The sequence below is a fragment of the Gossypium raimondii genome, chromosome 10 (assembly GCF_025698545.1).
Source record: "Gossypium raimondii isolate GPD5lz chromosome 10, ASM2569854v1, whole genome shotgun sequence".
Taxonomy (NCBI): Eukaryota; Viridiplantae; Streptophyta; class Magnoliopsida; order Malvales; family Malvaceae; genus Gossypium; species Gossypium raimondii.
The window spans coordinates 23,735,653-23,807,741 of NC_068574.1; the positions used below are offsets into that span (position 1 = coordinate 23,735,653).

Below are 72,089 nucleotides of genomic sequence, written 5' to 3' on the forward strand. Positions count from 1 at the left end.
AATGTCAGCAAAGTTTCGAGAAATTGAAGGCATTGTTGACTGAGGTGCCAGTGTTGGTGCAACCTGAGTCAGGGAAGGAGTTTGTAATTTACAGTGATACATCGTTGAATGGTCTTGGGTGTGTGTTAATGCAAGAGGGCAAAGTAATAGCTTATGCTTCAAGACAATTTGAAACATACGAGAAGAATTATCCGACGCATGATTTAGAATTGGCTGCTATTGTTTTTGCTTTAAAAATTTGGCGTCATTAATTGTATGGTGAAAAGTGTCGAATCTTCACTAATCATAAGAGCTTGAAGTATTTAATGAGCCAAAAAGACTTGAATTTGCGGCAAAGAAGATGGCTCGAACTAATTAAAGACTATGAATTAGTGATTAATTACCACCCCGGGAAAGCTAATGTGGTTGCTGATGCCTTGAGCAGAAAATCTTTATTTGCCTTGAGAGCTATGGGTACGAGATTAACTTTATCTGATGATGGCTCAATGTTGGCTGAATTGAGAGCTAGACCGTTATTTCTTCAGCAAATTCGGGAAGCTCAAAAGAATGACAGTAAATTGCAAGCCAGGAGAGCTCAGTGTGAAGCAGGTGTTGACTCAGATTTTTGAATTGGTTCAGATGATTGCCTGATGTTCCGGGATAGAGTATGTGTACCGAGGAATGATGAGTTAATTCGGACCATTTTATGTGAGGCACATAGTGGTGATTTGTCAGTTCACCCAGGTAGTGTGAAAATGTATTATGATTTGAAGAAATTGTATTGGTGGCCGGGCATGAAAAAGGATATCTCGGAATTTGTATCAAAGTGTTTAATTTGTCAACAAGTGAAAACTGAGCATCAAGTACCATCGGGTTTACTTCAGCCGATAATGATTCCAGAGTGGAAGTGGGACAGTATCACGATGGATTTTGTGACAGGATTGCCCTTAACTCCAAAGAAGAAAGATGCTATTTGGGTAATTGTTGATAGACTGACAAAGTCAGCCCATTTCATTCCAGTACGCATTGATTACTCACTTGACAGGTTGGCGGAGTTATATGTTGCTGAAATAGTGAGATTACATGGGGTGCCTAAATCTATTATATCGGATAGAGATCCGAGGTTCACTTTGAGGTTTTGGATAAAATTGCAGGAAGCCTTGGGTACGAAATTGAACTTTAGTACTGCGTTCCATCCGTAAACTGACGGGCAATTAGAAAGAGTAATTCAATTTCTTGAAGACATGCTCCAGTGTTGTATTTTAGAATTTGAAGGCAGTTGGGAACAATATCTACCATTGGTTGAATTTGCTTATAACAATAGCTATCAGTCAAGTATACGAATGGCACCGTATGAAGCATTATATGGGCGTAAGTGTAGAACTCCTTTATATTGGACTGAACTCGGTGAAAACCGATTCATGGAGTTGATTTGGTGAAAGAAGCGAAGAAAAGTGAAAATAATCCGTGATTGTTTAAAAGTCGCCGGATCGGCAAAAGTCATATGCGGATTTAAAGAGGAAGGAAATTGAGTTTCAAGTAGGTGATAAAGTGTTCTTGAAAGTATCTCCATGGAAGAAGATTCTGAGATTTGGTCGTAAAGGCAAATTGAGTCCACAGTTTATTGGACCGTATGAAGTTATTGAAAGAATTGGACCTGTAGCTTATCAGTTAGCTTTACCAGCAGAATTGGAAAGGATACACAATGTATTTCATGTATCGATGTTGCGACAATATCGTTCGGATCCTTCACATATAGTTTCTCCTACAGAGATTGAAGTTCGACCAGATATGACTTATGAGGAGGAACCAATAAAGATTCTGGCTCGAGAGGTCAAACAGTTAAGGATTAAAAGTGTAGCCTTAGTGAAAGTGTTGTGGCAAAGACATGGAATGAAAGAGGCTACGTGGGAACCGGAGGAAGTTATGAGGAAACAGTACCCAAACCTCTTTTCTGGTAAGATTTTCGGGGACGAAAATCCCTAAGGGGGGAGAATTGTAATGACCTGAGCTCTAGGCCTAGTCGAACAAATGGTTTCGGGACCACAAATCCGACGAGGAAAAACATGGTTATTATTATATTTTCATGGTCTACAATTTTACGGAAAAATTTCGTAAAAATTTCGTTCAAAAATTTCGACGTTTGGGCACTCAATTTAGTCAAAAGGACTAAATTGTAAAAAGTACAAAAGTTGAGTTCTATATGTTAGAAGTGTCTAATTGATATAAAATTATAAATTGGGGGGTCCTTATGTGGTAATTAGACCATTAGTTAATTGATGGACAAAAATAGACATAAGAAATGGGTGAAATAGATTTTTTTTAAATTGGGGGCATTTTGGTTATTAGTAAATAAATAGAATTAAAATGGGAAAAAGATGGAAAAATGGTGTCCATCTTCATTAAGTTGCTGCCAAAATTTGGAAGACACCATAGCTAGGGTTTCTTTTCTTTCTCAAGCTCATAGTAAGTGCATCCTAGCCCCGTTTTTAATGTTCTTTGCATTTTTGAAATCCTCGTAGCTCGGTTTAGCTTATTTTACTCTTAATTCATGTTAGAGTTTATATTTGGAAAAATACCCATAGGTGAAAAGTGTTTATTTTTCTGTTTTATGGTGGAATATGAAGCTAGAAATTATGTTAAACAACTTTTGCTAAGCGATTTTAAACGAAAACGGGTAAATTGACAAAAATGGGTAAAAATAGTTAATGTTCAAAAGTATGTGTTAGAGTGAGAATTTGATGTTGCCATAGAAGGGAAAAATGTTCAGCATGTCATAAAACATAAGAATAAGTGATGAAGTTTAATTTCTGAGCTTGGGGACAAAAGTGTAATTATGCAAAAGTTTGGGGGCAATATTGTAATTTTTCAAAAATTTGGGTGGTGGATTATTTTAATAAATGTGGACATTAAATGAGTTAAATTTGCCATTATAGATCAAGAAAGACGAGAAGACTACCTCAAACGGGGAAAAGCGAAGGTAGTGGAGTAAATTGCAAAATTTCGATATTTTGCACCGAGGGAAGTAAACATGTGAAATAATGCATTATTTTGATATTATTTGATATGTGTTGAGATTTATTTGAACATAGAATAAATATTTGGCAAGGATACTAAAAATGTGGCTAAGTGGGGAAATGTGGTAAAGTGTTGAAAAACACGGTTTCCGGTTGAACACTCGGAATAGGCCGAATTACATTGAATAAAAAGGGGGTTGCTAAGTGCTGATTCTCCCAAGGGGTTGCTAAGTGCTGATTCCCCTATTCATTGGTGGTTGCTAAGTGCTGATTCCACCGTATCTTAAATGTGAAGGGGGTTGCTAAGTGCTGATTCCCCCAAGGGGTTGCTAAGTGTTGATTCCCCGATTCATTGGTGGTTGCTAAGTGCTGATTCCACCGTATCTTTAAATGTGAAGGGGGTTGCTAAGTGCTGATTCCCCCAAGGGGTTGCTAAGTGTTGATTCCCCGAATGATTGGTGGTTGCTAAGTGCTGATTCCACCATATCTTTGAATGTGAAAGGGGTTGCTAAGTGCTGATTCCCCGAATCACTGGTGGTTGCTAAGTGCTGAATCCACCGATAACGGTTAACATTCCGAGTGTTCAACGAGGAAATTGGGTAGGTAAATATTTATGTATGGTGGACAAATTTATGGGAGGAATATTGGGTTTGATACATAGTCAACCCATGTATAAGCTAAGAGGAAGTATCAAAAACTACAAAAGAGCAAATTAAATATAAAACTGTTTTGAACAACAGCAGTTGGGCAACTTTGAAAAATCACCATAAATGGTGGAAATTGAATTGGAGGTTGAATAATATATGAAATTAAATCTGAGTGAGTCTATTTTCATATGAAAGAAATAGAGCAAGCAAAAGAGTTGTATATTTGGGGATATTTGAATTTATTTGAGACAGGACTGGATTGATTTCGAAATCCCCTGTTCCAACTTTGGAAAATCACCAAAAATTGTGAAAAAATAATTATAGCCTGAAATTTATATTCCTGGATTCCTTATTGAGTCTATTTTTAATAGAAATAAATGAAACCATTGTTTGAATTTTTTACAGAGAGTTAAGTAAATTTTAGTAAAGGGAGGTCAGAACCATCAGACAGTGAAACAGGGGAATTTTTAAAGAATAAACTGTACTAATTGGCTAAATAAAAAATTCTGAAAATTTTATGGTGGAAAGGTATATGAGTCTAGTTTCAGGGAAAATTTACAGAAATTAATTTTTAGTCCTGTAGCTCCAGATAAAAATAAATTAGCGTCTGTGACGCAGAAAAACAGTTTGCTGGAAATTAAACGAACCTTGAAATTTATGTGTGACTAAAATTATGTTGCTATGAAATCATGTGGGAAATTTATTTATTTGTCATATGTTTACTTACTAAGCTATATTCTTGCTCGTTTTTATTTTCCCTTGATTATAGTGACATCAGCCAGCTCGGAATTTGGACGAAGTCAGATAATCATCCACACTATCATCAACGCTTGGGTATTTTGCAACTCATATTTGTGAAACATGGCATGTATAGACGACTTTGTGTATCGTGGCGTAAACTAATATATATATATATGTTTCGGTTTAAAATGTTGGTATTCATTATTAAATAAATTGTGTTTGGTCATACAACTGTTTTTGGTTGGATTTTTGGATCTGTTTGAAAGTGTGATTGAAAACTTACAGGGGGTTGGATGTAAAAACAAGCAGAAATGCTGTCGAAATTTTAAAAAAAAATTTAGTAATACCTCATACTCTGTTCCGTTAAGGAATACGGGTAAGGGGTGTTACATTGCATATACCTCTGTCGCGAATGGAGTTGCTATGTTGATATGGATTACTGACTTTGAGGCCAAAATATCCCCTCCCTCACCTCGAACAATCAATCCCGAAGCAGATCTTGCATGTTGCTGATCAAAGGCCGCATCAAAGTAGGCTGATGTGCTCCTTCTTCTCTCTTCAATTCTCAGACCACCATTTCCAGCCAAGATGAGTTTCTTCTCCTCAATTCCTCTTAGTTTGGAGATAAAATCTAAAATTTTAATAGAAATGTCCCTGCTTGTTGATTGTCTGTTTTCATAAACAAATTTGTTCCTGCTTGTCCAGATGATCCAAAGCCCATAACAGAAAAGTCGGCACTGTTCATTTGACCCGCGACAAAAAACCCATGTAAGCCAGTTCCATAAAGTATCTTGAGTATTATTGAGTATCTAAGATAACTGTGTAAGTCTCTAAATTTCTTTTGTTGTAGGACATCCACGAAAAATATGGTTACAGTCCTCCTCTTCAAGGTTGCATCGGGGACGTCGAGCATCAGCAACTGTTTGTTTGATCTTCAGATTAGCAAAATTAGGAATGTAATTCCAAGAGATTCCCCATATTGTAATTTTGATTTTTGGGGGAATTTGTAAATTCCATAATTTTTATTAAAAAGCTTTAGTCTCGGTTTGTTAATTAATAGGATTTTGAGTACCCTCCTGTAATAGTTTGTAGGCGCTTCGAACCGAAAAATTGCCAAAAGGTTCTCCTCTCCAGACTTGAAAATCTTCATTTGCTGACGTTGCCAATGGAATCTGCAAGATCTTTTTAGCAACTTCCGCATTAAAGGTATTAGAAATAATATCATCTTTCCACTCTCTACTATCTGCATCAATCAAATCCGAAACTAATGTAATGTTTCCATTTCTCTGATGATTTTGCAATCTGTCTTCTTCATTGCCTGAAATCCAGAGGTCCTCCCAAACAGAAATACGATCCCCTTTGCCAACCCTCCAGCAAAGTCCTTCTTCCAGAATACCTTTTGCCGACCAGATACTCTTCCAGGTAAGCGAAGGTAAATTTCCTAATTGAGCTATTAGAAAACACACATTCGGATAGTATTTAGCTTTCAATCCTCGGGCTAACAAAGAATCTGGAAAATTAATAAGACGCCAACCCTGTTTAGCTAATAATGCAATATTAAATTTATCAAGTTTTCTAAAACCAAGGCCACCTGCTTCTTTCAAGACACACACATCCTTCCACGCACACCAATGAATCCCCTTCTTTCCCCGATTTTTCCCCCACCAGAATCTGGCTATTATACCTTCCAACTCGTTACATAGGGACTTAGGAAGTAGAAAACACGCCATAGAATAGGTTGGAATGGACTATAATACTGCCTTAATGAAAACCTCTTTTCCACCTTGAGAAAGGTACTTAACACTCCAATTGTCAATTCTTTGTTTTAATCTGTCCTTCAGACTTTGAAAAACTATTTTCTTTCCTCTACCCACTAAATTTGGAAGTCCTAAATACCTTTCTGGATTATTCGAGCTACGAACACCAAGCATCCGAACAATTACCTTTTTTCTTCCTCTCGCGTATTTGTACTGAAAAAAATTGTGGATTTGTTATAATTAACGCATTGACCCAAACTTAGCTCATATTCCTTTAAATACTCTTCAACGCAGTAGCTCCTCTCTCTGTGACTTCTCCAAACAGAATGCAATCATCCGCAAATAACAAATGTGAAATTTGCGGACCATTTCTACTAACCTTCACTCCTCGAATTAAATTTCCTTCTGTTGCTTGCCTTAGAAGACTAGAAAGTCCTTTTCCACAAAATAGAAATAAAAAAGGGCTCAAAGGAGCTCCTTGTCTAAGGCCTCTAGACGGGAAAAATCTTTCTCCAATGACACCATTAAGAACCACTGAATATGATACTGTTGAAATACATTTCATCAACATGTCAACCCACTCTGAATCAAACCCTAATTTCTTCATTAGTTTTTCAAGACAATGTTGTTGTTATTATGTAGTGTGCTACTAATTATGCATTTGGATAATATTTAATTTCTAGTATTAATTATGGTTTGGAAGCTAATTTATAATTATTCAATCCTTGTTTTGTATTTTTTTATAACACAATTACAAATTGACTTTGGTTGTTTTCAATTTATGACGGTTAATATTCTAGCTTAATAATTGAGTATTATTATATATTTAATTTGATTTATTTATTTATAAATAAATCATAGCTATATATGTAAAAACAATTTAAAATATATATTTATTAATATATGTAAAACAACTTTTCCGGAAAATATTTTTAGAAAATCATCAAACAATGTAAAATATTTTACATGATTCATCCAAACACCGTAAAAGTAAATCATTTCTAGAAAAGTAAATCATTTTTCAGAAAAGAAAATTATTTTCCGAAATTATTTTCGGAAAATATTTTACTAACAAACAAACGAAGCCTTATTTTGTTTTTCACATAAGTTTAAATTTGTACTAATTATTGTGTATTATTACTTGGTGACCAAATGAAGAATAAGAGTTACGGATTACCCGCATTAATTAAAAATAAAAAATTAACAAAGAAGAGTGGAAACAATAATGGCAAACAAAGAGTGGAAATTACAAAGATTCATTCAACCATTAACAATTGAAAATAAGCATTAATGAAGAATTAAGCAAAATGGGCAAAAAAAAAAAAAAAAAACCAAAAAGAAGATAAGAGCTTGAAATGGAACTGCAAATGGTGGCATTACCAAAAGAACTTGTGTTCTCATTGTTCAAAAAAGTGATTCTCACTTAAGAACTCTCTGGCAGGTACAACTATGGTATGAAATTCATTTTGTGTTAGCGTGTTTTATTATGTTGCACACCATGTTTGAAACCGTATGAACAAACTGATTCATAATCGCAAGTGACACTATCTTTGAAACATTTCAGATCAAGATTGGTTTCCCACATCATAAGATTAGATTCAGAAATAAGATGGCAGTGCGCAAATCTGCAGAAAAACCCTTACCAACCTAAGAAATTGTGTTGCTTTTGAAGTATAATTGTTTCGAAGAAACCCCTGAATCATTACATAATAACGGCAGCTATTAGGTAATCAATCATTTCCTCCCATGCTCCTAAACAACTAGTATGCTTCATCTGACAGTCACTCTTTACAGAATCCATTAAACACTACAGCATATGTGTAAACATTGGGTTTTAAAACATTGACAGAGAGTTCATGAAATAATTCCTTTGCATCTTCGATATGCTCAACTTTGCACAAGCCATCAATTACAATAGTATAGGAGGTAATATTGAGTTCCAACCCACTGTTTTGCATTGCTCGAAAAATTTTCAATGCGTCTTCAAGTTTACCACTTTTGCATAAACCATCCAGCAGAATCAAATAGGTCACTAGATTTGGAAATTTTCTGGAAGCAAGCATCTTTCTTCGAAGTTCAAATGTAGTTGAAACTCTCCCTACTTGTATGTGACAACATTAGGCTCAATGCCTTGCTTTCTCATTGTGTCAACAATATCTGGTGCTTCAAAACCATCCCCTTCTTGCAATGTGCATCAACCAATATACTATGAGTGTCAACGTCAGGTTCAATACCTTGCTTTCTCATCGTGTCAACAATATCTTCAGCTTAGGAACCATTCCCTCCTTGCAATGCGCATTAACCAACATGTTATATGTGACAACATCAGGCTCAATGCCTAGCTTTTTCATACTGTCAACAATATCTTCAGCTTTAGAAATCATTCCCTTCTTGCAATATGCATCAACCAATATACTATATGTGACAACATCAGGCTCAATGCCTTGCTTTCTCATTGTGTTAACAATATCTAGAACTTCAAAAATCATTCCCTCCTTGAAGTGTGCATCAATCAATCTATTATATATAAAAATATTAGGTGAGATATTGTTATCCACCATTTCATTCAAAAGCCTTGTTGCCTGCTTCTGCTGACCCGAATTACACATAGCATGAATTAAGCAAGTATAAGTAACAATATTTGGTCTAATGCCCTTAACCATCATTTCGGAGAAGAGATCCAAAGCCTCATTTAGCGAGCCCTTCTTACAAAGACAGTCGATGACAGTGCTATATGCTACAATATCGGGTTTGAAACCTCTTTCTTCCATCATCGATAAAAACCTAACAGCTCTTTTGGTGTTCCCAGTCTTACACAACCCGTTAAGTATTGTACTGTAAGCAATTAAATTAGGTTGATACCCTGTTCCAATCATTTCATCAAACAAACTTGCAGCCTGAGAAATCTTACGTTGCTTACAAAGTCCATTAATCAAAGTGGTAAAGGTTACAACATCAGGCTCAACACCTAACTTGAGCATTTTCCCGAAAACAGAAAACCCGAAATCAGTATGACCTAATTGACAAAAGCAATTAATCAAGATGTTGAAAGAATAAACATTATGGGGAACTCCTAATACTTCCATCTGCCTACACATAGAAACAACAGTAGCATAATGTTTCATTCTAACAATGGGTGATAATATTTTGGTGAATTCCAGAACTGAAGGCAGTGGGTACTTGTCAATCATCTTTTTAAAGGAAGCCAAAGCATCCTCAACATTATGGAAGCGATCAGAAATTTTTGGGTTTCCCCTTACAGACATGGAATTCTCACTTAAAGCTTGAATGTGGGTAGCAAAGGTGTTAAAATATCGAGGAAAGGAAGAGTGGAAAATAGAAGGAATAAGCTTACCCATATGTTGAAATTAAGCAAAACGGAAGAAACAATAGCTAAGCTGAGTTTCAAATGAAAACCACAAATGGCCTGGAAAAAAGTTGGGTTACAATAAAACAGAGTTTGCTGTGATTTTCTTGTACTCTTTTTGCGCCGCTTTTACTGTACATGGATGATTGATGTGTGAGTTCTTTTAAGCTTCGTTTCAATGTAAGAAAGCGGAAGTGGTCCTTTTATTTTATTTTTCTCCCAATTTGGGCTACAAAGTTTTTGAAATGTTCAATTCAATCCTTCCATTTTAATCTAAAGAATTGGAGAGATAAGTGTTGAAAAATTAAGTACTAAATAATAATTTTAAAAACTTTATAGATAAAATATTTAAAAGATAATGTTAAAAGAATAAAAATAATTAAAAAATTCCACATTAAGTAGCTCTTATCTTTGGAAAAAAAATTCAATCATTAGGCCTAAATTAATTGGATTGAATTCATATCAATTGGTTTTAACGAAAGAATTCTAACAACCGCTTCAAATACATTATCAAGAAGTACTACTTGTGGAAGCTCAATTTCTACGGGTTTATTCGCTAATTCGCTAAATGGCAATTGGCACATACAATATACCCAATTGCTTCTCATAGATTTTCATATCCCTACCATGCAAAAATGGAATATGCATTTGAAATGAAAGCCCCAGTTATTATATAGATCATAAGCGATACAAAAATGGATCAAGTAATCTCCTTTATCCAAGAAAAAATATTTCTCATTTGCATGATCAAATCATTAATCCCAAAATTTCTAAAATAAAATTCAAACTCGTACAAGTTGAATAGTTTCTTCTTATTTTTCTTTTGTCAAACACATTGAATGGTTGGTTTATTTTTGGTATAAACATTGACTAGTGTTTAAAAAAAACATTTTCATTTAAATTTTATTTTGTATATAATTAATCAAGCCCACGGATCGATTTTGGATAATGGATATTTGAGCATGGTTTGATTGTAAAAGCTGCAGTATGAGTAAATACAAAAAATATGACCCATAAATTTCCAAATTTGTGTCATCACATTAATCTTTAAGAAGTTTATACAAGAGTTACCTCAAAAAGAATATGCTTTCTAAGCCCTTCAACAAAATACATACTCCTACCGATATTAAGAATACATGGCTGCATTCAACTTACCCGGCCAGAGATTTCTTAGGATTGCCTTGCAAAATGAAACTAAAATCCTGTTTTCAAGAATTAAAATGATCAAAGCTTTTCCCTAGCACCAGATTTTTTCACCTTAGATGGGCTCGAGGCTTCCTTGAAGGCAGATGGGCAAAACAACGTAATGCTGCAGGTTTCACACCGTGGCCTGAGTGGAGTACAAATCGTCTGTCCAAATCCCACCTGTTCAAACTCAATTTTGTTCATACAAGCATTAAGTTGTTAGACGTTAGTTGCATCAATTTAGGGGTTTGCATTAGGATCATTTGAAACACATGATGAAAAGAAACTGCACTAATCATCACGAGTTAGTTATAATGTTCTGATTAAGATTGGAAACTTTTCGAACACGAGGATGCTGAAATCATGCCTCTTGTGTATGTAGGTAAACTTGGAACACCATGAAAGTGAATCATATACAAATGAATGTAGCATGAACAGACCTTTTAACAGAAGAGATAAATTTTATTGCATGCATGGATCTAAATTCTTCATATATAAGAGTGCATATTTATGTGTGAGCAAATCGAATAAATGAAATGGCTACATACCAAAAGAGGGTTAATTGGGACCCATTCCTCCTTCGGAAGCCACTGTTGCAATGCCACTCTTGTTTCCTCTGGAGACGAAGTTTTCTAGCAAACCGACACGATAATGAGTAATAATACATGCCATTTGTTTAAGTATGAAAAGGGAAAGAGCATCTATTAAACAAATTTTCCAAGGAAGAACACCTTTTCCAATTTGTAGTAACTCAGGACTAATAAATCAAATTCTATTTAAAGGTTCACTTTGAAGTTGTATGACCAAATATGTTTGTAAGTGGTGATTAAGAAGAATGTGGGAAGAGGGAGGAACAAACATCATATCTCTAGAGGCCTTCCATTATAGGTCAACTGAGTTGCTTAAATAATTTACTCATAACTTCTAACCAGGTCCATTGCATTTATCAAAATAATTACAGGCAAAAATCCATGCCATTTCTCTTTAGACACAGAAACAGGTTTTAAGTTACAAATTTCAGGGTTATATACAATCCTGATTAATTCCAAATAGGTATGTAAATTAAGTAGTTTTAATACTAAAAATATATTATGAAAAAAAAAAAGGAGCAACTAAACAAAATAAGATTGAGATACCTGTTTTGTCCCTGATCGAGACACCCATCCAAGCCGATTGGAAATGCGGTGCACATGAGTATCTACACATATCCCTTGAACATCATTCCACGCAACATTCATAACCTAAAGCACCACACATCAAACTACAAATTCCGTATACATATAATTTTAAAAAGTTATGCAATTACCCTCCTACCAAATGAGCCATCTTCGGGCCTATCCCTGGGAGCAAGAGTAGTTCCTCCAAGGAGCTTGGAATGTCCCCATCATACTTCATAAGACAGATATTTGCAATTTTCTTCATATTAATAGCTTTCCTTGTATAAAATCCGACCTAAAACAAACAAAATGAAATTTCATAACAGTAGCTGACAAAGACGTGAGGGGAGAGAGAGAGAGAATAGGCAATAAGATTAAAGCTACAGCTTATGGGAAAAAAAACTTGTATACCTATCAGGACTAGCATACACAGGTCAAAATGGAAAAGCTTTGATGCCTAGTTTTTTAAGCAACTTCTAGGATGACATACCGGGTAGATCAAATCCTTAATAGTTGCTTCATCAGCTTTGTCAATGGCATCGGGAGTCAGAAGACAATTCTGACTGAGACGTTGAATTGCTCCTGCACATACAGCATCTTTATTAGTCTTAAGAACATAATCAACAAAGTCAGGGTAATACATAGGACTATATCAGAAAAGACAAAGCCTATACAAAGTTTCAATGATAATAACATCACATAATATACTATCAGTTACATCTCATACGTTGCAAAGGTATTCCTTGCCTAAATCTTTAATGCAAAATTTAAGAGTGGCAGTGGCCTAATTCAAAGCTATTTCAGTCATTCACGACCATTCCCAATAAATACTCATGTCCAGAGTCCAAGCCACAGAGCAAGAGAGAGAAAACGGATTTTTTCTTTCATTACCATTAAACTAATTTGATTTTTAATGTCCTTGTCCTACTTCGAGTGCTCATAACTATCAGCTATTTAAGAATTTTCATGTTCATGTTGAGCTACAGTTATATAAGCTTTTAAACATTTCTCCATATCATTCCCTTCCGCAGTTAAGATTACAAGCACAAACTCTTAAGGCACGCATTAAATTAAAAAGCATATACTTATTTTCAAGTATCTAGATGTTAGGATAGAAAGTCACCAACCAAGCAACCACAATGAACAACTTATTTCATCATACATCAAGTTTCATCCATGATAAACTTCTTCGCCAAAAATAAAAACATGAAAAAAACTTCTTACGGATCCAGTAGAAAAAGGGAAATGAGAACATTAAAAATCCCTGACTGAGATTTTATAAGAATTTAGATTATGAAAAATATATATTAAAAGTAAGCATAACCATGATATACTTTGAAGAAAACTTTTTCATCATAAACAGTCATGAAAGTACAATGCTTAAGAACTTTCTGATGCAAAACTTTTTACGGCCCCCAAGCAAAACAAGCACTAGATGCCCCAATTTCCTACTGTTGCAAATTATAACTAGAATGTCTAATACTACAAGAAGATATTAGTTGAATTGATATATAACTGTAAACTAAACTAAAAGATTAGGGAGTTACCATGAGTAACATGATCTTTGGTTTGGCTAGATAGTAGTGATGATACCAAGACAGCAAATCTTCTTTCCTAACACACGGTAAGAGTTAAAAGATATACTAGTTATATGTTTTCAAGCATACATAATTAAACATCCATTAAATAGAAAAGAATCAGTAAATAAGAATCTAAAACAAATGTCTTTAGGATGCAAAGAATCTTCAACAACATTGCTTCAAGAATCAAGAATAACAAAATCATAGTTTTGGAAGCCAGACCCCACTAATGGAGCTTGAAGCAAGGGTCAAGGCTAATAAGGCAAAATCAATCTCCATCTACCCATCATATTCGCTGTCAATAATCAAATATATAGTACACTAGCTGGTGCTGCAAAGTGGGAATATTGAGCTCAAGATAATTCGTCTACAAGAACCAAAGATGATTTAAGCTACAACATGAAGCACATTCCATATTGGCATTGTGCAGTTTCTCTAGCTAATAAACTATGTGAGGTTCAATATTTCTTCGTGGTAGCCTCAGATTAAATAAAGCACTTCAGTGCCCTTTACTTTAAATCCCAAATTTGATGCCTTAAACTTGAAGAACCAAAGCGGCATCAGAAATGCAAATGGCAAATACAGCATAGAAAGGATAAATTATTGATCACCAATGATATATCTACCTACAAATGATCGACAAGATTGTACCTTGGGTGGAAGAACACTTCCGGCTTTCTCACATCCCATAGTGTCTACAGGTGCATCTTCTAAGGACCTCATTTTACGGATTCCTTCAAGCACTTTTTCCCAGTTGGCAGGTGCTTTGCCTGCATCATGTGGAACAAATCAACAGCAAATGCATCATCTTTTCTGTGTTTTAACCCTCAAAAGAAATGAACCAGGAAGAAGGTCTTGTCAATCAAAACCGTCGCATCATTCCATTTTTTACATGGACCTCTTCATTAAGAAGAGCGAATGTGATTAACAACCCAAACACACACTCTACAGACAGAAGTCTATAATTTTTTTATATCTGAATCACAATGATAGGGTGCAAACACCAACTGCAAACTTTGGTAACGTTAGACTATTCAATTTATTTGTAGGAAAAAAATGCATACAAGCTAGAGCAAATTGGCCCGCATTGTACATTATAAGTTTTATGGTAGAAAATCTCTCTTCTTCTCGTGTAATTCCAAATAACATTTTCACATGCACATAATTATCACTGTTTACCTCCCACTCCAATAGGAGAAGCAATACTGACGCCCACATTAAGCTCATCACATGCGGACTTCAACTTCCCTGCAAAATCATTGATATGTGAAACTAATCAGAACCAGGGAGATTATCCATTAAAATGGACAAAATTCAGCATAAGCATATATCACGGCCAAGCATTTGTGCATCTGTGTGCCTAGTTAAATAGGTCTTTCTTCTTTTATCGTTACAAATTTGGGGAAGGGGATCAAGATTTGAACCGTGGTCTTTGGTGCCAACTTACAACCACCTTGCCACTGTAACAGTAACTTTGTCGGCTCACAGGGGTATATGTTAGTGTGGGGGTCCATATGTGCAATAGGAAAACAGCATGATAGCAACGTTCGAAGTCTCAAAACATGGTGAATTGTCTCGAGATTCGGAAATCATTCCATCACAACTCGATGCATTGACATTGTCAATCCAACAATCTTTTTAAGCAAAAACTTTCACCATTTGCGTACTAATAGTAGGAACATAGCATTACCACAGAAATCCTACCTGACCGAGCAGGTCCATCTACCTTCTTGTATGCAAATTCCTCTATGTCAGGTAAGCTACACGACTGCATAAAAAGACATTATGGTTAGATGGTCAAGAACAACTCTACACCGCCAAACCTACAATAGGTTGTGTGATCAATTCATTATGTTGTCAAATTTCAATTTTTGACTAATACAGTAATAGGACACCGTTAAATAACGAATTTCAGAGCATATAAGCATGTTCTAGAATCATACAGGATAAAATATCCTGAGTAACATATCACTAGTAAAAAGAATGGAATTAATGGGAAAAAAAAGGAAAAAAATGGAGGAAAAAAAACAATGGTCTTACATTATGGTCTTCATTTTCTGGTTTGGGATTTTCTTTTACAACATCCAGTGTCTTTTTAAGCCTTTTTTTCCTGGTGAAAACTCGAACTTGAGGCAAAGAAACGTTGTTGGTCAATCCAGAACCTGAAAACACTCAAAAGGTTTAGACAAAAGGAAGAAGAAGAAGAAGAAGAAGAGGATGATAGGGGTTTGAAAACCTGGGTTTGGGTTTTGATCCGAAGAAGAAGATGAGAGGGCTTTGGCAGAGAATCTTGTTTTTGGCATTTTGTTGTTCGATTTCATCCCTCCCAAGGCCAATCCAAATCCAATACCAAAACGAAGTGAAAAACTCCTTGGTACAACCTCATACATTTTTTGTTTCTCTCAGTAATTTAGGAGGGGAAGAGACATGAAATATTATTATTTTAATAATCATTAGTGCTATTTGTTATCTTTACCAAAAAAAGTTGTACTTAAATCTTGAATAAAAATAAATAAATAGAACCTATAATCAAATAAAAGTTAAGCTCAAATGTATCACATTTGGAAAACAAAGACAAATCTTCTATAAAATAGCCGTATGTTGATTTCAAACACTAAAATCACCAGATTGAAAATTTTAATATACTATTAATTGAAGTAGATTTTTACATCTATATTTTTGTAACAATCTAAGTTGTTTAACATTACATAATTTATTCAATTTTTACTATTTCAATATAATTACTACTTGTTCATTCACCAAATGGTCCGTCTAAAAAGGATTGTATTATCAATAGGGGAGCAAACAAGTCCCTAGTTAAGTGCAAATAAATTAGAAGTGATTCGGATAGTATCATGACAAATTTTTAAGCTACCTCAATAGGTTTAAGTTCGACTCAATCTTAAAAATGAGTCTAAAATTTTACCTAAGTTTGATTCAAATGAAAAAGTTGAAACCCAAACTCGGTCCGACCCATTTGTATTAAATTTTTTATATTATTTTTTATATAAAAATAAATTTTAAAAATATAATACATAAAAACACTACAAATTTCTCAATAAATTAAAAAAAGTCTACTTAAATAATACTAAAATACAACTTTATAAGCAAATGCCTCTAAAATAGTAACAAAATTAACAATAAAATAAGTATTACACAATATCCAAATAATAACAACAAAATAGTAGCAATAAAATAGTGAAATGACAGCAAAACAGTGACAAAACTTTTTTTTGCAAATTCAAGCCGGGTTGAGCTTGGGCCAAAAAAATTTACTTGAGGCTTGACCCGTTTTCTAAATAGGTCTTAATTTTTTTGTACAAGCCCATTTTTCGGGTCTATATTTTTGTCCAAACCCTTCCTACTTTTTGAGCGGACCTTCAAATCGGGTTAAGTGAACTAAAACTATCCAAGAACAAATTGACCTCTACTTTAACTAGCATTTTCCACAAAATAAAACCTACAAAAATAAATAAATAAACAAAATACTTTCACATTATACTTGCATATTAGTAAAATTTAAATAAACAATCCATAATGATAGCACATATTTTTTCTTTCAAGAAAAGAAAGCAAATTTAAACCTTAAAAATAAGGTTGTTAAAGAGAGGATTAAAATTTAAATTAATGTTAAGTTTTAAGATTAAAAATGAGTAGGATCCATCCTTTTCCATTTCATATTTCTCAATCTGCCTTTTAGGTTTCTTTTCAACTTCGTCAGTTATAATTTTAGAGCAATTTATTTTTATAAGCATCATCATGTGTTTAGATGATTTTCAATTCAAATGTTAGTTTAATTGTTTAGTAGAGACTTATTTGCTCCCTATTGGTAATACAAGGATGGGTCTACATTTCAACTAAATTAGTAAAAACTCTACCATAATTTTGCATTGACTTCTTTTAAATATTGTATATCCGGAGCATCAAAATTCAGATTATAATAGGCTTGTTAACGTGAAAAGAACTACTATTTATTTATTATAATACAAACAAAAATAAATCTTAATAGTAACAAAATCTAATAATGATAAATTTTAATGACTGAATGAGAAGAGCAATTTTACGACGTGTTGATCTTAAAACCTATTTTTATTATATAATTACAAAAAAAAAAAAAAGTTGGCGTATGATGTTCCAAAATTCAGGTATAATTTATAAAACCATAAATGAGAAAATTTATAAAACCAAAGCAAAACAAACTTCAAACTCTCATTTCTTAGTTGGAACATGGAAAATGGACTGTTACTAGGATGCAAAATCTGTAATCTCACATTCCTATCTAATATCTGCCTCTAAAATTCAATATTCTAACTTCAAAATTCAAAATTGCCACACTGCAAAATCTTTGCTTGTTGCACCTTCCACAAAAATTGCAACCACTTTACACCACATCTGAATCAGGCACAATAGTTGATCGCAATCCCCCTCGTACCATCATTTGGGAATAGAATTCAGCATGCTCCTGCAATTTACCATAAATATCATATTAATCTTTCCATCTCCATATACATGCAAGGCAGAATCAGGCAGTTGCAAAACAAAACCATCACTGATCCTTTCACTATTAACATACAAAATAACACCACAGCCACTCAATTATGCAATAAAAACGTTCACCAAAATTCCATGAAATATTCGTATTCGAAAAGGTCCAATAATGTTGCAGATGAGCAAATGGTAGCTTTACTAGTTTAGTGCATTTTAAAACCGAATATTTATGTGGAAGTATAAGTCGTAAAATGTGAAATAACCAAAATGGAGGACAGGATTGGGGGACAATTTGGCCATGTTCAAATTTAGACTCGAAAAAATATTTCAGGAAAGTTTAAAAGCAAGAGTGAATTAGACTCAACTCTTGATTACGAACTTATACAAGTTATTAACAAAAGGAAAACAAAAGAGAGCTCAAGGGAATGTTTGAGTAATCATATACAAAATCATAAAACTTAAGTAAAAAATTCCAGATGATGCCAAACAACAAACATACCTTAACCGTGACAATCACAACCGCCAATCCGTGTTCTCGCGATACATGGAAGAGTTTTCTTGCATCATTCGGTGTAACAGATGGAACAACTTGAGGCAAAACCTTTGCAACTGCAAGAGAATATCAAACATGAATACAAGATAAAAGTATCAACAAAAATGCATAATAAAATACAAACTGATGGAAACTTTATGATCAACTGCTAAATAAGACTGACTGATTTTTTTATGTTCTAATATTTAACAAATTCATTTGCTCAATAGAGTAGCGTCTTTCCATATAACCAGAGCATTAAATGCTGCTAGCTGCTTACCAACGAAATTCAAATATTAACTTCTAGACATAAACTATTTATGTTTTGACATATGCTTCATGTTATCCAAATAAATTACCTAATTTTTCAGAATGACGAGCATCATCAACCAGCAAAACTTTATAACTGTCTCCACTGCCAGTACCTTTCTTATCCCTCGATCGCCCAATATCACCACCTGTGATTGTTAGAAATAAACATAGTAAGCGAGTTATCTATCACAGGCATTACATAGAAGGTGTAATCTTATCTAGCCAAACAAAGCTCAAACTTTAAGAAACTCAAGTTTGGCTCAAGCTCCATCAATTTTTACTTTTAAAGCTCAAGTATGAGTTCGAATCGACAAAATATTAAGAATAAAATAAATAGTAAAAGTATAAAAATTCGACTAAGCACACAAGATACTCGAGTCCAGCATTAAGATTCTCATAAATGACCAAACCAAATTCAAGGTTTTCAAGCTGACCCAAATAACTTGCCAAGACATTTGTCTTGATTCCCTAATCACACCCAAATAGATATTCAAGGTTTTGTCATTTCTTGACTAAGATAGTCATCCATTTTGGACCTTAATCTAGGAAACTACAGATGACTTGGGTCATTAATCAATAAAGCATATCAGTATTTCATGATCATACAGCTATACAGAGAAAGCACACCCATATAACCACAAAGAAGACTGAATTGATCCAACTCACACAAACATAAAAAAGACACCCCCAACGCACATATACAGATGTTCAATTTACTTTGGTAATGAATCAGGCCATCTCTGTAGGATTTAGCAAATCTATTTTACAAAGGATCTTCATGTTTCCTAATGTATTCCAGTCCCATATATATTCGGAGATAGTCAATAAAACTTGGTAAAAAAATGTACATACTCCTGTCATGTTAACGTAACAATCAATCAATAATCAAAATTTGCTCAACTACGATCTATTTTTATGAGCTAATATGCTAGTAATTAACATCACTTCAAAATTGGCATTGAAATCTTGAAGCAACCTCAGAAAGTTGTACATGTCACACAAGAAAGGTAAACATCCATGCTTAAATAATAAAGGAAAATTGAAGCAATAAACAAAAAAAGAAAACATCAAAGACTCGTTCATTTCATATTCAAGATGCTAAACATCAAATTTCTTTCAAAGACTTACTTGATTATACAAAATCCATCGTTTTGAATTCAAGAAAAGAACAAAGATTCACATTAAATAGTCATACCGCGAATAGAATAGAATATAAAAATTCAAAGAAAACAAAAACTGGTATTAATTCCACACAAGAAATTAAAGAATACCTTCAAGAGCTTGGGAAGAAGGGTCAAACTGAGATTGATCGAAACTAGGTCGTTCCAATACACCAGCACCACCGGTCTTAAAAGAACCAGCTCTCACTTTCACGCTCATAAGTTTCAAACCAGTTTTCCCTTTGGCAGAAACCGAAGGGATGCTGTGAAGCTTCACCATAGCAAACGACGACGTAGTTGCCATTCCTGCAACAAACGCCATAACCGAAAACTTTGCTCTCTTTTTTTTCTCAACCTCTTCAACAAAACAATAAATTACTTTCTTAATTTTTCACTATTTTTTTTTCTAATTTGCTTTGTGTGTTACGTTGGGTCCCACCATATCGCGGCTTGATTGGAAACGAGTGGATGCGATTCGCTGAAGTAAAACTTCCTTCTTTCATGAAGGTTCTAGAATCCATTCGGTTTACCGATTTTTTTTCTCTTTATTTTTTATGGTGACAAAAAAAAGGGAAAAAACAAGGTTTAGTATTTTTTTAATTTATAAAATGTAAATTACTAGTGATTACGATTTGTATAAATACATCAAATATGACGTGTGAATATATGCAATATACAATATAAATATAAATGTGTTATTCATATAAATTTAAGTTGATAAAACAAGTTCAATCTTAAGTACTTATTCATGTTATTTTGAGTCTATAATTATTTAAATTCAAAAGAAATTGAACTTATAACAATATCAACTCAAGAAAGTTCAAATTCAATAAAATTTGTGTTTAAATTATTCTAAGTTCAAAAAAGCTCGAGACCAAATTCATGTTCAAGATAAATTTAATCCAAAATTCAAGGCTTAATGCTGCTGATCGTTGCAAGCCTCTTTACCTTTGTCTCTCTTTGCTTTGCTTTTCTTTATCTTTCCCTCTACCTTCTTCCTCTTTTGATAGAATATCCTCGACATTTCTCCCCTTTCCCTTTAGGGTTTTTGTCACTTGTTGGTGGGAGAATATTTTTCCCAACAACCATGTGGTTTTCATAAAGATTTGCACGATAATAGTTAATGTAAGAATTTCTTTTGTTGATATTTTTAGAATTATTGTTAAAAGTTTTGCAAAAATATCAAATTAAGATAATGTTTCGAAAGTAACCTAGTAATTGGTTGCTTATAATTACTTATAATTACTCAATGGCGACATGTTTGGGCAACCATTGGAATTAGTGAGTCCCACTTGGGTGTAATTAGAGCATTCCCATCACATTTTTAAATTCTTAAGAGAAGGGTAAGAATTGGAATTGCACTCAAATCTAATTTAAAAAAATATTTTTATATAGTTATAAAATTAACACAGGTGCCTCAGTTAACAATGCTTTCAATTGATTAAAGCTTTGACTACATTTCTCGGACTATTCGAATTTAACATTTTTTTGCAACAATCTCGTCAATGGTATAGCAATCATCGAGAATCCCTTGACGATCTTCTGTAATATCCGACTAAACCCAGAAAACTTCTGAACTCAGATACATTTCTCAGAGGCTTCTAATCTATCATAGCTAAAATTTTGCTTGGATCAACTCTGATGCCATCAACTGATACAACATATCCCAAAAATCTGACTTCTCGAAGCCAGAACTCACACCTAACTTTAGTGAACAATTATTTTTCGCATATAGTTTTCAAAAAAATTCTCAAATGCTGGGCTTGCTCTATCTCGTCTCATGAATAGATTAGAATATCATCAATGAATACAACAACAAATCTATCTAAATACGGTCTGAATATTCTGTTAATCAAGTCCATAAATATTGTAGGTGTATTAGTCAAACCAAATGACATCACAAGAAACTCATAATGTTTGTACCTGATCCTGAATGTGGTTTTCCACATATCTGAGTCTTTAACTCGCAACTGATAATAACCAGAACGAAGATCAATTATTGAAAATACCGTCGCACCTTTCAACTGATCAAACAGTTCATCAATACGTGGCAATGGATAGTTGTTCTTGATTGTAACTTTGTTGAGCTGTCAATAATTAATACATAATCACATGAATTCGTCCTTTTTCTTAACAAATAATATAGGAGCACCCCAAGGGGAAAAAGTGGGTCAAGCAAAACCCCTATCTATCAACTCTTGCAACAGTGCTTTCAACTCTTTCAACTCGGTAGGTGCCATTCTATACGGAGCTATCGATATCGGAGATGTTCTTGGCATTAACTCAATAGCAAACTCAACCTATTTGATCAGTGGTAACCCGTGTAATTCCTCTGGAAATATATCTGCATACTCACATACCACTAGAACTGATTCTAGCTTCAACTCGGAAACTCTAGAATCAAATGTTTAAGTGAGATACGCTTCACAAAATTTTCTAACATATTTTTGTGCCGACATAACCGAAATAACATTAGATGCACCATCCAGTCTATCTGATTCAATTTGAAGCTTTTCACCATTTTGACATTTCAACACAATATGATTTCGTCTACAATTCACAATAGCATCATGCAGAGTTAATCAGTCTATACAAAGAATCATTTCAAACTTATCAAAGGGTAGTAACATCAAATCAGACAGAAAGTTGCAACCCCGAATCATCAAGGGACATTTTTTTATAGACTTTATCACCTAACACATACTGACCTAAGAGGTTTGTTACTCTAACCACAAACTCCGTAGACCCGAAAGATAATTTCTTAACTGACACTAAAGTCATACATAGATATGAATGTGTTGACCCCGGGTCAATCAAAGCAGTAACATCAATATTAAAGATAGAAAATGTACCAGTGATAACATCTGGAGTTGAAGCTTCTTCTCAAGCATGGATCGCATAAGCTTTAGCCAGCACTCGTGCCTCGGATCTCATAGTAGAGCCTTTTGTACCACTATGACTATTACCCGCATTTCTAGTGTTTCAAGGTGGTCTCCCTCTCGCAGTTGCATGCTCAGTCAAGTAGTTTGAGCCTTTTCTTTGTCAGACCTTTTTGGGCAATCTTTAAGATAATGTTTACACGAACCACATTTAAAACATGCCCCGTCTTTCATCCTGCATTCACTGAAGTGTCATCATCCATATTTTTGACATTCGGGCTTGTTGTTTCTAACACTGCCCACACTCGCTGCAGATATAGCCTGAGGTTTTGAACTCGCATGTTGGTTTTCCTCGATCCCTACCAGAGTAACCCACTGAAGTTGATGAACGGTTATGATATTCTTTTGGCTTCTTCGATAGTGATTGATATGACTTTTCTGTTGATCTCTTTCCTGAATCATGAGCCTCATAATCGGCTTTTCTCTTTACTTTGCTTAGTTCTTCGGCTTTGTGTGCTCTGTCAACCAGAATAACAAATTTTTTCAACTCAAGAATCCCGACTAACTACTTGATGTCTTCGTTTAACCCATCTTCAAACCTTGTGCGCATAGCAAATTCTGTCGATATACATTTCCAGGCATATTTACTGAGCCAAACAAATTCCCTCTCATATTCAGATACTGTCATCCGACACTGTTTCAGCTTAAGAAACTTTTTACGTTTCCTATCAATAAGTCTCTAACTCACATATTTCTTTCCAAACTCATTTTGAAAGAATTCATAGTCTATCCGTTCTCTCAGAACAACCGAAACTAAGGTATTCCACCTCTGATAAGCTGAATCTTTCAATAATGAAATAGTACATTCACACATTCTGTCGGTGTACATGATAATTCATCGAAAACTTTGATTCTATTTTCTAACCAAAATTCAGCTCTTTTAAGATCATCTTTGGATGTACCTCTAAACTCTTTAGCCCCATACTTACGAATTTTATTGACTAGAGGCTTTGCACTTGTACTTGTTCCAAACTTTGAGGAACCATGAAAATCAATTGGGGTACAGATGGGGGTAGAGGTCATTGAGCCATAGGGTTCGTTCATATGAATTCGGTGAACTATTCATTCATCATCTAGAAAAAGGAATCCTTAGCCTCTCCTTCCCGGCCCTCAGATACCGGCCTACTCTCACTAGACGCTGCTTCATGAACAGAGGCTTGCGCGTTACTTTCTACCTCATCGGACTCAGCTCAGTTAGATAACATTAAATCTATATGAAAACATAATTCAAATCAAGTCAGGAGTTATCACACTATCACAAGTTATATAAATAATATGTATTTCTAGGCTCGTAAAAGCTACGTTTAGTCCGAGAACCGACTAAATCGTACCTCTGATACAGTTAAATGTAACACCCTTAACCTGTACCCGTCACCGGAATAAGGTTACAGAGTATTACTATAAAAATGTAACTTTAAAACATAAATTTCAAACCTCAACATAAACATAACATAAATCATTCATCTACATGCATATTGTCCCTTAATCGAACCTTCGAGGCCCTAAAAATACTTTAGAAACAATTCAGGACTAAAATGGAATCAATTAAAAACTTCAGGAAAAAGCTAGAAAATTTGAACTGCAGGGGTCATACGGCCATGTGGCCAGGCCGTGTAACAATCAAAATAGGAACACACGGTTTTGTCCCAGCCGTGTAACTTTTGAAGTTGGGCCACACGGCTAAGCCATACGCCCATGTGCCAAGCCGTGCAACTTTCGAAATGGCCTCACACGCTCGTGTGCTAGGTCGTGTGCTAGGCCGTGTAACTGCTAGACTTGTATGACTTAAAACCTACAAGGGACACATGGCCATGTCGCATGGCTGTATGTCACACATGTCTGAGTCACACACCCGTGTCAAAGGTCGTATGAACATGAAATTAGCCAAAATCAAACCATTTCCATCATCATTTCAAAATTGTACCTGAACACCATTTGTGCCCAAATTCAAAGCACCAAAATCTTACCAAAACATGCATAAAATGACCAATTCAATAAAACATTATCATACAAGCAATATGCCATACAAGGAAACTCAATTTCAATCAACCAAACTTACCTAAACATATACAGTTACCATATCTCAATCATACTTATATAATTCAATACCACTTCCAAACATACCATAATCATGATCATTAGAATGTCCCTATAAACATACCATTTGGTCACTCAAGCATGCATCATATCTTAGCCTTATTAACACATACCAACAAGGCATCAAAAGTACATCAACCAAAATAACATATACATGCCAAACTTTTCAACTAACATTCAAACACAAGTCCACCTATACATGCCATTATAACCTTTGCCAAAACATCAAAAACTACCAATATAATCGTTGGATAGTGTGATAGATCTCCAATGAGCTTCCAAATCGATCGAGCTTCTAATTCTCTATAAACATAGGAAAGAAAACTACGTAAGCATATAATGCTTAGTAAGCTCATAAAACATGAACATAACTTACCATTTCAATGCATAACTTTAAAATTAAACATGATACAATCCAACCATAAGCTTGGCACAAGCCTAAGCACCACCGACAACACATGTTGGTGCATCAACTTATAATTCACTTGAATTAACAAAAGGTAAGTCATTATACATGAACAACTTCATTTGAAATCATCATTTTCATGAGCATAAGTATACTTTCATTGAACATTTCCTTTTCAATCCTTTTCATAGATTCATGACATAGTTCATTTGAACACTTACTGTTCATTTCATTTTCATGCTCGTTGAACCATTTAGAATAACATCAGATACGTGGGAAAGCTCACACGAAGTATGCTAAACATATATTCGTAACATTTCCTTTTCCTTTACATCGTTGCTCACACAAGCTGTAGGTCAAAATATAAGCTACATGATGCTGTACACACAAGTTGTAGAGTATTCAAAACAAATATAGGACCTCAGCCATCATTAGGACATTCAAGACTAGCACCCGAAACATGGAAACCCTAATGACATGTCATTTGTATCCTACGTATTCCTAAGGTTCAAACGGGGCTCAATAACTGTCTTGACATCGTTGGATTTCCATCATTTAATGACATGGAAAATTAACGCAATAACATATAGATAAAAATAACATTAAAATGTTATTTAATCATACGAACTTACCTCGACGATTTGAGCGTAGAAAGAAGATCAACTAATCTAAGACTTTAATTTTTCCTCGATCTAGATTTGTACGAGGTCTATCTTGATCTAAATAGGCAAATTCAATCCATTTAATACTTATACTATTCAATTCAATCCAAAATTCATATTTTTGCAAAATTAAAATTTTGCCCCTAACATTTTAACTTCTTTACAATTTAGTCTTTAAGCTCGTAAATTGAAATTTAAGTAGTTTCATCCTCATTTCATGTTAGCCGAATTCACTAAGGACCTCTACCAATCCATAAAAATTAGCATTGCACAAATTTACCATGGAATTTTGCTACTTTACAAATAAGTCCCTAAATGACAATTTCATAAAAAATCCCTTTACAAAACTTGTTTATTTAACAAGAATGACTCATAATCTTCCATAAAACATAAAAAATCATGCAAGAAAATCCATGGCAAAACCCTAACTTTTAACATTTTTGCAAATTAATCCCTAGGCTAGCTAGGTTAAGCTATAACGATCCCGAAAACATAAAAATCATTAAAAACGAGACAAAATTTCACTTACATGCAAGCAAGGACTTGGTCGAACCTTTAAAATTATTCAATGGAGTTTTCTATATTTAATTTTTGGTGGTGATATGAGCCAAAGAAGATGATACATTATTTTACCATATTTAACTTTAACAAATTATCGAATTACATTTTTAACCTTTGATTTAAACTAAATAAAACATCAATTTCATGCCCATCTTTGTCCAATAATAATAATTATCTAATTACCATATAAATCCCTTGCTTTAAAATTTCATAGCTAATTTATACATTTAGCTTATAAAACTCTACTTTTGCACATTTTATGATTTAGTCATTTTCATATAATTAAGCATGCAAACATCAAAATTTCTTAATGAAATTTTAATAAAACCTAATAACATTCCATAGAAATTAAAATAATAATAAAATGATAATTTACTCATCGATTTGTGGTCCTAAAACCACTATTCCAATGTAATTGAAAGCAATTTATTATAGTTTATATTGTATTCTACTATATTTTACATCCATAATATATCAACATTTACAATTTACCAAAAATAAGAAGCAATGAAAAAATGAACAAATTTTTTGTTTGTTTTTTGTATATCTATAAAAAAAAAGAATAAATGTTTTAATTAGGTTTTCTCCTTAATGTGGCCCCAAAGTGTGGACATGTTGGCTTACTATGCCTTAGGTTCCTATAATAACTGCATAACCTCCGTCTCCTCTCGAAAATCTATATTTTCACGTATCCAAGTAGAATCGATCGATCTTTTAGCTTGCGGTGCAACGTAATATCCGGTACCAAGTCAAATGGAGTGCTCGAGATAGGCAGCCATATACTTTCATTTAGGATCAGTGGAAATTCAAATTTGCATACTTTATATATGCATTTTAGTTTGTAAACTTCATCAATATAGATTATGAAATCCAAAAGTGTCGAAACACAAGCAACAATTGCATGTGCGCATGGAAACGAAGAGCTTGAAATCTCCCATAGTTGCAGGTATACACGGTACGATCCCTAATAATACCTCCGTCGGGTCTTTGGAACTCCGTAACCCAAAATATTTGATTTGGACGTAAATGACACACTATAGACATAGACTTCGCTCTTTATCCATTTTCTCTAATATTTTTCATCTCCTCCTCACACCAAATGTGACTGCCTTTTATTTATCCAACATTTTTTTTGCACACTGTAGAACACAATGCTGATAAGTAGAAATATGTTTGCTTGACCACCAAGGTTATCAGCAAATGATGCGTCCCCTTCAATACGAAATTTATGTATTCTGTTAGATTCATTTTCATGTGCCTATATCGTAGACCTCTATCATATAGTCTGCAAGTTCTCCAATATTTCATGGAATCGATGTTGGACGAGCTTGTAACATGTTGAAGAAAATAAAAGTATATCCATGAATGCAAACAATGTATATGTTAAAGAATGATATATAAAATAATGGCTGGTACGTACCCATGTTAATAACATGTTGCCGCTCAGAATCCTTATGATATCAGCCCATGCAATTAGACCCTATATGATGTGTAAAATACCTATGGTATGCACGGTTCTAGAGGCTTCCATACCAATCAATCGCAATCTATATTTCAGGTCCCCTATAAGAAATGATGCATATATCGGGTTGCCACACAATATGCCTTTTCAAGTTAGTCAAGAAGAAATCCCAAGCATTAATAGATTCTATTTTTGTTATTGCAAAAATTATTGGTAGGATTTTTCGATGCAACAACCAACAATAACCGATGCTCATATCTCCCATACATGAATGTGCCGTCAAAAAAATCCTAACAATAACCAATTGCTTGAATGCAAAAAAAAAATGATGGGAACTCTTTTTCCTTGAACCAATCGATTGCCATCATATGCAGGTTTCATTTGTATATTAGTTATGGTACTTGGAACGTACTGATTCTGCACTTGACTCTATTGCCACAAATCACTAAATAATTTATCCCACCCATTATACATCTTTTCCATAGCCTTCTGTTTTGCAACCTATGCCTTACAGTACGACATGGTGTAATTGTACTAACTACGAATATTAACAACCAAAATCGGCATAGGAATTCTAGGACTCACTTTCACCATAAGTAAGATACTGTCAAAGATCATGTAAAAATCCAATTTGAGATGATCCTGTGACATACTTGCAACAACACAAGTATTTCAAAATAACTAAGATAATGTCAGAGATCATGTCAGAATCTAATTTTAGATAATCCTATGATGTGCCTGCAACAACATAAGTATGTAGAGCATTATATTTCAAAATTGTCTAGAACCCTGTCTTCTTTCTCACAGATGCTACAGTTTTCCATGGACATCTATTGTCACGCATTGTATACTCGGCCTCAAACTTTTTTGATCAGGATTTTGTAACATGGAAGTTGACCCAATGCTTTATGCTATACCACTTCACTGCAGGAACAAAATCATTTTTCAAGGAAAAATCCATTCCAACTTTTAAATTGTCGACATTTAATGAAGAATTTGCATGGTCCGGTCTTCTATAAAGAAGTTCTAAAAACTCTAACCCACCTTTAGCATGGAGGTCGACATTAAGCTTGTGGGGTGAAGGTGCATATGTCCTAAAATTTGAATTGGTTCCTCCAACATTGTCCGGGCCTTCACCTTTAGAACCCCTCTCTTCTGGTTCAGTAGGAACAACCTATGGTTCAAAAAATAATTCAATTCACGAACCGTCTGACCCAAACTCCCAGACTGGATCATCATCTGTAATGCACTAAACATGGTTCAATAAACTGAACTCGAATATTGGGTGTCACACCTTAGTACGAATGTAACTTAATTTTTACTTATATGAAAATTACTATCCATAACTATTACATAATTTCCAAAACTTTAAATCAAATTACTTAAGTATATACAATAATTGATTATAGGTACGACGCATGATAATTAAATTACAGTGGTATCGATGTTTAATTCTCAATCTAACATAAGTAGCTTAAAATGATGATTACAAACATATTTTCAGGCTTTGTACACACCGCTTAACTCACTCTATATGCATAATAGCCCTAGTCGCCATCCCTTTGGTGTAGTCTTGGGATCGTCCCTCTAGGCGCAAACTCATAACAATTCACCTAAAAATACAGTACACAGAAGTAAGTTCATAACAGTCAAACTATAAATCGAATATGTTATCCATTTTTGCCTCAACTCTAGCTAATAATTTCTTACATTTCTTATTCACTCCTTATCTAGAGATCCATTTGACCGAAACACTATCATTTTAGTAGTCAAAATTCCTAGGTCGTCATTTCATCAAGACTCATAAATGGTTACATACACCGTTAGTTAATACCCCTTCCAATTACATGATTTAAATCCTTTCTTGAAACTATGCTTCCATAAGCTAACTTATAACTTTTATATGTACTTTCAAACCGTTGTCATTATCGAATCAAAATCTAGTACCCTACTTTACCGAAGTCCATTGAGATTCTAAGTCATACAAGTTACAATGATTACACTTTAAGAGTCTTATTAATCATTCCATCTCCATTTGATATAAAGTTCGGCACAAGAGATGTTCTTTACTATACACCATTGAGAGTGTTCTTATTAGAAATCACGAGTATGTCCCTTCAAAGTTCACCACAAGAGCAACATCGATAGAGCATGCCACAAGAGTTATCCCCTTCAAACATCTCAATCAGGTCTATTCTTCCAACGTTCACTTTACTTACCGTTCTTTCATATTTCACCATACATGTAGTTTTTCTTCAGAGTTTGCCATAGAGGCTTTCCTTTCATACTATGCCACAAAAGCATTCCTTTTCATGAATCGCAACAAGAGAAAATCATTAGAATACCTTATTGAAGGTATAACAAGATATGCCAAAATGGCTTTTCCTTCAGAGTCTATTATCTTACCATACCTTCAGGGTTCACTGTACATATTGTTTCCTCAAAGTTCACCGTGAAATACCATTACTTTCTTTCAAAGTTTACCATAGAGGCATTTCCTTCAAATGGTTGCCACCAAGGTTATCCTTTTCATGAATCGCTACAGAGACTTATTCTTTCATATTACGCCACAAAGAAATTTCTTTTCATAAATCGTCACAAAGGCTTATTCTTTCATATTACGCCACAAAGGCATTTCTTTTCATGAATCGCCACAGAGGATTATTCTTTCATATTATGCCACAAAGACATTTCTTTTCATAAATTGCCACAAAGTCTTCCATTTCTGACGTGTTTGTGATAAAGATTTGCCTATACTCACATGTCACGAGGTTTACCCCTCATCGTCCTGGGACACATAGATAACTCCATTGGGTAATCACATTCATTGGGTTCTTTCTATATGATGCCATAACCCACTAGCTATGGTCTTACACGATATGGTGCAATGGCCATGGACTTTTCTTTCAGAGATCGTGTTTAAAGTCCCGACAAACCCCTTTTTGACTTCACCGTTGTAAACAAACACAAACTCTCTTCAAATATCATTCATACATTGACACCATTGAAAACTTAACATACTTTATTTCCTATTATCTCTTACAGTCTTAATTCATCATTAGAATACCTATCATATACTTATCTTGGTATATACTACATGAACTGTACAAACAAGACTCGTTTAACGTTTATACCACAATATCATCATCCTATCATACTCTCCTAACTTCATATTCGTAGTGAGACCACTTTCTACAAAAACATCTCAAATAATACCATATATACAATATTCAACTTAGGGACTCACTTGACAAAAATGTGTAGTAGCTTGAGCTCTAGATCCAAGATCCACTCATGAACTACAACAACCACTACATTTTTAAAATAAAATAAAACTATCAAAACTCATTCTAATAACCTTTCCTATCATCTCAAACACAAATAACCTATATACAAGGCCTTACTTCTTCTGGCATTCATGCAGATCTACTTTTCAGAGCCACAAAACTCACATCGATATAGAGAAATCACTAGTAGAATCCAAGGTTTCAGATCCAGCTTAAAGGAATGTTTTTATTTTCCTCCAGCCTTAGAAACCTACTCTGACTATCTCCTTAACCAAACATGAATTCTTATTTTAACTTAACCCAAGTCTTTATTGGAACTTGGTAAATGTCACATCCATATTGAGTTGCCTTATCCAAAATCTACAACTTCTGAGAAACCTACTCCGACTATCTCCTTATCCTTTAACTTTTCTAGTTCACATTCGGTTAGTTCCTAACCAACTTACCTTGTAACTTAACTGGCACATGACCATAGTTACAAGGTGCACTATACAATTGGCATAAATTCATACCCTCAAAATCATTTTACTTAACCATAATCTTATTCCACTAACATAGTAATCTGGCATGGAACTCTCATTCACTTATATTCATATCTAAATCTGCCCACTATGTACATAAAAAATGCATTTGGGTGAATACTACTTCGCCAATCATACTTCTTTAAAACTATGCGTTCGATCTTTTATTTGCCAGAATCAAGGTGTTACATTATCAGTTTCAGATCCCTCTTCATTCTTAGCTCTTTGTTCGTATCAACCTGAGTTGCATGTGAAGGGTTGGATGTCCCTTCACCGGTGCAGGGTGTAGGGAGTGCATCATTTGTTCTTGTAAACCCTACGTTAAAACCAAAAAAACTTGTGGATTGTTGTAATCTCAAAACTGCATAGTTTTTTCTTGTAGTTTTTACCCACTTTTTACTTAACAATAATACTAATCCCGAGTATTTGTTAATTAATTAAGTGAATTTTGTTTGTATTTCGATGATGGGCATGAACTTATAAAAAATAAAAATATGAACTATGAAAATATTATTTCATGTTATTTATTAATGTGTTATATTTTATTATGCAGGGAACCATGAACTTGATTTGGTAAAGATCCTATTATAATGTTGCATGAAGGTGTCAGCATACCGGTTCTATATCCTAACACAATGAAATGTTGTGGCAGCCAATTATGGAGGTTGAATTATTCGATGTTTGGGGTATAGATTTTATGGGTTCATTTTCGAGCTCATTTGAAAATCTTTATACATTAGTAGTTGTCGACTATGTCTCGAAGTGGGTTGAAGCTGTTGCAGTCCCAAAGGATGATGCAAAGACAGTGCTAAATTTTTTTCACAAGCATATACTTACCCACTTTGGCACACCAAAGGCATTGATTAGTGATCAGGGTACACACTTTCATTGCAACCAAGTGGCGACCTCACTAAAGAGATATGGAGTTAATTATAGAATGACTACTACTTATCATCCGCAAACCAATGGACAAGCCGAAGTTTTGAATCGACAAATTAAGAACATTCTGGAGAAGGTTGTAAATCGTTTGAGGAAAGATTGGTCTTGCCGATTGGATGATACTTTATAGACATAGCGAACAACATACAAAACTCCACTAGGGATGTCGCTGTATCAATTGGTTTTTGGGAAAGCATGTCACTTGCCAGTCAAACTGGAATACAAAGCAATGTGGGCAATTAAGCAAGTGAACATTGACTATGAAGTGGCTGGAAAAAAAAGACTGTTGGATATCATTGAACTAGAGGAGATTAGGAGAAGTGCTTATGAAAACGCTGCAATTTACAAGGAAAAGACCAAACAATGGCTTGACAAGATTATTTTGCAGCCACAATTTATCGTGGGTCAACAGGTTTTATTATTCAATTCTTGACTCAAACTGCACCCAGGTAAATTGCGTTCACATTGGTCTGGACCTTTTGAAGTTGTTGTCGTATTTCCTCATGGTGCAATTACAATTCGAGATTTACGTGATGGACACCAATTCAAAGTAAATGGACAGAGGCTGAAACACTATCTTGGCAACTATGACCAAAAGCAGCCAGAGACCATTAAATTGGTCGAAAATTTTTAATTTTTAATTAGTACTCCATGATTTTATTTTATTTTATTTATGTTTTGTTAAAGTTTATTTTCCTTTTTTTTTCAGAATAATTAGGTACCATTGTTGACGTATTGAAATCTCACTGTTAGCGCATTCCATAAATCTGTACTACCATTTATAGCTCATCAGAATTCAAAGAAAGTCAGATCCCACTGTTGGATCAAAACTCACTCAGCCATTTGATCCTTTTGAGCGGGCACAATTTCTATTGGACACAACTATTCCCGCCAGCCCTATATCTCTTCGCAAAACAACACGCCTCTCCATCTTCCTTTTTCACTCACTATAAATCCTCTCATACTGTACCGACTATAACAAAATCAAGCAACCATTTTTATTTCTTTTCTCTTCTCAAAATTATATCTTTTCATCTTTAAACTGTTCTCCCTCAACAAAAGATGGCCAAAACAGTAGGATCGATCAAGAAAGCCACCAAATCTACTAGAGAACATGCGTCCCCTACGACCACAAATCGTGAATCAGAATCCCCCAGGCCAGTGCAGACAAATGAGCTAGTAATGTTTTTTAATAAAGCAGTGAAGGAATGGTTTCATGATAATATACTAAAGCGAAACTTTCATCCCGAGTAGGGCATCTCTCTTTTGCCACAACAAGATTTGGGTAAACAAATCTCTAAAACCATCTCGAAGTTAAAATGGGAAACTTTTTGCACCCATCCCGACAACTACTCTCCTTCACTAGTACGTGAATTTTATGCTAATCTCTACGATCATGAGTTAGATTTCATTTTCATTTGAGAAGGTTTAATACCATGGGATGCTGCAACAATCAACAAGATGTACAACACCAAGATCGATGTCGATGAACACTCCGAGTTCATGGATGACATCACAGATGAAAAATGAGACCTGTTGCTGAGAGACTTGTGTGTCGAGTGAGCAGTTTGGACGGGTACCCATCAAAGGAACTACACAATGCATCGTCGCTTCCTAACGCTGCAAGGAAAAATTTGGTTTCATTTTGTCAACTGAAGGCTAAAGCCCTCCACTCATAGCACCACAGTTACCCTAGACAGAATGTGTCTGATACATTCTATTGTCAAGAGAAGAAAAATTGATGTAAGCGCAATGCCTCACCAGGAAATAGCTGACTACACCGTAAGGCAGACTGGGATCTTGGTTTTCCCGTCCTTGTTGATGTTATTGTGACAGCAAAGAGGAATTGTGCCCCGTGATGGTGAGGAAATCTTGGAAAATAAGGGTCTAATCAATGAAGGCTTTGTAGAAAGAATAACTCGAGGCAAGAACACACCAATATTGAAGGAGGCGGAGACCAACAAAACAAGAAAGGGCAAAGCCAAAGCCGACAAAAAAGGAACAAGCATGAATGCAGAAACATCATTTTGGTACAAACTGAAGGATGTTGAAAAAATGGTAAATTCCATCAACAACAAGAAAATTAAGCTTGTTGCTACTGTGGAAGATATGGAGAGATCCTAGAATTTGTTTTATACTTATACTAGAGCCTGGAATATTTATATTGTAGCTACATTAGGCCAACTGAGCCCATCCCTATTATTGGAATTCACTGTGTTTCCACCCATCATTCATAATTATGACCTCTCTTCCTCGGATGACGACGTAGAAGACCGAGACAGATCAGTGGCATCCTTACCCATTATGCAGGTCTCTGATAATGAGAAAGACAAGGAACCCAGGGACATTGAGAAATGCCTGCGAAAAATTGACACTTTGTTTGAGAATGGTATTTTTGCTGATCAAGAGGACACTATTGTTGAGAAGGAAGTTGCTACTGTAGAAAAAAAAGTTGTTGCTGAAGAAGAAAAAATTACTAAAAATAAGAAAGAAGAAGAAGAAGAAGATTCTATTGAAGAGATTGTCATTGCACCCAAGTTTGTGGGTGTAAAGTTGGAGCAAACTGGAGCGAGACCGGTGGAAGTTGTTGAGGTCACTAGTGAGGAGCAATGTAATTCATGGGCAATAATGGTTTACACTAGACCACTCCAAGTAGCCTCTCCTACACAAACAACAGCCGATGATGCCATGGCTGAGCCAGGAACTTAGGAGCAATCCGAAGATCGAGCAAAGCCCAAAGAAAAAGAAAAGGAAGAGTTCCAAGGATAAAAAAATGAAAGAATGATGAGAAGAAAAGAAAGAGAAAGAAACATCATGCAACCATATCGACAGTTGTGGATAACTGAGTTAGTTTATGTTAAGCTTTAGTTATAGTATTCATACATTGCATGTAGCTGTAGGTTTTATTTTGATAAATATATATATTGTCACTGCATCTTTATTGTCATTACATTTTCATGTTAGTGCATTGGGGACAATGCAATCTTTAAGTTTGGGGGAATGCACATAGGACTTGGAAATACACCCACATTTCAAAAAAGAATTTAATGAAGCATGCAAGGTTTAATTATAGTTAATAAAAATTGTTCAAAATTTTTGTTACATTTGATGCTTAATTCTTGAATCATGTAAATTATTAATGAATGAGTTGGATAAATTTGATAGAATATTGTAGCTTCAATTCTTTGATGAATGGATTAGGTTGCATTAGTTATGGATGACTGCTCTCATACACTCCAAAGTGAGTGTAGTATGGAATGTTAAAAAGGGAACACTCCAATACAAGCGTTAGAAAAATCAATTTGGCCAAAGATTGTCACTGCATGAGTGTGTCGGCACAATTACGTACTCCCTGGGGGTTTGTTGCACCCCATCGTTACTTATCAGGAACAAAGGTACAGTAATGAAATGATAGCCCTTATTCCGAGAAAAAATGTATATATATACTTAGTATTGTACAATAAATGTTGTAATGGTAGATAGAACTTAGGGTTTGAAGCATGATGCTAACATTGATGAAGTTGCAACCTTATTCATTCATGCTTATGAATTGTCGACGCAATATTCTTTCATCTGAATGTGATTCATCCATTGGAAATTTAGAGGGTTAAAGTTGCTAGAATGATCATTTGCCTTAGTAAAATTTTTGTAACCTTGCTAGTTTTTGTTTTACTTGAGGACAAGTAAAAACTTAAGTTTGGGGGTGTGATAACACTAGAAAGAACATAGGTTTTCCCCCTTACTTATTGGTTAAATTTTTCCATTTAATTATCTTTAGCATACATACTAGTGCTTTTAGTTTAATAAATTACATTTTATAACTCAGTGAATCCTAGCTTATTTTATCCTTAATTTTGCTATTTTATTGCATTAATTTCACTGCATGAGTTAAGTCTAGATTTCGTCCAAAATTATTGCTGCACCTGACAGCTGCCCGCAATATCGCTGCATAAGTTAATTCCAGATTGCATCCAAAATTGTCGCCGCACCTGACAACTATCCAGATAAGAACCAAAACTACATAAGCTGCCCAATCTAGTATAACCAACCTGTATGTACAATGACAGAATCATTTTGGGAAAATGACACATGAACTATGGAAGACGACATAAAATGTGGACGTAAGAAGAAAAAAGAGCTTTTTTTCTCCATCATCTTCACCGTCCTACCTTGAAGCTTGCTGTCATGGTAACTTAAGCCTCTTACGGGTGAGCCAACGTGAAAACCAGATGCAGACTAGCTCCTGACGAGAAGACCTAAGTGCATGACAAGAGGAAATAGAGAGATTCAGTCGTCTAGGGATAGTATTTTCCATTTGATTATTTCTTATTTCTTTCTAAATGTTGGTGATTACTGTTTGATTTTTGATTGTATGGAAGTAATGATGAATTCTTGGTGAAATGTTATCTTATTTAATCTTGCTTTTATTGTTTAATCTTGGGGTTTGAATGTTTTTTAACACAGAAGTGCTATTGCGATCACTGACACTGGAAAGTGCAGTGACAGTTTGAGCCAACAAGCATTACAATAAAAGTTGAGTGAGGATTAGAGGAATTTAATCCACTTATTCTTAATAGTGTCATACTGCAATCATCGGAAGGTGTGGTTAATATACATGTTTAAGTCTGAGATTAAATAGAGGAGTAACGCTGAGTAAGAAATACATTGAATTTTATTGCATCGACAATCACCTATATTTTTATACCTAGTGAGTACTTAGTATTCTGTTCAAGATTCATGTTGGGGAACCTAGTTTATCATTATTATATTATATTTTATTATTTTCCAGTAATTGCATCAACAACTGTCCTCACAATTTATTTTATTTATATCTAGTTATTGCATCGACATTAATAGACAAAAGACTACCATCCCTGTGGGATCGATATACGATAGACTCACATCTGTCTACTATTCTTGCATCAACAGTGTACGCTTGCACATTATTGCTGTGACGTTAAACAGCCGATCAGCGATCCTAACCAGACAACAGCTAATAGACACAATAATTGAAATGTGCATGCTTAATTTATGTCCGACCTAGAATAAATTAAGGCTTGTAATAACTTGACCGAGCTGTATTACCTTGCATGGATTTTAGGTTTATGTGATTAAATGGTTTCAAATCGACCCAATCCCTATTACTTCACATGAATACTAAGAAACCCTTAATTACTAAGTAAAAGATCCGAAAAGAACTTAATTTTTTTTCAAGCCTATAAAAGATCGAGTTGCCATGAAGTATTTTACGAACACTGTTAAGCATGAGAAAAATGAATTAAGTCGAATGATGTAATTATCCTAACCTATTCATGTTATTAATTATTGAATTTTGTGTTTTTACTACCAAACGCATTTCATACATTTCATCTCATACTGTGTACAGTTGCACAAACTGAATGTTACAATTGCCCACCGGTGTAACCAACATAGTACATCGACATTCAGAAGTTGAAATCAAAAGCACTCACAGAATGTCCTGCCTGTTGGATTTGGTGCCCTAAGTTTAGTATTTTCGTCTAAGTACACTTGTAATTTTTTTGAACAGATTGGCTAATAAAATTATTCTAGAATTACATTAATACTTTGTATAATTGTCCTCATGTGGTTTTTACATGAAAAGTAAAATAGAATAAAATGTTACTCTCTAGTAGTTTAATTTTTAACCAATATTAAGCAGTATTACTTGGTTAGATCGTCATACGGAAAGACAACTTATATTAGTAGATGAACCTAAACAAGTCCTTAGTATAATCAGAAATAAGCGAACCGATTAATATACTAATATATCGTTTATCAAGTCCAATTGTGGAGATCTTTGTCTTGGGCATCAGAGTGGATAACTCCCAAAAGATAGAGACATAGATGTAACTAACTGGGCTAACAGTATTTCGGACTGGACCCAAGGAGAATAAATCTTGAATTCGTTTATAGATTTATTCACTTATGATGTTCATAGTGTGACATACCTAAATCCTGAGTGGATGACGGACTATGTATGCATGACTCGTATACTTTGATGTAAGTAAAAACCTGAGTTAAAATAGATAAGGAACCAGAAGCTAGTACGTTGGGTATATGACTTTTGCAGTATGTAACATCATTCACAATAGTGGAATTCATAGCCCGAGACATGGGTAAATGATATCCTCTCATTGGCATTACATGGTTGATGAAAAGTAAATGTGGCCACGAGTCGTTCGTCTTTGTGATGAATGACTTGATTATTATTTGATAATAATTAAATTTTTATGAAGGAAGATGAAAAGTTACCATGAGATAAAATATGATCACATTGGGAGAATAAATATTATCCCAAAGAGATTAAGGATATCCTATGAGGGTAACACACTTATGACTGGGTCATTAGACGAGCACTGATCGAGTTGCTTTCATAATGGTATATCATTGGGGAGAGCTCAATCATGATAGTTTAGTGGAATGACTTCGTGACTAGATGAGCTTATAATTAATAGACGAAAAGCTGAAACTTAATTATAAATCATTTGAGCCTTAATTGCATATGTACAATCAGTTCCTCTGCTAGCTCGTTAAAACTAGAAATGTTGAATGAAATGAACAAAAAATTAATAGAAATAGTGAAAATGGAGAAATGGGAAACTTTTGAAAAAAATTATGGTTTTCTCCAAAATGAAAACAGATAAATAGAATCATTTGGAAATTAATATGGTTTGTTCCAAATTAAAAATGACCGAAAATGAATTTATGTTTTTCGAATTAAATGAAGTTTGAAATTTGAAATAAACTATTTGGTCTTATTGAACCGTTGAATGTAGAATATTAGAATTAGGTTGAAAAGATTATTTAATTGCAAAATATTAAGATGTTTACTTTTGGAAATAGAAAAAAAATATTGGGTTGGATAAAATTATAAAATATTGGATTAAAAGTCCAAGAAGTACTTGTAATTAGACTTGATAAGGAAAAGTTCCAAAACCCCTCATGTTAAAAGGGGTGGACGACAAACCCTAGTATATTAACTAGGGTTGTCGCCATCTATACTTCTAGTTAGACTAGGAGTTCATTTTTCTAGTTGAAATAAACATCGACAATTCAACAAGGCTTCTACTTTCTTTTCCTATAAATAGATGACACCAGTAGGGCTATTGAACACAACTTTAAAATATTGTTACCCTGTCAAAAAATAGACAATTTATTCTAAACTATTAAATATATTTCTCTAGAATAACAATTTTGTTGATTTCTATTTGAGAAGATATTTTTTGTTTTCACACTAAAGAAAAGAAAACTATTTCTAGTTCTGTGTTTTGATTCGAATCATTCAAGACTACACTCAAAGCGGTCCGTGGTACGAGAATAGAGGAGAAGATCGTTTGGTTGAAAGTCGGGAATGACAAGGACCTGTCTATCTGAAAACATAAGTGCGAATTCAGTCTAGGGTTTATTGCTATAAATATCACAAACCGTGTTAATTTTCAAAATTTTTATTTTTCACTCTGCAAGAAAACCGTTTTCAAAAAAAATTTTCCAGCAGTGCCGGGCTATTAAAGTTCGAGTTACCAGCTAACCCCGACTATTGGACGAACTATGTGCCAAAGTTGAAACCGACGGATAAAACCAATGAGTGCCTTCTTATTGATGATTCTGAAAATTCCTGATAGGAGCTTTGTAATAATGTTGTGAACCCACCGCACAGCCGTGTTGTTGGACTTTCTGTAACAACCCGATTTTTAGTGGTGATAGAACAGTGGTTTTGGGACCACCAATTTCCATCGTGTTGGCTCGTAAATATTATTTATATAATATTTATAGAGTCATTACAGTCTTATTAAAATTTGGTTTAAAAATATTAATGTTTAGATAGTTAATTAAAGTAAAAGGACTAAATTGAAAAAGGTGTAAAACTTGTTAAATAATGCAATTAAATGATTAAATGGTTTAATAATTAATAGAGGAAGGACTTAAATTATAATTAAGCCCTAGTCATTATTGTGGGATGGCTAAACAAGAGAAAATGAGAAAAATTAATGTGAACTAAAGGAAAATTTGTAAATAAAATGAAATTAAAACAAAATTTAGTAAAAGAAAAATGTTTTCTTCTTCATTCTCACTTGCCATAGCCGAATTTGAAAGCTCTCAAGCTAGGAGAATCGGCCAAGTAATTTCTTTGCATGTGAGTTAAATTTTTAACCATTTCTTGTAATTTTTATGTTTTTAAGATCGTTGCAACTAGGTCCAGCTATCCCGTACCTTCATTTTTTATTTTGTTAAAAATTGTGGAAGTTTCCATTGATGAATATTGATTGTTTTTTATGAATACTATGTATTTGGAGCCTCTTTCATGCTAGTTGATGGTTTTGTAAAGAGATTTTTTTTGTTAAATCTTGATTTTTGATTTAAATTGTGAAAATGTCAACATATTAGGGTTTGATAGTGAATTTGAGGTTTATTGGGGGCTGTTTGAAGGCTTAGAATATTTGGATAAATTATTAATTTGAGAAAATTAGTTAATTTGATGAACTTCAAGTTAAGGGACTAAATAACAAAAATTGTAAAAGTTTGAGATAATTGTGTAATTTTGAAAAATAAAAGGGTATTAATTGTAAAATGGATTTGAAATGAAATATATGCTAATAATTAAGGAATTTTACATTATAGATCAAGAATCCGTAGATATTCGGGGAAAAAGAAAATTAGCGGAGTAGTCTCTGAACTTTTGTAATTTCTACAATTCGATCCAAGTAAGTTCGTTATATGGTTATTGAATATTCCATATTATTATTTTATTGGTTTAATTATGGATTTTATTGAGTTATGCTTACCAAAATAGAAATATGGTGATTATTCGAGCTATATGCCTAGCAGGCTTTGTGCCGGTGATTATTCAGGCCATGTGCCTATCAGGCTTTATGCCGGTGGTTATTCGGGCTATGTGCCTAGCAGGCTTTGTGCCGGTGATTATTCAGGCTAAGTGCCTAGCAGGCTTTGTGTTGTTGATTATTCCGGCTTTGTACCGGTGATTATTCAAGCTATGTGCCTAGCAGGCTATGTGCCTAGCAAGCTTTGTGCTGGTGATTATTCAGGCTTTGTGCGGATGATTATTCGGGTCATATGCCTAGCAGGCTTTGTGCCGGTGATTATTCGGGCTATGTGCCTAGCAGGCTATATGCCGATGTATTGAAAATTTACATTAATTTAATATTTTTTGGTTAATTATAAATGGAACTAATATTGAACTTACTAAGCTATTTGATGCTTAATAGTTTGATTTATTCTTGTAGGACTTTTGGAATCATTGCTTTGATTGGATCGACTCGGAAGCTTGCACACTATCATCAACATCTCGGTAGTCATTTTGGTTCTTGTTTGTTGGTTTAAGTGGCATGTATTAGGAAAGGGTCGGTAGTACTTGAATATTTTGTATTGATGTAAATATTGTAAGTAACTTGTTATGTTTGTTTCTAGTTGAGATAGTTGAACTTGTATGCCTAATTAGGTAAAACTTTTGGAACCTATATAAGTAGAAGTTATATAAATCTTTTGGTTTCATATGAAGATAATTGAATACTTCAAGTATGCTATGTGAATTAGTTTGATTTTAAATAGTTATGATGCTTAATTTTTTATAAGTGTTTGACATGTTTGGGAAAATGGTGAATTGGTACTTTGTTGTGAATGACATTTATGAATGTTAATGTTAGTAGTTGAATGGAATGTTTTGCACCATTTGGTATGTTTTGGTAAGTAAATTCAATGATATGTATTGATATAATTATGCTTAAAAGTTAAATGATTATTTTGGCCAAATTGGGGTACATGGTTATACATGTTTTCATGTTGTCATTTGAGGTGCCTAAGGGCATATTGGTTGTATGATCTTATACCCTGTTTGAATAGCTAGAATATGCATGATTTTGGTGTCTTATTATAGCTTGTATATATGTGAAATTTTGGTTGTAGGTACATGCCAAAATGGATGAGAAAAATGGCTTGTAAAATAGCCTGTTTTTGTCCACTCGGGCAGAGACACGGACATGTGTCTCAGCCGTGCATAACACACGGCCAGGCGACATGACCGTGTGTCCCTTGTAGCTTTCAAAGGGTTGCAAGTCAGGTTGTTACACTGCCTAGCATATGGCCTGGCACACGGGCGTATGGGGTTATTTCGAAGGGTACACGGCCTGGCACACGAGCGTGTGACTTGGCCGTGTGACCCAAGTCAATGAGTTACACGGGCACAGACATGGACTGGGACATGGCCGTGTGTCCCTATTTCAAATGCCCACACGGCCTGGCCACGCGACTATGTGACCTCTGCAGTTTTGAAAATTTTTCTTGTTTCCTGAAAAGTTCTCTGATTTCCCGATTTAGTCTCGACTTGTTTCTAACATGTTTTTAGGGCCTCGAGAGCCTGTATAAGAAACAATATGTATGATTTGGATTGGATTTAAAATGATTATTGATATGATTTGAAATTTTTGAAAATTATGTTTGTTTGAATTGTAAACTCTGGTAATGCTTCGTAACCCTATTTCGGCTATAGATACAGGTTAGGGGTGTTACACTTTTTGCTTCTTTTTCCCAGTAAGTATTAACTGGAACTATTTTCGAACTCGAAACACCTTCATCGACGTCAAAAAAGTGGACATATAACTCTAGTATAGCTTATCTACTAAAGCAATGCGAATTAAGCATCGCCTCGACCTTTATATTTCTTGTGAGCTCAAATATATCATACTTAATGGGTTTCAGTGACGTTAGATATATATATTTCAAGCTTAAAATTCTTCTCCGACTTGAATTGGCCGCTTTCCTTCTAATTTTTTACCAAAGTTCGTGCAATTTTTTGCTAGAGTTGAAAGCCATTTTTGTATATTGGTCTGATACAAAAACGACCTCAATTTCTGTGTCACAAATTTGACCATTGTAATAAATAACAACTCTAAATCGTCTACTCATCTCCAACCAAATAACTTGTTTCACATGTTTAAAACCAAAACACTATATAGAAAAATTAGTACGCATTACCCAAATTCAAACAACGACACTTACTTGAACTAATTTACTTTGTTGCGTCGATTTTTAAAATTCAGATTTTTAATATAAGCAATCTTCTCCTTATTAAACAACTTGCTTAAAAATTTAGTATGAAACCTCTACACAAAATGTATTCATTTTATAGGAAATATTACCCCAGGAAATCAGACATAACTTCAAAATGTTGGAAAAGATTGGATATGAAAGTTTAAAAAACTCTTCTAACAAGAAGCATTTTCCTAAAAATTCTGAATAGTTTTTTTGAAAACTGTTAGGATCGTCCCGATTAAGCAACAAGTAACAAAAATAGCAGAATAAATTGAGAAATTGAAAACACAAATTTAACGTGGAAACACCCCTCCAAAGAGGATAAAAAACCACGGGCAAAGATAATTTTATTATAATGGCTAAAGAATGAAGAGTACAAAAGATGGAGATAAAAACTAAACCCCAAAAACCTGAAAACAAAGAACCCTCAAAACGTAAACACAAAATTCTCTAAATGTGTTATGAGTTCTAATATCTATTGGGTGTTTTTACTAAGGTTGTAAAAGAGCCTATTTATAGGCTAAATTCATATGTCAAATAATAATAAAATAATTTAAACTAATTAGTGTTTGACTGAAATAAATAAACAGAGTTTAACTAAAAGATTATTTTTTAAATTTGACTGAAAATATGAGTCATACTTAACAAATCTCCACATTGACTCATATTTCTACAACGCCATCTTTGCCAAAGCCCGCCACGAGCCTATCTTGAACTATGCAGGGAATTAACTGAGTCGAATCTGTGCTTAGAAACTGGAAGACTTCTAGCCTTCGACTTGTACACTGCCAAATCAAAATTAACCCGGGTCTGATTTTCACGATCACAGTGCCCTAACTTTTCAAAACCTATATCCAAAAGAGAACCTCTCTTCAATGAAACGGTCATACATTTTTCCCTCCTATGACCAAGTTGCCTCTGCTCCAAACGAGTTGACTTCGTCTCTGTAACGGACAAGGGATGTCCGATTTCACCGATCACTGTAGAACCTTCCAGAATATAAAGACTGCCAGTTCTTTTACCTTTGAACAAAACGAGAGCTCCATGAGATACTTTAATGTCGCTCGACTCGATGTTGATTCTGCATCCTTTCAAGTTTAAAATACTCAAGGAGATGAGATTCTTTCGTAAATCAGGTACATACCTGACATCTGAGAGTGTCTTAATCGTCCCATCGTGTGTCCTAATTTTAACAGTTCCAATACCAACTACCTTAATAGATGAATCGTTTCCCATGCGCACAACTCCACCTTCAACCGAACTGTATGTAGAGAACCATTTTCTATTGGGACACATGTGGAAAGAACATCCTGAATCTAGGATCCACTTGGACATGAGCTTGGAGTTATCGCTTGTTGACACTAACAAGAAATCATCACCACTTTCATTGGCCAAATTAGCACCAGCTACATCTTCCTCGTTACTCTCAGAAGCTCTTTTATTTCGCAGTTTATAACAATCTACTTTGACGTGACCTAACTTTTTACAATAGCGACACCTTTTGTCTCGTTTCTTTGATGCTACCAAAATGGAAGCTTGCCTATCTGCCTTGCTATCCAAATGAAGCTCATTGTCGAGTTTGTCTCTACTCAACAAATGACCCTTCACATCTTTGAACGAGATTTTTTCTCTACCATAAATCAGGGTTTCCCTAAAAGACTTGTATGAAGAAGGTAAAGAGCACAATAATAGCATAGCTTGATCTTCATCATCAATATGAACCTCAACGTTCTTTAAATCATTTAAAAGAGTAATGAATTGACTGATGTGATCTTTAAGAAGCTCACCTTCGTTCATGCGAAACGTAAATAGACGTTATTTCAACACTAAACAGTTAGCTAGAGACTTAGTCGCATAAAGAGTTTCTAACCTTTTCCACAATGCGGATGAGGTCTTCTCCATCAATACCTCCTGTAATACCGTATTCGCGAGGCACAACTGGATTGCAGACAAGTCCTTTTCATCAAGCTCTTCCCATTCTGTTTTATTTAGATTCTCAGGCTTTTTCCCGATAACAATCTTTTTCAAACCGGATTGAACTAGAATTACCATCATCCGAACTTGCCACAGATTGAAATTTGTCTCACCATCGAACTTCTCAATTTCAAACATTGTTGTTGCCATTTCTGAATGGGCTGATCTTTGAACTATCTCTGATACCACTTGTTAGGACCGTTCCGATTAAGCAACAAGTAACAAAAATAGCGGAATAAATTGAGAAATTGAACACACAAATTTAACGTGGAAAAACCCCTCTAAAGAGGATAAAAAACCACGGGCAAAGATAATTTTATTATAATGGCAAAAGAATGAAGAGTACAAAAGATAGAGATAAAAACTAAACCCCGAAAACTTGAAAATAAAGAACCCTCAGAACGTAAACACAAAATTCTCTAAATGTGTTATGAGTTCTAATATCTAATGGGTATTTTTACTAAGGTTGTAAAAGAGCCTATTTATAGGCTAAATTCATATGTCAAATAATAATAAAATAATTTAAACTAATCAGTGTTTGACTGAAATAAATAAACAGAGTTTAACTAAAAGATTATTTTTTAAATTTGACTGAAAATAGGAGTCTTACTTAACAAAAACATTTCTTTTTAGAAGCATTTTTCAAAATTTTTTGGCATGTGATGTTTGAATATTTATTCGGGATTCTTTGGCCGAAGAATCTTTGGTTTAAGGAAAGGGTTGCGTTTAGGGTTACGGTTGAAAATGTGAGGGAAGAAAACACCTTCAATAAAAGGCTTTTCAGTTAAGGTGGTAGCAGAGACGCTTAAAGCGCCCCTGTAAGATGTGCTTTCAGCTTGCTTGACAACCACCTTTGTTAAAAACGCGTCCTATAAGGCACGTTTTCAGCGTCTCTGCTACCACATCAGCTAAAAATGCCTCTTGTAGGATGCGTTTTCTCCCTTCGCATTTTTAACCCTAACCTTAACTCGTGAAAAATTTTTAGAACCTGGGAATCCCAGGACAATTTTTAGACATCCTATCTTGGGAATCCCGAACGATCATAGGCTCCCACATAATTTATATTTTTTTAAAATTTCCCCCCGTTTGCCTATATAAAACGGGTTTTTCTCCCCCTACTCCATCAACTTTCTCACTCACTGTCCCTTAGAAAATAAAAAAATCTCTTCTAAATTGTTTGTTTTTATTGAGTGTTGAAATTTTTGGAGGAAGATATTTATTTGTGTTTGTGTTTAAGGGAGACATTGTGATAGTTTTAAGGTGTGTTTGAGTTCATAGTGATGTCGTGGCACTTAAAGACCCACACATTCCATCTGTCGTATGAGGATGGAACCATCACCTTAGAAGCTCATCGCATTGCAACTAGGTCTCTAAGTTTACTATGGTTATACGGTCACGGGTTGAAGTTTAATGCCACCGGAAAAGGATGCTGTATAAATCATATATATAAGTTTGAGACCATAACCATAGGAAAAACAAAGGGGTTTTCTAATATAATCAACTTATTCTTTTTCTCCATCTCAACCAAAGGTAACATCCTTAACCTCATTATCCATAACTTGTGACAGAGTTGGGGACAAGAAGACTTTCAGAGAGAGGAGTGACTGTGTTGATGGAGAAAAGCTGAAATGCAACTCGAGGCGACAATAATGCTTATGATTAAAGAACTCATTAATAACTACAATCACTGCCCCCTCTCTAACTCGAGTTTCAGCTTTTTCTCCACCGTTACAATCATTCCTCCCCTTGAAAGTCTTTTTGCCCCTAACTCTGTCATAGGTTATAGATAATAAGGTTAAGGCTACTACCTTTGGTGAAGATGGAGAAAAATAATAAGTTGATTATATTGGAAAGCCCCATTGCTTTTCCATATGATTATGGTCTCAAACTTATGTATGGGGTTTATAAAGCATCCTCTTTCATGAAACATGAACCCATGACCGCATAACCATTGTCAACTAGGAGCCCGAGTTATATTTCAACTTGTAATCGTATAACCACCGTCAATTGAGAGCCCTAGTTATACTTCAACCAGTGACTATATGACCACCGTGAACTAGGAGCTTGAGTTGCAGTGCGATGAGCTTCTAAGGTGATGGTTCCATCCCCACACAATAGACGAAATGTGTGGGTCTCTAAGCACCATCGCGTCACTGTGAACTCAAAACATACCTAAAACTATCACTATGTCTACCTCAAACACAAACACAAACACAAACACAAATAAATCTTTATCTCCAAATTTTCAACACCCAACACAAAAAAAAAAATTAGAAACAAAAAACGCATCCTGCAAAAAGCCTTTTCTACTAAGGTGACAGTAGAGCTCGAAAGTGTGTCCTAGTTGCCACCTTAGCAGAAAACACTTCCTATAAGACGTGTTTTTTGTTTTTCTCTTTTCCCTAAATTCAGGAAGAAAAACAGCCTAAATCTCTAATTGTTTTTTAAAAATAGCTTTTTTATTATCTAATTTTACTCAAAAAAATAGCTTCTCCACAAAATCTTCATTTTTTCTTAATATTCTATAAAAGACCCCAAATTATTTCATTACTTTTAAAACAATCAAACAACCAAACAAAATTTAAAATATTAAAAAGTATTTTAAAAATAAAAAACAAAATAAGACTATGATGATCAGAACTAAAGAAACCAATTGATTAAAAGAATCGAAACATAATAAAATAAAAAGAATTAGCTAAAAGATGGAACTTTATTTTGGGTGGGAGAAATCGAAATTTTCCTTTTACAATATTTTCCTTTGTAAACCAAAACTATTTTTAAATTCTCTTTTAATTTTTTAATTTTATTTGGTTGTTTGATTGTTTAGAAAAACAATGAAATAATTTGATTTTTTCTATAGAAAATTAAGAAAAATAATTGAAGATTTTGTCTTTGTGTTTTTTCGCCTCAAATTTATTTGGATATGTTCTTATGGCATAACTGTAGGAAGAAATTTTAATTTTTTTTTAAATTATATAGGGTTAAATATAAAATTGATACCTAAACTTATCAACGTCTCTCATATTGGCACTTATAGTTTTTTTTTTGTCTTAGATTGACACTCGAACTTTTTTTCCATCCACCCTGAGACTAACAACGTTAAGTTCAGGACAGGTGGCGGAATAAGATTGTTACATGTGGAATAAATGGCATCATAATGAAGTCATAATAAAAAAATTAAAAATCAATAAAAATATTTTTAAAACTATTTTTTTGTTTCTTTTTCCAGATGACATTTCTTCTTCCTAATCTCTTTTTTTTTCCTTTTTCATGATCACCTTTCTTCTTCCCAATTTCCTTTTCTCTTATCTTTCCCTATGACCTTTCTTCTTCCCAATTCCTTTTTCTCATTCTTTTCTCTGCTAAACACGTTTGCTTTCAATGGTTGATTTCAATTCCTCTCCTTCATCTTCTGCTACTGTTGTTGCTTCTTCGTTTGATGTAGAAGGTATCGGGTTTGATTCTCGGGCGTGGAGGAAGTGAGTTCAAATTTAAGTTACAAATATCTAGATTACTCGATAGACCCAAAATGAAGGACTTATTATTGAAACCTGATAGTTAATAAAATTTCTGGGTAGTTGAATTTTTTTCTATTTGTTTCTTGAGAAAATACAAGAAAGAACAAAAAAATGGGTTTTTTTTTGTTTACTTTTCTTTCTTTTAGCTTATAGGTTTTGAGTTATCACTATTTTATATTTAAAGTCTTGATCCATCTTCATTTTTGGATTTTCTCATTCTACTTTTTTTTTTTACTTTTTTTTAGTTTGGGTAGTTGGATTTTTTTTTTTTCTGTTTTTTTCTTGAGGAAGTATGAGAAAAAACAAAATACATATTTTTTTTGCACATCAATGGCTAAAGGATGGTTGATATTTTTGGTATTTCAAAGGCAGCAAAAAACCATGAAAAACCAAAGGATGTTTGGGGCAAATTACCATTAAAAGCCCTTTTTTTAAATAATTACCGAAATGGGCCCGGTAAATAATTATTTACTGGAATGGGCCCATTTCCCAGAAAGCGCGTCCACGTCAGCGCTATGTTAGGGTACGTGATAGGAAAACGCTCCCTCAGGGACGCGTTTTGCCCGATTCATTGCTTTTAGGGTTTAAGATTTAGGGTTTTAAGGTTTAGGGTTAAAAATTAAATAAATAATGGATTAAAGTTTAGGGTAGAGGTGTTCATGGACCGGTTAGGGCCTGGTTCGGGCGGGGCCCAAAAACAAATTTTGGCCCGCTTACTAGGCCCCGGGGCCGACCCGACATGAAATATGGGATTGACATTTTGTCTAGGCCTGGCGAGGGAAAAAATTTATAAGCTCGAGCCCGGCCCAGCTGGACCCATTTTTTAATAAACACCAAAAAATATTTTAAAAATAAAAATAATAAAAAAATATTTTAAAATTAAAGAATAAAAAATATTTATTTATTATATATTCGGGCCGTCTGTATTGCTTGCTCATTTTAAGCTGTTACCAGATAGAGAATTGCGTCGCAAGCCAAAGGGTCGACCTTGCTCGACAAGAATACGTAACAATATGGATATCCGAGAAACAGCCAGTCAACATAAGTTGTGCGGATGGTGTAGGAACCCAGACCATACAAGCCGATGATGTCCAAATCGCAATAGTTGAACGTTATTGTAAAAAACTTTGTATTATTTATATTTTTTAAATAAAAAATTGGTACAAATATTCAGAATATTGACTTATTTAAAAGAAAATCTATTTTATTAAAAATATTAAAGTAAATTACAATTACTTTATTCAAAATAATGATTTATTTTATTAAATGAAATAATATAGAAATATTCAACATATTGCCTTATTTAAAAGAATTTCTATTATATTAAAAGTGTAAAAGTAAATTCCTATTTTAGTACATGAAATAATATAGAATAATTTCTATTTTCTTACATCAAATAATATCAAAATATTCAAAATGTTTGTACAAATATATTAAAATAGCTTTTCAATCTTCGTGGCCGCCGGATTCAGTGCCACATGGCGGCCGTCAACGGCTACGTGCTGGATTCCTCCTTTGTCCAACTTTCGACGGGGGTTGTGGTTGATCCGACGGGGATTCTAGTTCCTCCGGTAGGGTATCTAGTTGTTGGTGTTGGGACGATGAGCCACCTTGATAGAATAGTGACTATGGAGGTGTTTGCATCACCAACGACGAAGTTGTTTGAAACCCATACTGTGATGGGGATTGGTAAAAAGTAGAGCTCCCCGATGGCCCCTCTTGCGATCCATCGTGCGATGCTGGCATATACATCGATGGTCCACTCGGCGTAACGAAAAATGGAGATGAATCGGGCCATTGACTCCAACCTGCCATAGGACTCGAAAAAGGAAACATATAAGGGTTAGGATACATAAAAGGGCTAGGATACGCACTTGGCATCATTTGAAAAGGCTGTGTCGTAGGTATCGTCGGTTGAACTGTTGGGACGGGTAACTGTGTCGGTGCTCTCGTTGGGCCTGATGATTGAATGGCCGCTGATGATGGGTTGGGTGATTGTCTGGGCCTCGTTGATGGGCCTGCGTCGTCGTCCCTTTATCTTGGATTTAAAGGCCCACGTTGTTCCCTTTGGACACGTACTTGCCGCTGCCTCTCTTCTGCTGACAGTAAATACGGCTTGCCATGGATCCTAAACCATTGCATGTATTCCGGCACGCACGCTAACTCCGGAACGATGATCGATTCTCGAGTAGGTATATAATTATACCGATCTTCCCACATTTGGATGTAGTACGACCAGAATCTCGGTCAATCTGTATGCAATTGCTGTAGGTCGATTTTGTGGTCATCATCAAACACCTCAGGTGCCACGTGTTCGGTTGTCTACATCCAAATTGCCGTAACACTCTGTCTGACTGGTGCATCTCCACGGTTGCATAGTTGATCAACGCGACTTTCACTTGCCAAGCGTTTGGATTTTGGAAGTACTCATCCGGAATTACTGCCCGAATTGTAGGATCCTCGTATGGTGTCCATTGAAACTATATGAACATGATGGAAATATTAGTTATATATATAATACTAAATACTAAATACTAAATACCAATCGACTAGCTCATGATGGAAATATCAATTTTATTTAATACTTACTTGTGCTTCCGACTGTTGGTGTAATAGAAGTCGTATATCTTCAAAAGAGGTAGGTAATCGAGCATAACTTGCTGAATGGTTCCACCTAATTAAATAATTTTTTAGCATACTATTATTTTTTAAAAATCTACGTAATAATTGTAAAATCTAATATAAAATTTACCTTGTTATGAGTGGGAATGTATATGGGTGGTCCACTCGAGGACGTAAAAATGGAAAGTGAAACAGTGCCCATGACTGCAGTAGTGACAGGCAACCTCCGATTTTCACTTTACTCGGTCGCGTCGCCCCGCATATCTCTCGATATAATGTTGCCAACACGGCAGACCCCCAACTCAATTCACTAGCTACTTTAAAATCAATGAGTTTCAGCAGCCATCTTAGATGTACGAGGTTCCGTGACAAGTCCGGCATCAGATAACCTCCAATTATCTGAAGAATGTATGCCCAAGCATATCGGATTCTTTCTACTTCGGTTGAATCATCATCCGAATCCGGGAATGTGTCTCGTAACCAGCCCATCTCGATCTGACCTCCGTTAATTTTCTTCGGAATAGCGCCCAAAAGCTTGTAGCACACCGCTCCCCAATCGCCAGATTGAACAGACCCGGTGACTGGGTACCTATCCACCGACAATCCCAATTACAGATTGACATCTTCCAAAGTGATTGTGCACTCTCCACATGGAATATTTAATGTGTGCGTCTCGGGTCTCCACCTCTCAATCAAAGCACTGGTAAGTTTCGGGTCCAACTTGCATCCCCAGCCTACCGTCGCCACGTGACAAAAACCCGCTTCTCGTAGGTAATTCTCTACCAACGGTGATGGAGGACCATGCATATTACGGATATAGCATTCCAATATCCAATCTACAGACTTTTATAACAAATAATAAATTAATAATTATTTAAAATTGTATAAATAAAAAAATCTGAAATAATATTTAAAAAATAAATTTAACACTTACCATTTTTATTTGTTCGACGGATATGTGCTTGTTATCAAGACAAATCAATTCTCCGGCAATTCCTAAATTTGTACAAATTTTTACGATTTAAAAAAAATTAAAAAATTAATTTTTTTAAAATAATTAAAAATAGGGATTTAAGAGAAATTTGAGAGCAAATTGAGAGCAAATTGAGAGCAAATTGAGATTTGAGAGAAATTTGGAAGGAAATTGAGAGCAAATTGAGAGGAAATTGAGAGGAAATTGAGAGAATAATTGAGAAAGGATTAATTTGTGAAAAAAAATGAAGGAGTGGGGGGTATTTATAGTTTTTTTTTTACCGCTGGGGGGCCAACGGTCAAAAACTGACTGTTGGTATTGTTCACGAGCGGGGAAAATGCGTCCCAAGGGACGCACTGACGTGGCAGGAAAAGGCGTCCACGTAAGCGCGCTTTCTATCCACGTAAGCGTGCTGAAGTGGACGCGCTTTTACGGTTAGGGCCCATTCCGGTAAATAATTATTTATCGGGCCCATTTCAGTAATTATTTTAAAAAAGGGCTTTTAATGGTAATTTTCCCGGATGTTTGGTATTTTTGCACATCAATGGCTGCATAAGAGACGCAAGTTTTTTTTTAACCTGTAAAAAACCAAATACAGATTCTCTCAGTTTAGGATTGCAAGTATGTACTAGCAAACAATGAAAAACAAAACCCACTACTTTCTTCATCCTGCAAACCTGGCTATGCATAATGGTACATCCCCCAGAAAATCCAGAGTTGTGTAATCCAACACTGTTATGTAATCAAATGCTAGTTTTTTTTTCCCAATACAACTCTTAAGGTTTTCTATATATTGGTACCATCAATGTACTGTAACATTTCTAATGAGTTTGGTTTTAGCAGTTCATATGTCTAATTGTTTTTCTCTTAATTTCTAAAATACAAATATTGTAGAAATTGTAAAATGAATTGATTGCAATCTTTTTTGGCATTAGTTCAACAATTTGATAAATTAACAAAACTTTTTAACTTAGAATTGATTGGATAGTGAGAAAGTGAGGGAGAATTTTTTGGATTCCTAACAAAAGAAAGAAAGAAAAAGATGAAGTCATATGTGGCAACGCATTATTGATCAACATTGTCATGTCAGCAAAAAATTAACAACGTTAGTCTCAGATACCAATATAGTGGATGAAAAAAAAGTTCGGGTACCAATCAGGGACAAAAAAATAAGTATCAATCTGGGAGAAATAAATAAGTTCAGGTACCAATTTTATATTTAATTTAAATATTTAAATATAATGATATTGTATATTAAAGGATTCAAATGTTGATGATGTTATTATTGAAACTTTAATTAAAAGTATAAAAAAACCAAGCAAATGGATTAATAAAATTTTAATGGTAAATTAGAAATGATGGTGACATGCTATATAGTTTATCAAAAGATATATTAATAAAACTTGAGCTTGTAAACCCCTTCATTAACATTCATTATTAAATAAATGCTTAAACATTTCAAATATTTGAAATATTCGCATTTAATAGATAAAATATAAAGATGTGATAGTAAAAACGTGGTAGATACATGAAAATTTGATCATATTCATATCAGACGGACCCAAGTCCCCGACTAACATAATTCCCTTAATAGCAAAGCCAACTAAGCTGTTTCGTTTACAGTAAGCTCAACTCCTTTTTCTGAAATCTTCTTTCCATTGAATTCACCATCTTCTTCTTCTTCTTCCTCTGTAACCTCTTCTAATGGTTTGTAAGTATAAAGATAAGCACAAATTATGTAATAAATGAGATTCAGGACTTGGATCCCACTAACAAGCCAATAATAATATTCAAGCTTTCCCCTGTTCAGATTCCTATCTGGCAACCAGTTACTGTTTTCACCTGTGTATTTATGAACAAGCGAAACCAGCAATGTCCCAATGTAATTCCCCATGGAAATGGCTGTCCAATACAGGGCTGCCGCCGTGCTTCGCATGCTTTCCGGCGACTGGTCGTACAGGAACTCCAAGTGTCCAACTGACATGAAAACTTCGGCTATGCCGTGGAGGCAGAATTGAGGGACTAACCAGAACACACTGATGGGAACTATGGCTTTGGGATCATCCAGCAAGTTGTGATGGGCTGCGACGGATTTCCTTTTGATCTCGATGAACGATGAAACGATCGTGGCCACGATGTTGATGACAAAACCGATTCCCATTCGTTGTAAACACGTGACGCCGGAAGGGTGTCCAGTGAACCGTCTTGCGAGCGGAACGAAGAGGCGTTCATACAAGACTAGGCCTGAGAGCGTTGTTAGGATGCCAAAGATGGACAGACTTGCTGGTGGGATTTCGAATGATTTCGATAAGTGTCGGTCCATGGTTCGAGCTTGTTGGATTACGAAGCTATGCAGGTGTGAAGATGAGGTGACGAGTAAAATCCCAGCAGCCCAAATTGGCAACATTCGGATGATAGTTTTAAGCTCTTCGACCCTATGGACTGTGACTAACCTCCATAGATTAGGTGGGTTGGAACTTACAGACTCGGATTCTGTCACTACCGCCGCTTTGTCTAACCATCTGAAAACTAAGATCGAATAAGCAATTCAAGCATTCGAATACGCTTAAATATCGGACACAAATAAAGAACCATGGCTTACTTGTATTGATCTGTATGAACTAGTCTTCCATGAAGAGAAATGGCTGCATCAACCTCCTTGTTCTGGTACAAGAGCTTGGGATTCTCTGGTGCAGTTTCCTTTCTTTTCTTAAAGGCTGCAACAATGACTTGAGCCAATCTAATCAATGGACTGCCACCTGGTTCGATTTTCTAATAAAGGGGTGAGCCTATAACAAAGGCAATGATTGATACGATCATGGCAATGGTTGGGATTCCAAGACCCCAACCCCAACCAACATTCTCTTGTACATAAACCACCACTGTCAAGGCAGTCAATGTGGCTAACCCCATGCTAAAATAGTACCAATTGAAGAAATTCCACTTTTTGGACCGACCCGTGATCATTTTGTCCGAGCCGAATTGGTCCGCGGCGAACGTTACAACACAAGGCCTAATGCCGCCGGTACCTAACGATGTGAGGAGAAGTGAAATGTACAATATCCACAGTTGAAACGTTGAAGCTTCCTGGCAGTTCTGTTGTGTCGGGCAAGGGGGCGGACGGAGCGACGGTAGCACTGCTGATAAGGTGATGCTAACCAAGCCCTGCAACAACAAGGGCAACATGATCCAACTTACTGAAAAACTAGTTTGTCAGTGGGGGATCCAAAATGAGTGCAAGGGATCGATACCAGTTCGTAAATGATGGAGCCAACGGTGATGGTCCAAAAGCGACCGGCGAATGAATCGGCAATCAAAGCACCGATGAGGGGGGTAAAGCTGGCAGTTCCACCAAAATTGGTGAGGGTGTTGGAGGCTTGAACCAGTGGCATGTTTAGTTCTTGAGTCAGATACGTTATCATGTTGCTATGGAATCCACTTGAAGCAAACCTATCACATATTTCATTTGCTGTCCAGATCAAATTTCCAATACAGTTAGTTTACGAATCCGGATTCAGTCCATGGGTAATGTAATAGTTAACAAATTGGGGATCTGAATTTCAGCTTTTAAGTTCTTTATAAGAAGGGTTATGCACTGAAATGAAAGGCTAGTTATTGCATTTCAACAGGAGTGTAGAGGCTAAAATACTTCACTGGCCATTATACTCGGAGCAAGATTGTATTATGCTCTTTTTATTTAAAAAATAGTTAAATTACAAAATAAATCGATCATTTTTTAATAGAAGTGACTAATTTGTTTATATTTTAAGTAGACGGACAAAACGTAATCTGATTACTAATATAGAAACCTTATAATACTTTTACCGGTGTAGAGGTATTTATGACTATGCCCGGGACAATGATATTTTTCTCTTCTAAATTCTACCATGTTTGTAAACAGTACCCATACAATTTTTTTTTAAAATATTTAATTATTTAACATATTTTTCTTCTATTAAGTCATTTTATTTTTAATAATCTACATTAAAATACGATATATTTAATTTTCAATATGAAAAATAAAATAAAAATGAACTAACTTTGCTCAGGTTTTGAATACCATAAGGATTTATGAAATGTGAAATAGAAAAAAAGCAAGGACAGAGAATGCGAACTAACCAAGAATGAATGGCATTGTTTTAATGCCACCAAGCTTCTTGTTGTTGAGCATGCTATCATCATCTTCTTCTTCAACAAGCTTGTTGGGGGTAGGCAAATCCATGGGGGCAGGTTTGTTGTCCATGGTGTTTTAGCAGCTACCAAAGGTACATATAGGGTGGTGTGGGTCGGCAGTGAGTATATTATGTGAATCAATGATGAAACCGACGAGAGAGGTTCAGTTGAGCTTGACTTTCCCTATCATAAGTGACGTCTGATCTTATGTCACAATTTTCGAGCTTTACTGCCTATTATATATATATATTGTCCATCAGCAACAGGAAATTCATATCTGCCTTAATTCCAATAATTAAGTATTTCTCACTGTTATTAATGGAGCGACTTCCAGATCTAATAATTACAACCTGTTAAGATTTGAATTAGATCGGTTAGCTAGAAAATCACAGTTTAATTGAAATTGAATTAAAAAAATTAATTAAACTGTTTTTAAATATTTTTTCTAAATTTTGATGATTTATTTAATCAAATCAGCGAATTAATGATCAACTAATTTGATTATCGGTTTAATTCTGTAAATTTTAGTTAAGATGATTTACGTTTACAATTATTTTTATAAGTTATATTCATAGTCATTTGATTATTAGTAATTTTTATCACTTGATTATAAAAGATTATAAAATAATTTTTATTATAGACTTTTTTTGTCACAAATTGTTAAATGACTAATGGAAAGATGGCATGTAAGCCTTTAAAATTTGATATAATAAAATTTTTGCCATTAATAAGTATATATTGTGTCAATTCAGTTTTAATTCTTAAAATTTAATCCTTAATATTTACAAATTACTTTAATTTATATTTTTACACAAAATATAAATATAAATTTATTATTACAATTAATTATTATTTTTAGTTTGAGTTGGTGGTCATTAATGAAGTAAATCAAAGCTAAAAAAATGAAATTATTGGATTAAATTAACAAAGTGAGTTATTTTTTTGAGGAATTGGATTGGGTATCTTTCAAAATTTGGGTACGTTTGTTTGTTGTTCTTCTTTTTGCCATGGAATTGAGCATAGAGACCATGTCGTAAAGGGGATGAAGTGGTAACACTCTAAATATTCCTATATACCGATGAAGTTCACTATTTGATGTTGGCTTCAACGGTCAATAGTGCAAGTTCATTTACAGCTTTGTTTGAACTATTTCCAGTTCCTTAAGCTGTTTAGCTTATTCATTTTTCAGACTCAACTAAGTTTATTGCGTCTCTTGCTTTAGACGTTAATGATTTCAAAGTCAACTTTCCTTTCCCTTTTAATCGTTGATTAATTGAGTGTTGAAGCTCTTTGTGTTCATCAAGGTTGTTGAAATTAGGTAAGATTGGCAACTGGTCGGTACACTAGTCCAAAGTAAGGGAAAGAATTGATTAATTCGTAAATTGGTATAAACTAATTGAATCGAGATAAAAAAATCAGTTGAGTCGACGACTAAAGTGATTTTTATAATCTTTAAATATATTTATTATTTTTTAATTTTTATGAATTTTTAATAATTTATTTACTTGAAACTAGACTAGCGGTTGGATCGGTAGAACCTGTCTAACTAGGACTGATGGCCTGACTGGTTCGATTATTAGTCTTTTTCCAAAAATATTTGTGTTTGCCAAAAGGGCAACTACTATATCGACAATTACAAGGGTAACTCACTTTAATTGATGTTGAACAATTCAAGTGTGAATCTTATGAAATCGGTGAAGATTGATGTTAAACTATTTTTCAAAATTTGGATAGATTTATTTGTTCTTCTTCTTCTTTTTTTGCCATGGAATTAAGCATAGAGACGATGTCATAAAGGAGATGAAGTGGCAGCACTTTAAATACTCCTATATACCAACCAAATCCACTATTTGATGTCGGCTTCAGCGATTGATAATACAAGTTCATTCACAACTCTATTTGAACTACTCCCGACTCCTCAAGTTATTTAGCTTATTCATTCCTCGGACTTGACTAAACTTATTGCGTCTCCTGCTCTGGACTTTCATTTCCTTTTAATATTGGTTAATTAAGTGAGTGTTGAAGCTCTTTGCGTTCGACAAGGTTGTTGAAATTGGGTAAGATTGGCAACTGGTTAGTACATTAGTCCGGAGCAAGGGAAAGAATCGATAACTTGCAAACCGGTACAAATCGATTCAATTGATATAAAAAATCGGTTGAGCCAAAGGCTAAAGTGATTTTTATAATTTTTAAATATATTTATATTTTAAGTTTTATAAAATTTTATTAATTTATTTACTTGAAATTAGATTGGTGGTTGGACTAGTCGAATCAATTAAATCGAGAACCGATGGCTTGACTAGTTCAACCATCAGTCTTGTTCTAAAAATGTTGGTGTTTTTCAAAAAGGGTAACAACTATATTGACAATAAAGAGGACAACTCACTTGAATCAATGTTGAACAATTCAAGCGTAAATCTTATGAAATCAGTGTGTTGAACAATTCAAGCGTAAATCTTATGAAATCAGTGAAGGTTGAGTCGGTGGAGACTGAATCATCTCAACCGTTAGCTTTCAATCCAACAATGAGAACCAAGAGTATTAAGAAAAATGAGAAAATGTGAGAATTATGATCTTGAGTTTATGGATGTTTGTATTTTTTGTATATATTTGATCAAATTTAGCTAATAATTTTTTTAGTTATTTAGACAAAAGGGTCACAAAGAAAAAAAAGTTGTAGCGAATGATCAAATTACAGAATGTGCAAACGTTGAGGGCTAAACTTTTTAACATCAATACTAAATTGATACCATATAAAAACTTTGAAGGTTAAAATTATTATTATGACAAATTTAAAAATGTTATGTCATTTTTCTATTAGCTATTTAACTACTAATGACCGAAAAAAATATCAAATAGTTAGATAATCATTTTGTAATTTTTCATAATTAAATAACAAAAAATATTTACAAATAATTGAGTGTGAATCAATAGGTAGCATATATTTAAAGATCTCATTATAGTGTGAGATCTTATATGATCCTTTTAAATAACAGTTGAAATAAAAAGGAAGAACAAAAAACACAAATTTATTGTTGACTATGGCTTCCTTTGGTTTGGCTTTTACAGCCAGTGAGGTGTAGTTGGGGGGAAAAAATGGTGCCAATCTCACTGCTATCTTTGTTTGGTTCAAAGAAGTCGGTCAGTGAGATTGCATCTCCACCCATCGCTTTCGGTGAAAATCACCGGTGATTTCAAAGAAGAATGGAGGTGGTGATGAGCTATTGGTACTTTAACTCTCCAAAAATACCCTTACTTTAACTCTCCATATCTTTCCTCCTCCTACCGTGCTTCTCCTTCTTCAATTTGTGCAACCAGTTCACTTCACAAAGCTCCAGGTAAGTCATTCATCTCCTTCTTCAAGCTTCTGCACGCAACTTCGCCATTTTCAACCATGTTTGCTTGTGGTTGTGGTAGTGGACTTTGTGGACTTTTCAACCATTTTCAACTTCGCCACTACCGATCTTCGCAACTTATGCCCTTTCTCGTAATAAAGGTGCACGAAACTTGAAGAAGATGATATGATATTAGCCAAACAAAGAGTATGTTAGGCGATGGGCCATGGACCAATTCTCTACATCTCATTCATCGATCTTTATCTAGTTAATTTGACTTCTGAATATTGGCAGAATACAGATTCAACAAAGTAGAGAAAAAAATATAAAATTCTCTTGCTTGGTTTTTCCCTAGAAAATTCGTATTCCTTTGAAACCAAGGAATTTGAGATTCCAATTTCCTTTCTCTGTACCGGTTGTGGTAGGTACAAATAGAAATTTTAAAGAGAAAGGTGCTTAATATATGTAAAAATAAATCATATATGTATATTAATATGTATATTAATAGAAAATTTAAAGAGAAATGTGCTTAATAGAAAATTATTAATATGTATATTAATATATGTAAAAACAACTTTTTCAAAAATATTAATAAATAATTTAAATTAATTATATAATTTATTAAAATATTAGAAGATACATTTTAATATTTTATTAAATGAATTTATAAATTCACATATTTTAATAATTTTAAAAAAGTAAAATAATTTAAAAAACTTCTATTATATATCAATTCTAATATGATGTCCTTAATAGTCATTTCTTATTCTCACCTCACCGCTACAGCTGCGTTTGAATCCAAACACACACTCCACCATTGTTTCTAATCTCATCGCTACAGTATCCAATCTCACCGCTACAGTAGTTAATCCCACCGCCACCGCTGCTTTTAACCTCACTGGAGCTAAACACACCGCCCATCCAAACTAAGCCTATGCCATGTGAGATTTGCATTGAAAAATGCGAGTTTATTTTAAAATAAATTTAATCGGTTTTAACACTAAAGAAAGAAAAATTGATTTCTTAGAGAAAAATAACATATTGATAGACTAATTTAACAGATTCCAAGTGATCAGTATAATTTTTTAATTTTACAAGAAAAACCGATTTCTAGAAAAAAAAACATATTAATTAATTGATTTAACAAATTCCAACACAATTTTATAATTTTTGGTATAACTTAACATACGATTACAGTCTTTATCATTTCTTGAAAATCATGAAATAGTTTACCAAAAATAAGGAAAAGGAAAGTATTACATCAAAATCAAATACAGCATGCGTTTGTATAGGAAAATAAAAAACAGCATGCGTATTAGATCTTGTGCAGGGGTGGGCTTATCCGTTGCTTGTTTTTAGACAAGGACAAGGACAAGGCGAGTCGAGTAGGTTTGTCCAGTAATTAAACTTCCAGATTAATGTGAACAGAATTTTATTTTTCATTCATTGTCAAACCCAAAACTTTATAGGTAATTTATTAAAATAGTCATTTTTATTTATCTTGAGTTACATTTTAGTCATTTATGTTTTAAATGTCACTTACGTTATCATTTTGTTACGAAATGATTACTCTACCGTTAAGATATGTTATCTCTAAAATGATAGTCCGACGTGACAGTTAAAATGAGTTTTAAATGCCAACATATATGTCTAACTAGGATGAAAAAAGTTAATTTTTTTTTATGAAAATGGAATATAAAATTTTGCCTTAAAACTCAATTTTTTCCTGTTTTAAAAAAAAAAGCAACAATTATGGTTTTTTTTGTTACCATAAAAAAGAGAAGAGGAGCAGAACAACAGAGAAGAAGAAGAGGAAGAAGAACTAAACTCACCAACCTCTATACTTGCTTGCTATTGTGGTTGCCTACAACACACAAATAAACAAAGATGAAGCATGTCCGTTTTGTTTGTCACACATAAAAATATAAAAAAGATGAACCAACTTTTTACAAAAAAAAAAAAAACACCCATAATATTTGAACCCCAAACTTAAGTAAAGAACAAAAAAACCCATTACTTACTGTAATCCATGCCTGCACAAAGGCGAATTTAGGGGGGCTGGTAGGGGTTGCTGCCCCTCCTAAAATGGAAAATTTGCCATTTTGACCCTTTAAAATTTAAATTTTTTAAATTAATAAAGGTAAAATTATACTTTGACTCCCTAAAATGATAAAATTTTGATTTAATCTTTTAAAAATTATAAAGATATAGACAATTTAATTTCGAGTCGCCCTAACATTTTTTCCTGGCTCCGCCCCTACCTGGACCCTCCATTGAATCGATTCGTTATTCTTTCATTTTGAATAAAAAAATCCAACCAATTAATGAAGCAATCAATTTGATTTCTACTATTTTAATTCAGCAAATATGACTATGAAAATGGATGGTATTTTTAGTCAAAATGGAAACAAAAACTAAAAGAAAAAAGAGACCAAGGGTTTTTTTTCCAGATCAAGGGTTAATCTGATGCATTGGTTTTGATTATTTTGGGAAACCAAATTAACATCTTCCTTTAATTAATTTAGAAAATTCAATTAATTAAATTTATTTAATTAAAAATTAATTAATTTACTTAGGTTGAACATCCATGTTGGGATTTAAAACCATTTTAATTGTCACGTCGGATTGCCGTTTGAGAGGTAACAGATCTTAACGGCAAAGTGACAATTCTATAACAAAACGATAACATAAGTGACCAAAATGTAATATTTCAAACATAAATAATTAAAATGTAACTTGAAATGATAATTTTGGTATTTTACCTAAACTTTATATCACTTGTCACTCAGCTGATGACTTTATGTTTTGGGATTTGGATCGAGTTTTCTTCCACAATTCTTTAAATTATTCATAAATTTTTGAATTATAATTAATTAATTAAAAAATTATGTCTTTAAACATGCTTCAACCTACGACATCTAAATGATTATAACGAAATCGGTATTCATTAAATAAGTGCTTAATTAAATTATAAAAATATATTATTTTGTTTAATTTAATTATAAAATATTTTAGCATGAAATTATTTTTCTTTAAATTATGAAATGATAACACAAGTTTCACATAATTTAAAATTAGAAAAAAAAATTCAAAGAGGGATCTGTTTTAAATAATTTTTAAATTTTAAATATTCAGATTCAATACTTAGAAATTTAATATTAAAAATTCAACATTTAATTTTTCATTTCACCCAAATACTATTTAATATTCAAATTTTTTAATTTATTATAAAAATATAAAAATTTTAACGGGTTATCAATTTAGTTGAACTAGAGTAAGGTTTCTTTTTATGAGTGGTGAAATTTGCTCTAGTGACATTAAAAATAGTAGTAAAATGAGATTAATTACGGTAATAGTAATATATATGTTTGAATTAAAAACAACGATAGCGATAAGGTGATAATAAAAATGATTAGTAAGAATATTAAGTCAAAATCTGTGTAGTATTTGATACACTAATAGTGTAATTTTTATTTCATAAGCTGCCTTAAAATTTGTTATGTTTCTTTTTCTTTTCTTTTAAAAAATATTTTATTACTTGTCAACCCTCAATTTTACTTATGAAATTTAAAAATTTCACTAAAATGTACAAAATATTATTTTACTATATATTACTTTATAAAAATATTAAAATTATATTTAAATTATACAATCTAATTATAATTGTTCTAAACTATAATTAAATTATCAAAATATATTGATATTAGATTTATACAAATATTGAAGAATTTTACAATTTGAGAGTAATTTCAAGGAGCATTTGAGTAGCTCAATTTATTTTTCAAATTTCACCTAAAAGGTGGCTTTTCAAAATTCCTTCTGATTTTATTTCATTTAAAATACATGCTCCCACTATAAGATAAAAATTTACACTTCAAAATTTATTTTATTTAATTCTAATATATGTTTTAAAATTTTATTAAATTAAAATTTTAATAAATTTTAAAAATACAATTATATTCATATTGAATATTTTATATTATTTATTTTTAATATAATTATTCTTTTTATAATTATTTTTAATTAGTAAAATGCTGACAACCTTATTTCTTTTCTAAATCAATTATTTATTCAAATAAAATAATTACAAATGCTTCATTTTGAATATATAAATATTAAAATCCTAGCCTTTTGAAAATATAAAAATTTAAAATTCTTCATTCGAATAGATGAAAATTCAAAACAATCCACCCAATTTTAAAATTGTATTAAATATTTAATAAAAATAAGTATTTAACTAAATAATATTATTTGTAATATAAATTCAGTGAGTTAAAATCGCATCATATAAAATATTAATACTTTTTAAAAAAAATAGTAAATTACACTAACAATCACTCAACTTTGATGTAGCTGACAAAACAGTCACTTTGCTTTCATTTCAATCACTAACATTATCAAAAAGTGACAAATTAGACACCCATTAACATTTTCTGTTACAGACTTAACGGGACAGCTGATGTGGCCAATTAACTTGCCACGTTAGACATGAGAAGCAGAAGGGTCTTCTTCTCCTACTCCTTTTCTTCTTCTTCAGCTAACCATCAAGAAAATTGCCAAACAAAAACTATGGCATTTTTAAGGTTGTTGACCCTTGCCACTACCATAGTCATTGTCGTTGCCTCTGCCTTTGCTCTGCCTGTTGCCTTTGTTTTCTCTTCTTCTTCTTCCTCTGCTTCTCACAATTCTTCTCATTTCCCCAAGAAACCAACAACCTAATTTCTTTTTCATTTACATAAAAATAGGAACCTAAAGCAAGACCTTGAAAAAATCGGAGAGGGAGAGGGTTGATTGCTTCCTCCACCATTTGAAATCTTTGATGGTTAAAAAGTGAAGTTACATCACTTACCACTATTTTCAAGTATAAAAAGAAGAACCCAGAAAATGATAGATATTTAATTAAAAGAAAAATAGGGTTTGTAAGTCATAACAATTAGTTGAGGTTAAAAAAATGTCTTCACCTTCAATAATCTCAAATCTCAAGCCCTAATTTCCAATTTCTCCAACATCAATCAACAATTGTTTCATATTTGATGAGCTCTCTTAGAAATGTTTTTAAAAGTGTCCCTTAGAAATCCCAAATCTCTATGGTTGGTTGAATGGGTTTTTGTTCAAATCTCTATTATTGGTTAAACGGATAGAAGAAGAGAAAAGCTTGATTTACATTAATGGGTTTTGAAGAACTGTAAAATGAAATGGAGCGGCGCGAAAGAGAAAGGGCGACATCTCCATTTCTTCTTCTCTTTTTCTCTTTTCCTCTTATTCTTCTACTACCCAATTAGGGTTCTTAATTTGGGGCTATTTAAATGACAACAAGAACTCCAACATGACGGTCAAATGCCATGTCACTTTTTTTGTTATGTCTGTAACGAAAATTGGTATGGAAGACTGATTTGTTATTTTTTAAAAGTTAAGTGACTGAATTAAAATTAGAGTGGCTATTTTGTCAGCTACATCAAATTTGAGTGATTGTTAGTGTAATTTACCCTTTAAAAAAAATCCAATTTTTATTGATAAAGAGTGTCTTGAAAGTAATAACAAGCTAGTATAATTCTCCACTCAAGTTTCAAGATGGATAATTATTTGTTTGGATATTGAAAAATTTTAAAGTTAAAATATATGTTCTAAGTTTAAATGCGTTTTGTATTTTTGGAATTTAGTTTAATATCTTTATTTTTAGAATTTAGTCTATTTACTTTTAAATTTAAAAATTGGCATTAATAATTTAATTAAAATAATTAATATTTATTAATTATTTAAGTTAAGTAATGATATTAAAAAGAAAAGATAACAGTAATATAGATAGCAAATCATATAAATTATAAATGGTAAAAATTAAAGTTTGACCACAGAGATTCAAATCATAGAACTTATAAAAGTTTATTTTAACATTTTCTTGAACAATGCGCTCATGAATAAGATGAATAAACACTCAAAATGTCAAAAGAATCTTGGGAAAAATACAAAAGAATAAGGACAATATACTTACAATAATTGTTTTTGAGAATTACAATACTTGTTAAAATAGCATCCACGGGTTTACAGTAATGGGTGGCGCTGCCATGTGCTCCAGGATTTCTGTATCCGTGAACATCCAATTTCTTACGTCTCTGTATCTATTTTGATGCATACATAATTTATGTTTGTACTTTGTAGTTGACAGTTTTAATAATATCTTCTTTGTAATTTAAATATATATTTTCTGTTTTATTATTGTATATAATACATATTGGTTATAATATATTTTTAATATGGCATGAATATACATTATATTTAAATATAATTAATATTAATATTGTTTATGAGGCATTGTTTCATTTGGTAAAGGCAGAAGTCCTATGTCCTGAATACCTAGATTGGGTCAGTTTTAATTTTATATTCTGATTAATTAAACTGTGCGTTTATAATAATTTAGACTTGTATTTGAACTTTATCGAAAATTATATAGATAAGATTTTTTCTTTTACTAAAACAACCATAAACAACAGTAATAAAAAGAAATGAAATGTGGTATAGATGACAAATAAAGCACTTACAAATTACTGTATAATTTCTCATTGTTAGTAAAAACAAACAAACAAAAAAAAATCTAAATAGAGTAGGAAGATAAATTGGTAGTAATTGCAACACTGGAAGGTTCATAAACTAACTAGAAATGCATCACTACCACCTTAATGGATGTTGGATGCATCCCTCTCCTACTTGCTCAATCCCACTGGCCTGCCGCCAATTGTGGTGGTAGTTTTAGTATATTTCTACACTTAAAAAAGGGCTTATTTTTTAGTCATTTTATATTTATTTATTGCATTTTTAGCTTTCGCACTTTAGATTTAATTATTACAAAATAAGCATTTTTACGTAATAATCGGTGTTAGTTGACCTATTAGGCCAATACGGGCCTTAAGTAGTTCTAATCAATTTTTTTAAGTGTGCAAGATATGTATTTACAAGCCCATAAGCCTTAGGAACAATACCTAAGTGTAGCACAAGCTTCCCAAGTTGCAACATATGGAAACAGACTTTAAATCCCAGATTTGAGGTGTTGTATTGCGACACGCATGGATTGTTTCGGGACATACGCCAAACATGGGGTGCAAGATCGATAAGGCTAAATTCGTCCACACAATCAATTTTTTACGAGTTTAAGGTCTGTAATAGACCTAATTAAGGTTTCTAAACACCTCTATAAATAGTGTGGCTATTGCTAATTAGTGGGCAAGCCTTGAGGAGCCGTAGTTAATAGATTTAGGTTTTTAATTAGTTTTATTTTTAGTTTCTAAACAATGTAGTTTTCTTTGTTATTTCGACTTGGTTCGACTTGAACCTAAGTTATTTTTGTTAAGTATTTTAGCAGTTTTCTTTTACTTTTTGTTTGCAAACATCAAAACTCGTTTTGCTAACAAGAGATTTCACAACTCCGTGTGCATTCGATTCATCCAATGGATCAATTTCTAAACATTTCTCTTGTTTAATTTAATTGTGTTCTTGCATGTTTAAATTAATTCTAAGAGTTATGACATCTAGATCCATAAGAGGCTCATTCTTTAGGGAGATTAACAAGTGGATGTGAGAATAGTTAACGGAGGAAGAAGGGTTCCTATAAAAATTAGTTGGTTTAAATTATGTATGCTTAAACTCTAGGAGTGACGAACCTAGGAAGTAATCTAGGCTAAACGAAGTCGGGAGATAAGTTTACCGAGTAAATCATAATTTATCTTAGTGGAGAAAGTGAGGTCGGGAGATAAGTGAGTATCTATTGATTAGTTAGTTAGTAGAGGCTGAGAGGTAATACTAGTTAATTAATAGCTAATTCAATCTAAACCCGAATTCTGAAGTTAACTACAACCATTGAAATGAGTCAATCTTCTGCTTGTTATTCTAATTTAGTTGTTTGTTATTTTTCTATTTATTTAATTTAGTTTAGTTTAATTTATTTTATGATTTTCATCTCTTTTATTATTTGTCGTAATATAATTTTTAATTATGACTATTTAGACTTGTTATTGTAGAAGTAATCTTTGGTTTAATTCATCCTCCTTTGGTTACAATCTTCGGAATACTTCCCTGTGTTCCATTGTACAACAAGATCAAATCAAATTATAGAACAAGATTTGGTAAGTAATAGTCAACAAATTGAAATTCATTTAGCAACCGATTTTTTTCTTCCATTTGAATTCATTTCAATAATTATTTTAGTTGCTTTGATAGGTGCAGTAAGTAATAAATCTTTCTGACTAGGAATAGCAAGCAATCAAAATGAAACCTTTTTCTATTTTTTCTGTCTTATCGCATCCATTTTCTTTGAATTCTATTTGAATATTGCTTGTGTATAAAATAGAAATTCGATCTATATTACATTTTGACCTGAATACTTGCAAACATCATTGCTTTAATTTAATATATTTTTGGTATAGTATTTTCTAGTCAAACGTGCAAGCATTTGGCGGTGGCCACCTACCCTACTCCAATTTAATTTTTTTCTAACTTTTTTTTTCTAGTTATTTTTAACATTTTCAATATTTTTAAAGCCATGTAAATAATTAAATACAATTCTTCAAGAAGAATTTAAAAATAAAGCATATGAGTTATTTTTAAAGCCATGTAAATAATTAAATACAATTTTATCATTGTAATCTTTCAATTCCTTATGTCTTTTCTTTTCATTTTGAACTCCCTTTTTACAAAGTGGTTAAAGAATATATAATTGCTTTAAAATGCACTAAAATATTGAAAGATTATTTTGTTTTTTTAGATTGCTATGTTGTTTCTTATTAGTGTAATTAAATAAAATTGTTTAGAAATGATGTTGTTTGGAATGGATGAAATTATGATGGGTTTTCTTATATATTGGTTCTTTAATTTGATGCTTTGATCCTACAATGACTGTTTAGAAGTTGAAATCTTTACACCTCGTTTGATTGGGGTGAATGGAATAGGACTGTAATGGAATAGAGCTGTAATCAGTAATTCAATTGTTTGGTTTGATGGAATGGAATAGAGTTGTAATAGTATTCTTGTATTTGGTTGAATGGAATAGATGTTGTAATAGCATAAGGAAAAAGGCTTAAATGACCAGAGTACCCTTAGAAGAATTTTTTTTTTGGTGTAAAAAAATAAAAAATTACATTAACTTAAAACATATGAAATCTCTTTAGGTAGAACTGCAAATAGTAGCAGACCCTCCTCTATCAAAAACCAATTTGGTTATAAAATCCACATCCTTCTTCTCTTTTCTAGGAATGTACTGTAACAACCACTAACCAGCCTTCATCAATAGCAAATGAATCTGTGAGATTAAAGCTGAATTCAAGGATGAGAAGAGGATTCTTGAATAGCCTTTACAACCTCCACACTATCAGTCTGAATCAACACTCTCTCATAATTTCAATTTTGCATCATGTTTAATCCATCAAATATTCCCCATAGTTCATCTTCAAAAACTGAACACTTTCCCAAGGGCCTATTGAAGCCCAGGATCCACTTTATTACATAATCTTGCAGAACTCCTCCTGAAGTAGCGATTCAGGAGTCCTTCTTGAAAACATTGTTTGTATTTAAATGAACCCATCCATCCTCCCAGGGAATTGTCTCCCTTACTTGTTGCCACTTGTAGAAACTATGCTTATTCCAAGAAGCATGTTGTTTAGCTCAACTATAAGAAATATTAATCGCCTCAATAGCACTCCATCTCGTACCTTAAAAAATATAAAGGTTCCTATTTTTCCAAATACGCCATGCTAGGAAGCCGAAAAGTGACGCCCAATCCACTTCTCCCGTCACCAAGCTTGCTTGTTTTGCAAGTTATCCATTAGCCACTCATGAAGGCTACTTGAAAAAAACCATCTTCGTTATTTGAAGGGATGGCCTGCAACCAGATTTCCTTTGTCACAATACAATATCTAATGATATATAAAATGTCTTTTGATTCAAATCCACACACTGTACAAGATCCATCACTCCCAATATCGTGCCTCACTCTTTCCATATTAGTGAGCAACCTTTGTTTGAACACAAGCAGATGAAGAATCTTACTCTTTGGGGTTCTTGAAATTTCTACGTGATATTCCAATTAGTATCCTTAGGATCTCAAGAACTTTCCTTTGACTTCTAATAAGCATTTTTAAGGGAAAAAGTGCCTGTGGAGGTACCTATTCATACGATCTTGTCAGGTCCTGCCGAAGTATGTGGAGGTGGTATGCTTACAATACGTCTAATAATCTCCTCAAGGACCCATAAACAAAAGAAGTCAAAATTCCAAGCCCCATCCTCTGTAGTCAAATCTTTGAGAGTATACTCCAAATCTAGGTTACCATGAGATGGAATCTAACTTATTAAGGGTCCTACACCTGGAATCCATGGATCATTCCAACACTTGACTCTAGACCCATTTCCAACTGACCAAAATAAGTTCTCTCTTAATAGAGGCTAGACTTTAAAAAGGGCATTCCATAATAAAGAGTACCTACTTCGAGCAATACTTTCTAGCAGATCTTTTTTATCCTATATTTTGACCGAATGACCCAAACCCACAAAGCAAAGGAGTTAGTCACAACATTAAACCCTACCTTAATCATAAACGAAGTGTTATGGTCCATCAACTACTTTATCCTAAGACCACCACAAGACCGAGGTTGGCACATCAACTTTTAGCTAACCAATGCCATCTTCTTCCCATGACCATACACTCAATCTCCTTACACACCCCTATAAGAATAATCATAGATTGCATGAAATAACTAGGGATCGAAAGCAAAACCGATCGAGCTAACGTAACTCTACTAGCTAATGATAATTTTTTGGCATCTTAACAATGCAGCTTACTTCGAACCTTATCAACAACAAACTTAAGGGAGCTGTTAGTTACCTTATCATGAAACAGGGGCAGTCCCAAGTATGTACCAAGTCTCTGGCTAACCGTTTAGTGTTGAAATCCGAGGATATTCCCAATTCATTCCTTTAAATTATCATCAACTCCATTAAAGAAGAATACATTTATCATTCTTGCATTAATTTTAGGGCCAAAAAAATCACAAAACTCCTCCAAGACAGTCTTAATTCTTTTAACTTGATCAATATCCGCATGACCCAAAATAACCAGATCATCAGCAAAAAATAAATGAGACAGCTTTGGTTTTGACCAAGATAGACGAATGGGTCTCCATAAGATAGAATTAATTGTTGATCGAATACTATGTTCAAGCCACTCCATGTAAAGGACAAAAAGATATAGTGATAATGTGTACCCCTGTCGAATTCCCTTTATCAGTCGGAACTTCTGTGTTGGGACTCCATTCCATAATACTTGCAAAGAAGAACCCGTAATAGCAGACATAATAGCATCGCGAAGAAAATCAGGAATACCTGCAGCTTTAAAAAAAAGCATCAATAAAGTCCCTACTATTCTATTTTAATGGCTATCCACTTCCTACTCTTCTGTTTACTTCTCATAGAATGGATTACTTCTTGGGCAATAATAACATTATCTATGATATTCCTACCTGCAATGAATCCAGCCTGCTCAGGAGTAATGATTTTTTGGAAGACAACTCTGAAGCAATTTGCAATCACCTTCATAACCAATTTGCAAAGAATTGTGCATAGGCTAATGGTCGAAAATGGGAAAATTTCTTA

General features: G+C 33.7%; 3 protein-coding genes, 1 long non-coding RNA gene and 1 pseudogene across 10 annotated transcripts; 1 reads left to right on the plus strand and 4 right to left on the minus strand.

Moving 5' to 3' along the window:
• Window positions 1-4,862: 4,862 nt before the first annotated feature.
• Window positions 4,863-6,854, plus strand: LOC105776159 (uncharacterized). Its single transcript, XR_001127886.2, has 3 exons — window positions 4,863-5,152; window positions 5,235-5,590; window positions 5,714-6,854. It is a non-coding gene; the product is annotated as an uncharacterized LOC105776159 (long non-coding RNA).
• A 788-nt stretch (window positions 6,855-7,642) lies between these two features.
• LOC105776154 (putative pentatricopeptide repeat-containing protein At1g12700, mitochondrial) lies at window positions 7,643-9,731 on the minus strand. Its single transcript, XM_012598664.2, has one exon. The coding sequence runs from the start codon at window positions 9,498-9,500 to the stop codon at window positions 8,385-8,387; it is 1,116 nt and encodes a 371-aa protein (XP_012454118.1). The 5' UTR covers window positions 9,501-9,731; the 3' UTR covers window positions 7,643-8,384.
• A 795-nt stretch (window positions 9,732-10,526) lies between these two features.
• On the minus strand, window positions 10,527-15,878 carry LOC105776153 (endonuclease III homolog 1, chloroplastic). 6 transcript variants are annotated; one of them, XM_052621593.1, is made up of 11 exons: window positions 15,667-15,878; window positions 15,471-15,592; window positions 15,135-15,198; window positions 14,610-14,678; window positions 14,082-14,200; window positions 13,398-13,464; window positions 12,341-12,432; window positions 12,008-12,145; window positions 11,830-11,891; window positions 11,242-11,325; window positions 10,527-10,882 (listed from the first exon to the last, which is right to left on the minus strand). In XM_052621593.1, the coding sequence occupies exons 1-11, from the start codon at window positions 15,818-15,820 to the stop codon at window positions 10,762-10,764; spliced, it is 1,092 nt and encodes a 363-aa protein (XP_052477553.1). In that variant the 5' UTR covers window positions 15,821-15,878; the 3' UTR covers window positions 10,527-10,761. The 6 variants fall into 6 exon arrangements, with proteins under 6 accessions (XP_052477553.1, XP_052477554.1, XP_012454114.1 ...); XM_052621594.1 differs by having other exon boundaries at window positions 10,527-10,873; window positions 15,667-15,873; XM_012598660.2 differs by having other exon boundaries at window positions 11,830-11,934; window positions 15,667-15,873.
• A 1,727-nt stretch (window positions 15,879-17,605) lies between these two features.
• Window positions 17,606-20,311, minus strand: LOC105776158 (hypothetical protein). Of its 2 annotated transcripts, none has more exons than XM_052621640.1 (4): window positions 20,034-20,311; window positions 18,810-18,908; window positions 18,418-18,530; window positions 17,606-17,892 (listed from the first exon to the last, which is right to left on the minus strand). In XM_052621640.1, the coding sequence occupies exons 1-4, from the start codon at window positions 20,242-20,244 to the stop codon at window positions 17,812-17,814; spliced, it is 504 nt and encodes a 167-aa protein (XP_052477600.1). In that variant the 5' UTR covers window positions 20,245-20,311; the 3' UTR covers window positions 17,606-17,811. The 2 variants fall into 2 exon arrangements, with proteins under 2 accessions (XP_052477600.1, XP_012454126.1); XM_012598672.2 differs by having other exon boundaries at window positions 18,418-18,527; window positions 20,034-20,309.
• A 34,095-nt stretch (window positions 20,312-54,406) lies between these two features.
• LOC105774896 (protein NRT1/ PTR FAMILY 3.1-like) lies at window positions 54,407-57,258 on the minus strand (annotated as a pseudogene).
• Between the last annotated feature and the right edge of the window lie 14,831 nt (window positions 57,259-72,089).

Excerpts from the sequence above, each read along its gene's own strand:
- LOC105776154 (XM_012598664.2), bottom strand. The coding sequence starts at position 9,500 with ATGGGTAAGCTTATTCCTTCTATTTTCCACTCTTCCTTTCCTCGATAT.
- LOC105776153 (XM_012598660.2), bottom strand. The coding sequence starts at position 15,820 with ATGTATGAGGTTGTACCAAGGAGTTTTTCACTTCGTTTTGGTATTGGA. Across the intron at positions 14,201-14,609 it reads TTCTCCTATTGGAGTGGGAG|GCAAAGCACCTGCCAACTGG; the intron begins GTAAACAGTGAT and ends CACATGATGCAG. Across the intron at positions 12,146-12,340 it reads TTAAGGATTTGATCTACCCG|GTCGGATTTTATACAAGGAA; the intron begins GTATGTCATCCT and ends TGTTTGTTTTAG.
- LOC105776158 (XM_052621640.1), bottom strand. The coding sequence starts at position 20,244 with ATGGCGTTTGTTGCAGGAATGGCAACTACGTCGTCGTTTGCTATGGTG. Across the intron at positions 18,909-20,033 it reads TTCTTCCCAAGCTCTTGAAG|GTGGTGATATTGGGCGATCG; the intron begins GTATTCTTTAAT and ends TAACAATCACAG. Across the intron at positions 18,531-18,809 it reads TCGTCATTCTGAAAAATTAG|CAGTTGCAAAGGTTTTGCCT; the intron begins GTAATTTATTTG and ends GATATTCTCTTG.